The sequence below is a fragment of the Bombina bombina genome, chromosome 6 (genome assembly GCF_027579735.1).
Source record: "Bombina bombina isolate aBomBom1 chromosome 6, aBomBom1.pri, whole genome shotgun sequence".
Classification (NCBI taxonomy): domain Eukaryota; kingdom Metazoa; phylum Chordata; class Amphibia; order Anura; family Bombinatoridae; genus Bombina; species Bombina bombina.
In genome coordinates this window covers 616444571-616516659 of record NC_069504.1, presented here as the reverse complement: position 1 = coordinate 616516659, position 72089 = coordinate 616444571, and the positions used below count along the sequence as shown (strand labels likewise).

Here is a 72089-nt window from a genome sequence, read left to right as displayed (position 1 = left end):
CCCCTGAATATTTTCAGACTAGTCCTGATCTCCTCTATCTTGGAATGATGTGGCCTCAGACAAAAGGAGGCAGTTAATTTGGTTGGGGTGAGTTCTTTAGACCTTGGTTTCAGTTACATCAACTGGAGCATTTTCTCTCCACGCATAAAGAGAGACCTAGGCTTATAAGAGCTCTTACACATCTTGAGAAGGTGTGCCTTATGGCAATTCCTTCAAGATAGATTTTATCATTTTCATACTCACTTCTCTTAAATCCCAACACTTCCCTCATATGTTGGCAGCTGGCATAAAAATTTGTCTATTCAAATACCATGTCACCAATGGCTTAGAATATTTAGTTCAACAGCTAAATTGACATTTTTGGCGTCTGTACTCAAGAAAATAGAAACACATTGGTAACTGACTCCACACAGAGACTGCAAAATCTATTTCAATGGGTGACAGATACTGTAAATGTTGGAGGGACTGCTCAGAGATAGGCATGCTAAATCACATATGCTGAATGTGTCAAAAAATCCAGACTTTCGGGAAAGAAATATGAGCTGATAACCATAATGCTCTACAAAGTCAATTAATGTTGGACCCTCATGTCTTTAATAGTATTCTTCAACTCAAGTGTAAATTATGAAATAGGCTCTGTCAAATACTTATCATTAGTACCAAAAAAATCTTACCTACAAAATGGAAATACACTGAAGTGTCCACTTCAGATTATTGGTTCACCCAAGTTAATAATCTCTTAGCCCTGGAACGCAACTACTTTATCTAGTTGCTGACCAAAGGGACATTTAATATGCCCTTCTCTTAATTTGGGAGTCACAGCCAATGTAATCCTTATTAGTTTGTCTTACTTGGACCTACTGTATGATGACTGTCACCTAGTCATGCTGACAAGCCCTACTACTGATTGGTAGAAGTTCTACATTAGAATACTCCACCAGTCATACCCCCAATAAAATATCTTTGAGTATTTATGTGAGTGGATACATGCCTCTAAACCTGAAAGGATCACCACACTATTCTCCTGATATGAGTATACTACATCCAAACCTCCTTTGAAAATGTATATTTTATATCTGACAACATAGTAATGTGAATAAATTTCAATGATAATATTGTTGTGCCTTGTACAATTTGTTCATCAGTTGTTTCATGTTCTTTTTTTCTTATATTTGCTCTGATTTTGTGCAGATCTAGTTTACTTTATTGTATTTTGTCTGTTGTACCTTACATAAGATGTAAAGTATCAGTATGTATTCAACAACTCTCCACTGGCAGAAGCTCACAGCCATTTGGTCTTAACAGATCCTTCTCCCTTATCCACAGTTCCTGCTCAAAGGTTGCACAACAAAACCAGTGGGGTGCAATTAGATAAAATAGTGGTGAGACAAACTCACCAGGGCAAATACAATTAAGATAAAAAGCCCTCTGTGCACTCTAAAGTATTAAAAATAACTTTTATTGCACCATACTTTAAATCATAAATGGCATGTAGGCACCTGTCTACATGCTGGTTACAATTTTAAGTATGGTGCAATAAAACTATTCTGTTTTTTAGTTCTTATTACTCAGAGTGCACAGTCAGCTTTTTTTTTTCTCTATATCAGTATGTATTCCAACATGAGTTGGCATCTGCAAATGATGGATTTTTCTTACAAGTGGGAAACATTTTGTAAGTTATTAGGATGAAGTTCTGTTATTGCAGACTGAGCACATATGTTCTTAGCTGCATTTCATCCTGTGTGATAACCTTAAAATGAGAGTAGCCAGAGATTCTCTTCCTAACGCACTACCATGGGTTCTCCATTTTGGAATAATCTGATATGCATTGCGTCTAATATTGAGTTAACTGGATATTATGCTCTTCAGGTTTGTACATGCGTGCAAATTGCTTAAATAAAACATGTTGGGCTATATTACAAATGGAGCATTAACAGTTATGCGCAAGTGTAAAGGGGTTTATCTGGGTGTTTGTGCACGCCGTGTTTTCCGCTTATATTACAAGTTCAAAGTAAATTTGATCGATGGAATGATTTCCACCCCCTCTGAGCTCTGATTAACTGTTTTCTAACAAAACACATAAAAAAATACAAAGATATAAGGTCTCAGGTGTTAGAAAAAAAAAAAGGGCTTTAACATAAAGAAACGCACATAGACATCTCTAAAGTATATATATATATATATATATATATATATATATATATATATATATATATATGTATGTGTGTGTATATATATATATATATATATATATATATATATATATATATATATATATGTATGTGTGTGTATATATATATATATATATATATATACACACATATATATACACACATATATATATACACACACATACATATACACATGGCCAAAAATATTGTCACCCCTGCATTTCTGTCAGATAATGCACCACTTCACCCAGAAAATTGTTGCAATTACAAATGTTTAGGCATTCTCATGTTTATTTATTTTGTTTGTATTGGTATGACACAATAAAGTGGAGAAAAAAAAGCCAAATTTGACACATTTAATGAAAAATAGTTAATTTTAGCATTCATCTGAAAAATAATACACATGGCTAATAATTGCTTGTCTGTAAATGCATTAAAGACCTTATGAGTTAAAGGGAAAGTCTACTCCACAATTCTTATTGTTTAGAAAGATAGATAGTCCCTTTATTACTCATTCCCCAGTTTTGCATAACCAACACTGTTATATTTATATACTTTTAACCTCTGTGTTTACCTTGTATCTAAGCCTCTGCAGACTGCCCCCTTATCTCAATGCTTTTGACAGACATGCAGTTTAGCCAATCAGTGCTGGCTCTACTGGCGTGAACATCTGCGCTAAAGACCAGATGCACTGAATCTAAAGCTAAGAGAGGGAGAGGAAAACAGACAAACAAAGAATATAAGACAAAGATAGAGAGTAAAGGAATATATAATCTTAGCAAAAACCCACTAGATGACAACGAGATAAAGATTCTGAATAAAGGATTGTCCTTTGCCCCCACACAAAGGTTGAAAAAATTTAATACTTATATTGATGTGCATAAATATATAAAAAAACTAACAATAAAAAAATGGTTTCTGAAAACCTCATTAGAAAGAGAGATCACTTTGAATCAAGATTTGGAAGATGATAAATTTGTACATACTAACCTAAAACAAAAATCCACTTTTTACCCAAAACACATAAAAGGGGAGCAATAGAAACCTTCGAAAAAATGGTCCTGGATGATATTAAAAATTTAGACGAAAATAAATTAAACACGTTCAAATATAGATAAGAACCAATATGAAGCTATAAAAAGATTAGAGAAGAACAAAGATATTATTGTCAAACCAGCGGACAAAGGTGGGGGCATTGTTATTTTAGACAAAGAAAAATACATGGATATGGCGTACACTCTATTGAATGACACTAAGACGTATAAAGTTTTGAAAAGAGACCCCACCTCTACCTATAAAAAGGAATTAGATGGGCTACTTCTTAGGGCTAACGAATCAGGTATTTTGAATGACAAGGAATATGCCTTTTTGTCTATGAAGTTTCCAAAAATCCCACTGTTTTACTGCCTACCCAAAATACATAAATGTCTTATCTCTCCTCCAGGCCGCCCAATAATATCGGGGATTGGCTCACTATCGGCCAATCTGTCACAGTATGTAGATCAATACCTACAAAAATATGTAGTAAGCCTCCCCTCATATCTGAAAGACTCTACAGAAGTCCTTACTACACTACATAATTTGAAATGGGAAAGCGATTATATCCTGGCCACGTGCGATGTATCGGCGCTTTACACATGTATAGAACATCATAAAGGTTTGGAAGCAGTCGAATTTTATTTAAACAAAGATAACTCTCTACCTAAAGAACAAAAGGAATTTATTATAGAAGGTATCAAATTTATCCTTAATCATAACTTTTTTGTTTTTGATGACAAATTTTTTGTTCAGCAGTGTGGTACAGCAATGGGAACCAGGTTTGCTCCCAGTTATGCCAATTTATTTATGGGTCTCTGGGAACATATTTTTCTGGACTCTGTAGATCTGGGAGCAAACCTGGTTCTTTATAAAAGGTACATAGACGATATTCTGATAGTGTGGAAAGGGAATATAGAAGATCTAGACTGGTTTATATCCCGCATGAATAACAATATAAATAATTTGAAATTCACTAACACCAGTAGCCCCTCGAATATACAGTTTCTGGATTTAGACATCAGAATAGTGGACAATAAAATTTTAACCAAGACATATTTTAAACCCGTTGAAACGAATAATTATATACATGCGACAAGTTGTCATTTAGAGAAATGGAAGGACAATATTCCCAAAAGCCAGTTTACTCGGATTCGAAAAAACTGTAATAACGATGAAGATTATCTAACACAGTCAAACATTTTAACAAAAAAATTTGAAGAGAGGGGATACAAAAAAGAAAAAATAGAAGCAGATATGTTAGTTTGTCAGAATAAATCAAGAGAACAGTTGCTCAATAAACATAAACAAGAACAGCCGCAGATTGGAGATTCGTATGGTGGAATGTTTCTCCCCTTTATAACGCAATACAATTGCAACAAAGGGATCATAGAAAAAATTATGAAAAAGTACTGGCCAATTTTAAAAAAAGATGGAGTTTTGGGTCCCTCCCTACCCGAATATCCAAAAATAGTATATAGAAAGTCAAGAAACCTAAAGAATATGTTAGTGCCGACAGACCTCAAAAAGAAATTGAATATGAAAAACCAGAAAGATCTATGGGGAAAGGATGTGCAAGGCTTCTTTCCATGCTGTACTTGCAAGGCCTGCAAATATGCCACAAAGAGAAAGTCCTTTAGATCCTCAACAACAGGGAAGGAATTTCACATAAAAGGAACTTATAGATGTACTGACAAACATATTATATACCTATTAGAATGCAGCTGTGGGGCCCAATACGTGGGAGAGTCGGATAGAACAGCCCGTGATCGTATTAGGGAACATATTTCATTGATTGAACATATGAATGACAAAAGAAACAGAGAACTCCCAGTACCCAAACATTTTAAAAAATGTAATAATGGTGATCTGAAACATTTTAGTTACACCGTTATAGATAAATTAAGAAAGAATTGGAGAGGAGGGAATCCCACACATGCCCTTTTGAGATCAGAGGCAAAGTGGATTTTTTATTTAGACACCCTAACCCCCAAGGGTATGAACCTAGAGTTTGATTTAGGTAGTTTCCTGCAGGAATAACTCACTGATGGTTAATAAGACACATGTTGAACTTAAGGTCCTCTGATGGACGTCTGTTCTGCATAAATTTTCAATTTAAGATAAAATATATAAACTCTCTCTCTCTCTCTCTCTCTCTCTCTATATATATATATATATATATATATATATATATATATATATATATATATATATATATATATATTTATATAAAAGATTATTTTTCCCCCATATATATATATATATATATATTAATACTCTTTCTGTAGATTATCATATGAAATCGCCCTGTATATATAATATAACTACATTTTTTACAAAAGGCATATCATTTTTCCATCTATTTTCAGTCTTTTGAACAATTTTAAAATATGCATTTTTAACATGGATTTTTCATTTTCATTTTTGTATTTTTGCTTTTGTATTTTTATGTATGTTTAATAGATTTTTAAATAAACGGCATATGGATGTTAATTGCCTTTTCCCCCCACCTTTAAAAAATTATTAGCAGAAGAGATGTTTGTAAGAAACCACTTTAGAACAGTGTCATTTTTTCAAGGGATACAAATGAGTGTAGAGTAAAACTGATTCTGGCTATATGAGCAATATTGCTCTAAACAGCGTAACCTCTCTGGCAAAAAGTGAATCCCTGTTTCAAATGTATTTTGCTTTCAATTCTAAACATTTCCTTAACGAACAATTGCCTTTAATCATATTCAAATAGATATATACATATCTTGACACTTGTCTTTCTTTTATAAACTCTTCTATTTGTAATCAAATGTGTGTCAAATTATCTGTAATCTAATATATGCAAAATAACTATGGTTCAAAATTGCTTTATCGCAACTCACACACAAGTCATAAAATATGCAAACACAAGGAGGTGCTTGTACACCTTTAGGACGCGTGCTCCGCTATAAAAAGAGCACCATGGACACCAGCCAATTTAGAAGTTTGAGAAAGGTCCACGACCGAAACGCGTTACTTCTTTTTGGCACTACTGAGCCACTGTAGTCTGTGACGTCAGACTATCACCTCTGGCAAACGAGTGAGGAAAAGTCCGGACGGGAATTACCCTGCTGTTATACGCCAGACAAGGCGCTACATCCGCAACCCACCAGGCTTATATGCTGATACTAAAGAGCTTAAGGTAACCTGGATTTACCGTTAAGCGAAAAAATTTGACAAGGCGTCTCACCTGCAATCCATCAGGCGTTTGCTCTGGAACCAAAGAGCTAAAGGTAACCTGGACTTACCGCTAAACTGGAAATCCCTGAATATCTTCATTAAAGAGTCAGGATTGGAATATTTAACAGATACCCTCAACAAGCTATATCTTGGCAACATAAGGTACCTCTGAATAAAAGAGACGGTATTAACATTTGCTGCCACAATCTTTACCTGTACACAGAAAAGAACAATATTTTTACACACACTATCATACAATTTTTACTTTAGCTTCCGTCTCTAATATTTTATATACAAAGGCTTGTTTCTATGTGCAATACGCTTTTTTGTGTGCAATACGTTAATTTTTTTGTGTGCAATAAGCTGATAACCTGCTAATCTAGTACCCTGCTGCTTATATCTCCTCTGAGTTGCTAACCTCGTATAATATAGATACTAATGTATTTGTGCTAACTAATTTATTTATGCCCGCTTTGAAGTTTTTGAAGTTTCTGACTGTGTTTTAATGTTTTAATGTTTTAATATCTTAACATTTGTCTCACATATCCCTATCTTTTAACACTAATTCACTGTGTATACTAACTTCTCATGCTGCTTGATTTTTTGCCTTTACTATTTTCGCTGAAAAAATTTTAAGCAATCGATTTTAAGAGCCTAAAAAGGCTTTCTTTAACTATTATATTAAGTAAAAGAAATAAAATAAAATAATTTTTTTATATAAAGATCATCTTCTATATTTTATTATATTTTAATAATCCTACCCACCTGGAAAGTTTTAGCTTTAGATTCAGTGCATCTGGTCTTTAGCGCAGGAAGATCACATACATAGATTTTCACCTATGAATCTATTCTGGGGATTTTTGATATCAACCTGTGTACTTTGAGGTGAGGTTTTTTCAGCGCTCTCTCCTTTTTCTATTCTAAAATTCTACTGGCGTGAACACAATGTTATGTATATGACACACATGAAAGAGCGCTGTCTAACTGTCAAAAACTTTCAAAATTCACTAAGATAAGAGGCAGTTCAACACCTTAAAAATTAGCATATGAGCACACCTAGGTTTAGTTTTCCACAAAGAATACCAAGAGAGCAAAACAAATTTGATGATAAAAGTAAATTGATAAGTTGTTTAAAATTGCATACCCTAACTGAATCATAAAATTTTAATTTTGACTAGACTGTCCCTTTAAAGGGACAGTCTACACCAGAATTTTTATTGTTTTGAAAGATAGATATTCCCTTTATTACCCATTTCCCAGTTTTGCATAACCAACACAGTTATAATAATATACTTTTAACCTCTGTGATTATCTTGTATCTAAGCCTCTGCAAACTGCCCCTTTTTTCAGTTCTTTTGACAGACTTGCAGTCTAGCCAATCAGTGCCTGCTCCCAGATAACTTCTCGTGCACGAGCACAGTGTTATCTATATGAAATACGTGAACTAACACCCTCAAGTGGTGAAAACTGTTAAAATGCAATCTGAAAGAGGTGGGCTTCATGGTCTAAGAAATTAGCATATGAACCTCCTAGGTTAAGCTTTCAACTAAGAATACCAAGAGAACAAAGCAAAATTGGTGATAAAAGTAAATTGGAAAATTGTTTAAAATTACATGCTCTATCTGAATCATGAAAGTTTATTTTGGCCTAGACTGTCCCTTTAACTATTTTGTCATGCTATCATGGCCTTTTTTAATTTTAAAAAGGATAGATAGATGTAAGTTCAAAAGTTTGCGTCTTACTGCTGTATATTGGTATTTTTCTCTTGTGGTGTAGTTGCATTTATAATGCCTGTTTTTGTATAAAATTTGCTTTTGCCAGCTACTTCACATTGATACACACTTTTTGGTAAGTGGGCATCTCTAACAACACAGGCACTGCTTACTTAAAGAGACAGTCAACTCCAACATTTTTATTGCTTAAAAAGATAGATAATCCCTTTATTACCCTTTCCTCAGTTTCGCATAACTAACACTGTTATATTAATATACTTTTTAAATCTGTGATTATGTTGTATCTACAGAGTTTATTGAAAAGAATCACCCCCTTGAAAATAATCAAATTTTGTTGCTTTGCAGCCTGAAATAAAGACAATTCAAAAAACAGAATCACTGAGTTGAAAAAAAGGATCACCCGCTCCTAAAATTACTTAAACTCAATCAGGTGTTGCTAATCACCTTCTAAATGGCACACACAAAGCCAATTGACCTTCAATTGTGATCAGCTGTGGGCATATTGGTTAGCTCAGCATGAAAAGAGCTTTCCTGGAGCATCTCAGTCCCTGGTAGTGCAACTGAAGCAAACAATGAACTATGGGTGACAAGGCACTGTCAAAATATCTATTGGATAATTTTGTGGACATGCACAAGATACAAATTATGAGTTAAATCAATGCCCAAACCTCTAATATGTAATTGAGACTTGTAAACTAAAACAGGATACCTCTACACCTCAGTGTTCACTGAGGTGCCTACCTGCCCCCTCTGCACTCCGGAATCATAATCCGAATGAAAAACTGAGCCTGTAGTGTCTTCTAACAGCTCTGTATACTGTCTGCAGAGACTTGATGAAAAAAAATCCACTTCCGCTAAAAGCTACGCCACTATAGGAAAAGTGTGCGCTTTAGGGAAAATACCACCTCAGAGAAGGATCCGCCTCCTTCTAGTAAGACAGAGGTGGTCCCGGCGGCCATAATAAAATACTTTATTGGAACTCTGTTCCGTGACATCTTAGGTGTTGGATTCTAAACTGAGACATGTACCGGACCCATCCGTTATACTACCGGGTCCTCAGGGAAAAATACTGAGCCACCAGTGATAAACACCATGAGTGTATGACAAATTAATAAGGAGGTTATATTAAAGGGACATGAATCCCAACATTCTTTCATGATTCAGATAGAAAATACAATTTTAAACAACTTTCCAATTTACTTTTATTATTCAATTTGCTTCCTTCTCTTGTTATCCTTTGCTGAAAGGTTTATCTAGGCAAGCTCAGGAGCAGCAGAGAACCTAGGTTCTAGCTGCTGATTGGTACCTGCATATATATATATATATTTATATATATTGATTGTGATTGTCTCACCCATGAGTTCAGTTAGAAACCATTACTGCATTGCTGCTCCTTCAACAAATGATACCAAGATAATGAAACAAATTAGATAATAGAAGTACATTATAAAGTTGTTTAAAATTGTATTCTCTAGCTGAATCATGAAAGAAAAAAAAATGGGTTCATGCCACTTTAAGTCTTATTTATCAATCGTGTTTACTTTGGGAACTAATGCTTTTAAATGGACAGTGTTAAAAGTTTTTTTTTCGGTTTGTCGTTTCTGCTTCAATTTTTATTACAAGATGTACCAGGAGTCTATGCCTCCTGCTGAATTCAAGCTTTGTTTAGACAACCAAGTTGAACCTCCTTTGCCCTTTTGTTCTGATTGTATTGAGAGAGCATTAATGTACAAAGATAGATTTTTTTGTTGCCGAGCCACCACTCTCTGAGGTTGATGCTGCTCAGGCAATGCCGCAGCTTTCTCCTCAAACATCCCAAGCCTTATCACATGCAGTAACCTGTGGTTCCTCGCAATCTCCTAGAGGAGTTTGCATGCTGAAATTGCTGCCCAGGAATCCTCTGTGGTATCTGAGGTGTTAGCTGCCATTCCCATACTTCAGGGAAGACGCAAGAGGAAAATTAGAGAATCTGATAGTAAGGTTTCTGATCCAGGCCAGGCTAACCAAGTTGCTCTTTCTCCTAAGTCTGAAGAGGAAGATACTTCGGTAGCCTCTGATGGTGAGATCTCAGATTCAGATAGTATAATTCCTTCTTCTGATGCTGAAGTTGTTTCCTTCAGATTTAAGCTTGAACACCTTCATGTTTTGTTAAAGGAGGTTTTGGCTACCTTGGACGACTCTGATACCCCTGTCGTTGTCAACCCTACGAAAACTATAAAATTAAATAGATACTTTGATGTCCCCTCCTCTGTGGAGGTGTTTCCAGTGCCAGACCGGGCTACAGAGATTATTGCCCGGGAATGGGAAAGACCTGTAATTCCTTTTTCACTGTCTCTGGTTTTTAGAAAGATGTTCCCGGTAGCTGACTCCATTAAGGAGTCATGGCAGACGGTACCCAAGGTGGAAGGGACGATTTCTACCCTGGCTTAACAAACTACTATTCCTATTGAGGATAGCTGTTCATTCAAGGACCCTATGGACAAGAAGTTGGAGGCTTACTTGAAAAAGTCGTATATTCATCATGGTCTCCAATGGCAACCGGCTGATTGTATTGCTACCGTGACAAGTGTGGCAGCCTATTGGTTTGACACTTTGTCTGAGTCTTTTCAAGCAGAGACTCCTTTGGAGGAGATACAAGATAGGATTAAGGCTCTTAAGTTAGCCAATTCCTTTATTACTGATGCCTCCTTGAAGGTGATCAAGTTGGGAGCCAAAATATCTGGTTTCTTGATTTTGGCACGTAGAGCGTTATGAGTGAAATCTTGGTCAACAGATGTTTCCTCTAAGTCAAAACTTTTGGCGATTCCTTACAAGGGTAAGACCTTGTTTGCCTGGACGCGGCCAAAGCATTTGATTCTATAGTTTGGGAACATTTATTTGTATCATTGGGAAAATTTGGTTATAGGGGGAATTTTGTGCAGTTTATACATAAAATATACTCAAAACCTGTATCACACATATTGATCAATGGAACCGTTTCCCCTAAGGTAACATTGCAGCGAGGTACAAGACAAGGTTGCCCATTGTCGCCGCTATTGTTTAACTTAGCGTTAGAGCCATTTGCAATCCGGGTCAGGAATTGTTTACCAGGGATATCAATAGGTCCATTTCGCTTAAATATATTATTATATGCAGATGATATTTTGCTTTTTTTAGAAAATTTACAGCAATCTATACCTAATTTGATCTATCTACTGGAAGAATTTGGTTCATTCTCAGGTTATCGAGTCAATACTGATAAAAGTGAATTAATGATTATTGGAAAGACAGTCCCTGGAACTTACATTAATACTTTCAAAGAAGTAGATACTATTAAATACCTGGGATTGATGTTACATAAAAACCCTGGGCATTGGTATGCTGATAATTATAGGTCTCTATTTCAAAAAATTAAGATAGATCTACAACTATGGACTTCTTTCCCTTTATCATTAACGGCAAGGGTTAAATTAATTAAAACTATTATATTCCCACATCTGTTATATCCATTACAGAATCTACCGCTATTTATATCTAGTAGTGATTTAAAGAAAGTATATTGTTATTTTTCGCTATTTATCTGGCAAAATAAAAAACCTTGTATCTCCTTGTCAAGGTTAATGCAGAAGTCGGGGTTTGGGGGCCTAGCACTTCCAGATATTAAATTATACAACATCGCAGCATTGGCGAAAGTTGCAATTGATTGGATAGCTAGAACAAATTTATATTCTACCTATGAAGAATAGGTTTTCTTGATATATCCTTTTGAATTACCAGCACTTTTACATTGTAAACCGCGCCAGCTACCTGGCAATATTGTTTCCCTTTTGTCATTTAAGAATGTAGTTTTTGCCTGGCATAAATTTTGTATAAAAGTAGGGTTAGATTTTACTTTTTCAGAATTCTGTCCTATACAGGGTAATCCATTATTTTCTCCAGGTATTAATCAGAAAGCTTTTCAGTCTTGGTCAGAGAAAGGCTTAAGGTTAATCTACCAAGCGTTAGATTTAGATGGTCAAGTGTTACCAGGAGAGGTGCTATTCTCACGATTTAATCTTCCTAGAATGGATTTATTTGCTTTTTTCCAGCTACAGCATTTTGTCAACGCCCAGAAATGGACGTTCCCTTTGGCTATTGCGTGGTCTGATGTCAGGATCTTAATACAAAGATTTACTGCAGGGTCTACATCAATTTCATTATTATACGATATTATGCTTTCAAAACAATCACAAGGATATATTGACAGGATCTGTAGTTTTTGGATTCCAACCATTCCAGATCTAGATCAGGATCAAATTAGACAAAGCTTTAATACTCTAGATAAAAGTAAAATCCCATCGAGTTGGAGAGAATCTCACATGAAGCTGTTGAATAACTATTATTTATACCCTGCTAAATTGGCTAGATTTTATGGAACTAGGTCCGCGGGATGCCCAAGATGTTCTTATTTTGAAGCAGATTTATTTCATATGTTCTGGGCTTGCCCCAAGATTAGTCAGTTGTGGTCAAAGATTGGATATTGGTTTAATACTACTCATAAGATGACTGTTCCTTTCATGTTTCAGGATATTATTCTATTAAGGAATTCTAGTGATCAAAATAATAGCTGGATATATTCCTTCAATATAACGATAATGGCAGTAAGGCAGTGTATATTGAAGAACTGGAAAGCAAGTAGAGGACCTTCGGTCACTGAGGTTATGCAGACTATCCAGGAACAGATTAGTTTTGAAGCTTACCATCTTCAAGACTCCTCAGAAAAGAGAATCAAGAAATTTTTATATAATTGGTATAGTATTATAAAGGGCTATCCTCTATCTATACAAAAACAGATAATACGGCCCTTTTTATCATCTAATAGTTTTGCTGAAATGGTCATATTAGAATTATTCCATTACTCATGGATAACGCATGCTTCTGAGGTACAAATTTAGAGATTTCCAGGAGTAGCGAACCAAGGTAATTTTTAAGCAGGGTAGAGAGAAGAGAGGAAGGGAGGAACAGGGAGACGTTTGATCCCATTTTTTTCCTTTTTTTTTTTTTTTTTTCTTTCCTTTTTCTTTTTATTATTATTTTGGTTCAGTTATACTATAAAAATTATGAAAATCCCAACTCTGTGTACAAATATGTCTTGAGTGAAAGTTACTGATTATTTAAGTAATATAAAAGGAAAGTATATTAATACGATTTATGTATATTGCTTTGTTTTTTGGAATATGTTTGATTTTCACTCAATCTATTATATTAAGCCCTGCGTGGCGTATTTATATGTATTTTTTGTTTTTATCTTGTTATTATTTTTTCATTACTCTGTACACAGTGATGGATATAAATAAAGTATAAAAAAAAAAAAAAAAGACCTTGTTTGGGTCAGGTTTGGCAGAAATTATCATCTCCGATATCAGGGGTGGAAAAGGAACTTTTCTGCCACAGTATAAGAAGAATAGGCCGAAAGAACGTCAGAGTCATTTTCATTCCTTTCATAAGTTTTCCCCCTCTTCTACCAAGCAGGAACTGTCCAAGCATCTTGGAAACCCAGTCAGTCTTGGAACAAGGAGAAGCAATCTAAGAAGCCCGCATGCTGAGTCTAAATCAGCATGAATGGTTTGCCCCTGATCCGGGACCGGATCAAATGGGGGGCAGACTCTCTCTGTTTCATCAAGCATGGATACGAGATGTTCCAGATCCGTGGGCATAGTATCCCAGGGTTTCAAATTATAATTCAAGACCAATCCTCCCAGGACCAGGTTTCACCTCTCAAGATTATCTGCAGAACAATTAAAAAGAGGCATTCTTGAAATGTGTACAGGATCTTTCCCTTATGGGAGTGATAGTTCCAGTACAGGAACAGGGACTAGGGTTCTATACTGATCTGTTTGTGGTTCCCAAAAAAGAGGGAACTTTCAGACCCATTCTAGATCTAAAGTGTCTCAACAGGTTTCTCAGAGTGCTTTCCTTCAAGATGGAGACTATCCATTCCATTCTTCCTTTAGTGCAAGAGGGTCAGTTCATGACGACCATAGACCTGAAGGAGGCGTACCTCCATGTTCCCATTCACAGGGATCATCACAAATTTCTGAGCTTTACCTTTCTGGACAAACACTTTCAGTTTGTGGCTCTTCAATTTGGCTTCGCACCAGTTCCCAGAATTTTCTCGAAGGCTCTTTTGGCAGTGATTCGGTCTCAGGGAATTGCAGTGGTGCCTCATCTGGATGACATTCTGGTTCAGGCGCCATCTTTTCAACTTGCAAAATGTCACACAAAGATCTTGTTGTCTTTTCTTTGCACTCACAGATGGAAGGTGAATTTGGGAACGAGTTCTCTTGTTACGCTACAAGGGTGGTCTTCCTAGGAACAATTATAGATTTCCTATTAATGAAAATATGCCAGATGTGCAATCCTTTTGTCAGGCCTCGGTCAGAATCAGGCCTGTGTTTAAATCTGTTGCTCCACATTGGAGTCTTAACCTTGTTCTTAAAATTTTGCAACAGGCTCCGTTTGAGCCAATGCATTCCATAGATATTAAGTTGTTATCGTGGAAGGTTCTGTTTCTTATTGCTATCTCTTCTGCTTGTAGAGTTTCAGAACTCTCAGCTTTGCAGTGCGTTTCGCCTTATCTCAAATTTAATGCAGATAAGGCAGTTCTTCGTACCAAGTTTAATTTTCCTCCTAAAGTTGTTTCGGAAAGAAATATTAGTCAGGAAATTGTTGTTCCTTCTCTCTGTCCTAATCCTTCCTCTCATAAGAAATGTTTGTTGCATAATCTAGATGTTGTGTGTGCTCTTAATTTCTATTTGCAGGCGACTATGGATTTTCGCCAGTCTTCTGCATTGTTTGTGTGTTTTTCTGGGAAACGTAAAGGTCAGAAAGCTACTACTACTTCTCTTTCCCTCTGGTTGAGAAGTATTATTTGTTTGGCATATGAGATTGCTGGACAGCAGCCTCCTGAGAGAATCACAGCTCATTCCACTAGGGCTGTTTCTTCTTCTTGGGCTTTCAAAAATGAAGCTTCTGTGGAACAGATTTGCAAGGCTGCAACTTAGTCCTCTTTGCATACCTTTTCCAAATTTGATACTTTTGCCTCAGCTGAGGTTTCTTTTGGGAGAAAAGTTCTTCAAGCGGTGGTGCCTTCTGTTTAGGTCTACCTGTCTTGTCCCTCCCTAGTTCTCCGTGTCCTTTAGCTTGGGTATTGGTTCCCAACAGTAATTGAGGACGCCATGGACTCACCATATCTTAGTAATGAAAACTAAATGTATGCTTACCTGATAAATTTCTTTCTTTTTAGATATGGTGAGTTCACGGCCCTGCCCTGTATTTTAAAGACAGCTTTTTTTTTTACTAAACCTCAGGCTCCTCTACCCCTTGTATTTTATAATTTTCTCAATTTTCCTTCAGTTGAATGACTGGGGATTGTGGGAAGGGGAGGAATACTTAACAGCTTTTGCTGTGGTGCTCTTTGCCTCCTCCTGCTGGCCTGGAGTGATATTCCCAACAGTAATTGAGGACGCCGTGGACTCACCATATCCGGAAAGAAAGAAATTTATCAGGTAAGCATAAATGTAGTTTTTTTTGTAATTGTAGTTTTAATTTTTTCGTAATGTTAGGTTTTTTCTTTTTATTTAGTTTAAGCTTAGGTTTTATTTTTATTTCACAGGTAAGTTTGTATTTATTTTAACTAGGTAGCTATTAAATAGTTATATTGTAACTAGTTTAGGTTTTATTTTTACTTCATAGGTAAGTTTGTATTTATTTTTAAATAGGTAGTTAATAATTGTAACTTTAATTAAGGTCTATTTTAATTATGTTAAAGTTAGGGGTGTTAGGTTCGATGTGGGGGTATGGCGGTTTAGGGGTTAATAGCTTTATTTAGTGTTTTATTTAGTGTCAGGGAACGGCGCTTAGAGTTAATAGGTTTTTTTTGTGTTGGCGACGTGGGTGTATGGCAGTTTAGGGGTTAATAGCTTTATTTAGTGTCGGCAATGTCGGGGAATGGCGGTTTAGAGGTTAATAGGTTTAGTTAGTGTTGGCGATGTGGGGGAATGGCAGTTTAGAGGTTAATATGTTTAGTTGGTGTTGGCGATGTGGGGGAATGGCGGTTTAGAGAGGTTAATAGGTTTAGTTAGTGTTGGCGATGTGGGGGAACGGCGGTTTAGAGGTTAATAGGTTTAGTTGGTGTTGGCGATGTGGGGTAATGGCGGTTTAGAGGTTAATAGGTTTAGTTGGTGTTGGCAATGTGGGGGTACGGCGGTTTAGAGGTTAATATGTTTCGTTAGTGTTGGCATGGCGGTTTAAGGGTTAATAGCTTTATTTAGTGTCGGCGATGTGGGTGAAGGCGGTTTTAGAGAATCTTGTTTCAGCAATCTGCGGCAAATTAGTTATGTTAAGTTAAATTGTTTTTTTGGATCCTTTTGTTTTTTCGGATCCATTCTTTATTCATATGCCTTATTCTATTCTGAAGTTTAGAATAGAATAATGAAAATGAATAAAGAATGGATCTGAAATAACGAACAGATCCGAAAAAAACGATTTAACTTAACTAATTTGCCAAAACAAAAAAAAAAATTTTAAACTTAGCTAAACCAATTTGCCGAAACAAAATTATTTATTTAAAAAAATGAAAACTAAACTAAATTTTTAGCGTTGCACATGTCTAATTTAGAATTTGCAAAACCACAATGCTAAAATACTGCTTTATACAAAATCTAAATGTATTAAACACAAAATAGAAAGTGCAAAGCTTAAATGTAATAAAACTTTAAGGACATGAAATTAAATCTAAAGTATATTAAGATTCAAAACACAAAGTGGTTGACTATTTTTGAAGTTTAAGGGACATAAACAAACAAAAAATCATATTCAGATAGAGCATGCAATTTTAAACAAATCTATGGGCAGAGGGAGTTAGGCCATGCTATTCGCTCCCGAGTCTTTTCGCTCGAGCAACTTGTAATATGAGCACAATAGGAGCTCTATTGATTTAACTTGAGCAGTGTTACCACTAATATTTTTGAGCTCCATCTAGGCTGATACTTGTTGTTTCTTATTGATCAGAATTACAATTTTAATTTTCTTTTCAACCAATATATAAATATGTATTTATTGGATTGATTATATTGTGTACTGGTCAATTAATACACTCTACAGATAATTTTGTAGTGGAAGCCTGACGTCACTTTGTCTGTTTCTAAAAATAAACATGTTGTTGTCATATATGATCGTTCCACAGATATTGATGGTTTATAGTGTTTTAGAACTGTGCATCGATCACTGGTTAAGTATAGAAAACATTACTGTGTCCCAAATCAAGACTAAGTGGTCGATTTATGATTGTGCGGGCGGACATTGCTAAATGCCGACAGCATAAGCTGTTGGCATTTATCATTGCACAAGCATTTCTAGCGAAATGCTTTTGCAATGCCGCCCCCTGCACATTCACAGTCAATTGGCTGCTATCAGGGAGTGTTAATCAACCCGATCATATCTGATCGGGCTGATTGCTGTCTGCCACCTCAGAGGTGATGGACGAGTTAAGGAGCAGCAGTCTTATGGGACAGTCAAGTCCAAAAAAAACTTTCATGTTTCAAATAGGGCATGTAATTTTAAACCATTTTCCAATTTATTTTTATCACCAATTTTGCTTTGTTCTCTTGGTATTCTCAGTTGAAAGCTAAACCTAGGAAGGCTCATATGATAATTTATAAGCCCTTGAAGGCCTTCTCTTATCACATGCTTTTTTATTTGCTTTTCACAACAGGGTAAAGCTAGTTCATGTGAGCCATATAGATAACATTGTAATCACACCTGTGGATTGTGGCAGACACTGCACTAATTGGCTTAAATGAAAGTCAATAGATAATAAATAAGATGTCATGTGATCAGGGGGCTGTCAGAAGATGCTTAGATACAAGGTAATCACAGAGGTAAAAAATATATTAATATAACAGCGTTGGTTATGCAAAACTGGGGAATGGGTAATATAAGGGATTACCTTTAACTTACAATTCTGGCAGGCCAGAAAGTACGGGGGTAGATAGCAGCATACGCTGCTTGTTAAATCTACCCCATGACCCTCATTTACCATACTGGCTGGGCAAGCAAGGTGAGATCCGCATTTATCATTATAAACCAATCGCACGAGAGCACTGGTTGCCAATCATTCTGGGCAAGTCAATCCCAGATGTTTTAAGTTCTTCACCTCTGAGGTGGTGAACAGCCTATGAAGTAGACAGCTGCTTTAAAACTTATGTGGGCAGGCCAGATGACATGCAGATTTCAAAATATGCTTTTTCAACTTCATAAATTGAGCCCTAAAATGTCACAATACACTTATAAGGTTGATTAAACTTATGTAAAGCACCATGCTTTTTATATTTAAAATATTAATTATAAATTAGATAAGTATCATATTTGCAAATAGAAAGTACACACACCTTTGTATGTACACTTGGATCTTTACAATGTAAACTTTCTACAATTTTATAATTGTCATTACAAGTTATTTCTAATACAGCAATGCTTGAAACATTCACCTATAATAGTAGATAGAAGGCAGCAGAAATGAGCTGCCTATTAAATGAGTCAAGCAATAAGCATGTTCCTTGCCAAGCATGAAATTATACTATACACATGGAGACAGATGCAGTCTAGTCTGGAATTCAACTATGTTAAAGAATTATATTTTTATATTTCCCTTCATGTTTATGGCATTGTACTTTGCTGCAATAAACTAAGGGAGTTTTGTTTATATTCATATTTAGGAACCTCTTGGTAGAATGTTTTAGCAGGTTGTATATCTGTGCATTTAAAAATATCTGTGCTCTTATGATTGTCATTGCTATTGACTTCTGACCTAATGCTACCTCTTGATCTGCCTATAGATCAAATCTCTAAGCATGAGTACCTGCGTATGGCACTGCTTGCCTCAAGCTGATTATTAGTGACTGCTTTCATTTAACCTCTCAAGTCTAAACACCCCTAACCTTAAACTTATTAACCCCTAATCTGCCGCCCCCACTATTGCTGACACCTACATTATATTATTAACCCCTAATCTGCCGCTCCGTACACCGCCGCAACCTACATTATACCTATGTACCCCTAATCTGCTGCCCCCAACATCGCCGACACCTACATTATATTTATTACCCCCTAATCTTCCCCCACAACGTCGCCGCCACCTACCTACACTTAACCCCTAATCTGCCGACCGGACATCGCCGCCACTATAATAAATGTATTAACCCGTAAACAGCCGCACTCCCGCCTCGCAAACACTATAATAAATTTTATTAACCCCTAATCTGCCCTCCCTAACATCGCTGCCACCTACCTACAATTATTAATCCCTAATATGCTGCCCCCAACGTCGCCGCTACTATAATAAAGTTATTAACCCCTAAACCTAAGTCTAACCATAACGCTAACACCCCCCTAAGTTAAATATAATTTAAATAAAACGAACTAAATTTACTATCATTAAATAAATTATTCCTATTTAAAACTAAATACGTACCTATAAAATAAACCCTAATATAGCTACAATATAACTAATAGTTACATTGTAGCTATTTTAGGATTTATATTTATTTTACAGGCAACTTAGTATTTATTTTAACTAGGTACAATAGCTATTAAATAGTTAATAACTATTTAATAGCTACCTAGTTAAAATAATTACAAAATTACCTGTAAAATAAATCCTAACCTAAGTTACAAATACACCTAACACTACACTATCAATAAATTAATTAAATAAATTACCTACAATTAGCTAAAATTAAATACAATTAAATAAACTAAACTATAGTACAAAAAAACACACTAAATTACAGAAACTAAAAAAAATTACAAGAAGTTTAAACTAATTACACCTAATCTAAGCCCCCTAATAAAATAAAATAAAAATAATAAAATGCCCTACCCTATCCTAAATTACAAAGTAATCAGCTCTTTTACCAGCCCTTAAAATGGCTTTTTGCGGGACATTGCTCCAAAGTAATCAGCTCTTTTACCTGTAAAAAAAAATACAATCCCCCCCCAACATTACACTAACCCCCTGAAGATCACCCTACCTTGAGTCGTCTTCAGCCAGCCGGCCACCAATGGGACAGAAGAGGACATCCGGAGCGGCAGAAGTCTTGATCCGATCGGGGCAGAAGAGGTCCTCCAAGCGGCAGATGTCTTCATCCAAGCAGCATCTTCTATTTTCAATCAACCGGAGCAGAGCAGAGCCATCTTGAATCCATCCAACGTGGAGCCATCCTCTTCTTACGATGTCCTAAGGCCGAATGAAGGTTCCTTTAAATGATGTCATCCAAGATGGCGTCCCTCGAATTCCGATTGGCTGATAAGGTAGGAAAAATCTGATTGGCTAATTCAATCAGCCAATCAGATTGAAGTTCAATCCGATTAGCTGATCCAATCAGCCAATCGGATTGACCTTGCATTCTATTCGCTGTTCCGATCAGCCAATAGAATGCGAGGTCAATCCGATTGGCTGATTGGATCAGCCAATCAGATTGAACTTCAATCTGATTGGCTGATTGAATCAGCCAATCAGATTTTTCCTACCTATCATCCTATCAGCCAATCGGAATTCGAGGGACGCCATCTTGGATGACGTCATTTAAAGGAACCTTTATTCGGCCTTAGGACATCCTAAGAAGAGGATGGCTCCTCATCGGATGGATTCAAGATGGCTCCGCTCCGGTTGATTGAAGATAGAAGATGCCGCTTGGTTGAAGACATCTGCCGCTTGGAGGACCTCTTCTGCCCCAATCGGATCAAGACTTCTGCCGCTCCAGATGTCCTCTTCTGTCCCATCGGTGGCCGACTGGCTGAAGACGACTCAAGGTAGGGTGATCTTCAGGGGGGTAGTGTTAGGTTTTTTTAAGGGGGGATCAGGTGGGTTTTAGAGTAGGGGTGTGTGGGTGGTGGGTTGTAATGTTGGGGGGGGATTGTATTTTTTTTTTACAGGTAAAAGAGCTGATTTCTTTTTGGGCAATGCCCCGCAAAAAGCCCTTTAAGGGCTGGTAAAAGAGCTGATTACTTTGTAATTTAGGATAGGGTAGGGCATTTTATTATTTTGGGGGGCTTTTTTATTTTATTAGGGGGCTTAGATTAGGTGTAATTAGTTTAAACTTCTTGTAATTTTTTTATTTTCTGTAAATTAGTGTTCGTTTGTTTTTTTGTAATATAGTTTAGTGTATTTAATTGTATTTTAATTTAGATAATTGTAGTTTATTTAATTAATTTATTGATAGTGTAGTGTTAGGTGTATTTGTAACTTAGGTTAGGATTTATTTTACAGGTAATTTTGTAATTATTTTAACTAGGTAGCTATTAAATAGTTATTAACTATTTAATAGCTATTGTACCTAGTTAAAATAAATACTAAGTTGCCTGTAAAATAAATATAAATCCTAAAATAGCTACAATGTAACTATTAGTTATATTGTAGCTATATTAGGGTTTATTTTATAGGTACGTATTTAGTTTTAAATAGGAATAATTTATTTAAAGGGACACTGTACTTAAAAAATTTCTTTTGTAATTCAGAAAGAGCATGCAATTTTAAGCAATTTTCTAATTTACTCCTATTATCAATTTTTCTTTGTTCTCTTGCTATCATTATTTGAAAAAGAAGGCATCTAAGTTTTTTTTTGGTTTCAGTACTCTGGACAGCACTTTTTTATTGGTGGATGAATTTATCCACCAATCAGCAAGGACAACCCAGGTTGTTCACCAAAAATGGGCCGGCATCTAAACTTACATTCTTGCATTTCAAATAAAGATACCAAGAGAAAGAAGAAAATTTGATAATAGGAGTAAATTAGAAAGTTGCTTAAAATTTCATGCTCAATCTGAATAACGAAAGAATTTTTTTGGGTACAGTGTCCCTTTAATGATAGTAAATTTAGTTAGTTTTATTTAAATTATATTTAAGTTAGGGGGGTGTTAGGGTTTAGGGGTTAATAACTTTATTATAGTAGCGGCAACGTTGGGGGCGGGAGATTAGGGGTTAATAATTTTAGGTTGGTGGTGGCGATGTTAGGGAGGGCAGATTAGGGGTCAATAAAATTTAATATAGTGTTTGCGAGGCAGGAGTGCGGCGGTTTAGGGGATAATACATTTATTATAGTGGCGGCGATGTCCGGTCGGCAGATTAGGGGTTAATAATTGTAGTTAGGTGGCGGCGACGTTGGGGGGGCAGATTAGGGGTTAATAAATATAATGTAGGTGTCGGCGATGTTAAGGGCAGCAGATTAGGGGTTCATAGGTATAATGTAGGTGGCGGCGGTGTCCGGTCGGCAGATTAGGGGTTAAATAATTTTAATTTAGTGTTTGCGATGTGGGGGGGCCTCGGTTTAGGGGTTCATAGGTAGTTTATGGGTGTTAGTGTACTTTTTAGCACTGTAGTTAAGAGCTTTATGTTTCGGCATTAGCCCATAAAACTCTTAACTACTGACTTTTTTTGGCGGTAGGAGTCTTGGCGGTAGAGGCTGTACTGCTCACTTTTTCCAAGACTCGTAATACCGGCGTTAGGCAAATCCCATAGAAAAGATAGGATAAGGAATTGACTTAAGGGGATTTATGGTAGCCAAAAGTCGCAGAAGAAAAGTGAGCGGTACACCCTTTCCTGCCTGACTCGTAATACCAGCGGGCGTTAAAAAGCAGCATTAGGACCCCTTAAAACTGCTTTTTAAGGCTAACGCAGAACTCTAAATCTAGGCCTTCATTGTTGTGACACACTTCTTAAACCAAAATTATTTTTCTACACAGTAATTCAGTTGTACTAGCAAACAGGAGGTTAAACTAACTTGTTTTAAGAGATACAGACACATACATAAATGATATAATAACTAAAATGTATTTACAAGTAACAGTAAGTATGTGCAAGAATTAAAAAAAAAAAAAAAGTTTAATAACACCAATAGCTACTTACAATTTTAATGGGATGTATGAGGTTAATGGGATGAACACAGTTTCTGAATATTTGGTGGAATATTAGCTAAAGGCACTCGCATTTCATCATCAAGCATTTTAAAGCTTCCATTTCCTATCTATATAGCCAGAGCAGGAGCAGCAATGCACTACTGGGAGCTAGCTGGAAAAAAAACACTTTGACTTCTGACTTCAGCTCAGCGTTTAGGCTGTGCTGTCCCACTCACTGAATACACGTGCAGTCACAAGCCAATTGAGGAATCTACATGTGCAGTCAGGAGCCAATGGGAATAAATTCAGTTCCCGCTGAGCTGCACCAATAGGTTAAGAGGATCTGTGACCAACTAGGTATCAATCATATGTCAACCACGTGATATGTGTAGCAGGCAGGCGGAAAGTCGGAAACCAAAATAAAATGTAAAAAAAAATTAAATTAAAAAAAATTGTGCTGAAGCAGGGCCACACCTACACACTGCCGCCGGCACACTAATGCGTCACGACACACCGTTTGGAAAGCACTGCTCTAGAGCCTGATAGCAAAGTCTCCAGTTGAGGTGTATGCTGCATTCATAGCTACATGTATTGTTTTAAATTTGGGTCTAGCCTCTTCCAATACTTAAAGAACCACTAAAAACAGTAGAATTGCATAATTAACAAGTGTATAATAAAAAGACAATACAATAACACAAAAAAAATAACACAAAAGCAGTAGATTAGTTTTCTGGCAAAAATATTTTTTCTCCTATTTGCCAGCCCTGTGTCATGTGACAGACATTAGCCTATCACAGACTAGTATAAGCAGACTGTGATCTTTTGCACATGCTCTGTAGGAGCTGGTGCCTAAAAAAAATGTGCATTTAAAAAGACAAAGGCAAAATATAATAATGTAAGTAAATTAGAAAGATTTTTAAAATTGTGTGCTCTTTCTGGATCATGAAAGTTTCATTTTGACTTGAGTGTCCCTTTCACTAGCCTGTATATTATCTAGATTATAAAAATGAATAGTTGAAGCATGATATTGGAATTGGCAAAATTAAAATATCTGTTCACTTTGTTAGGTTGAATATTTTTTAGTCAAATATTACATAAGGAATTAAAGGCTTACCAGGTCGCTCACAGGAAGGAGGGGACACATAACCCATGAACCTTATAACTTTAAATTAACTTAACATACCCCAAAGGGCCAACCTTTAATAAAGACAGACGCTTATGTTTGGGAAAAACTGGACCATCACTGGTCCCCTTTATTAACATAATAAATGAGTGAATTAATAACCAACAGACTATAAACAGATGGCGGCAAATGAAAAGCTAAGACCAACCCGGACTGAAGAGGTCAGCAGCCCGATCTAGACAAGGCAGAGAAATCTTCTTGGGTGGAGATGCTACTAAGGGTTTTCCGAGTTCTCATGGCCGCTGATTGTGCTAAAACCCTGCAGAATTGAAAAGAAGAGAGAGCCGTACCATTTTCATGCACAAAAAACTGCCCCCTTACTGCTGGCCTGCGCTGTAAATATGCCGATAGCATAGCCAAAGGGCAGCAAGAATCCCCTTGCGCTAGGAAAGTAAACTATACGCCTCTGGCCTCCTGGTCAGTTTTTGACTGAGGGATAAATAACAAAACTGAAGAGGAATAAATCCTGACATGGTCAAATTGCACCCCCTTATGTAAGTGTTTTTAGAAGGGGATACCAAATTGTTAAAATAAAGGCCGCCTTAAAAAGCAAAACTTTGTAAGCCGTCCTACAAATTTCAGGTAAAACCGCTACCAGCCTCTCAAGCCGGTCCCGCGTAATGGGCTCTCTAGTATCACGCTTGTTGCACTGCGTGCGGCCCCACCCTTTAAGTGTCTGCTTAAAAAAAAAAAAAGGACCCAGTAGGACCCTTGTTTCCCAGGATTTTAAAGAAAAAGGATAGTGCCACCAGACGGGACTGGACTGCGCCCTTGCGTAAACCTGCCTCTTGCATACACACCAACCATTCGCACAACATCACCTGAAAGAAAAGTGAAGAACCCCTTTCACCTGTGCACTCTGGAACTCTCGCTCTGTTTGCAACAAACTCACTTCTATACATGACCTCTTCATCTCCCGCTCCCTCAACCTTCTGGCCCTAACAGAAACCTGGCTCTCTCCCCTAGACACAGCATCCACTTCTGCTCTGTCACATGGGGGTCTCCACTTCAGCCACACTCCTAGGTCTGGTAATAGACAAGGAGGTGGTGTAGGTATTTTACTTTCCTCTCGTTGCACCTTTCAACAAATACACCCTACCTCTTCCCTCACTTTTCCCTCATTCGAAACCCACATGATTCGCTTATTCTCCCCTCTCTCTGTAAGTGTTGCAGTCATATACCAACCCCCTGGCTCCACAACTCAATTTCTAGATCACTTGGCTGCCTGGCTACCCTACTTCCTTTCCTCAGACACCCCTGCCCTCATTCTTGGCGACTTCAACATCCCCCTTAACAATCCCACTGCCTCATCTGCTAAACAATTTCTGAAACTCACTTCCTCTTTCGGTCTGTCACAATGGACTGATTCTCCCACTCACAAAGACGGTCACTCCCTTGACCTGATCTTTAGCTATCGATGCACTCTCTCAAACTTCTCAAAATCCCCTTTTCCTCTTTCTGACCACCATCTCCTTACCTGCAACATATCATCCCTTCCTACAACTCTCCCACCTTCTACTCCTCACACCAAACTTCACAGAAGAATTAAGTCTTTAGATCAGCAACAACTTGCTAATTCCCTTCAACCACTCCTCTCATCCTTCTCCACCTTTTCCTGCCCTGAACAATCTATCTGCCACTATAATTCCACCCTTATATCCGTCCTTGACAATCTCGCCCCCCTTACCACTGCTAGGAAATCACACACTCATCCCCAGCCCTGGCATACTCCTCTGACATGGTACCTACGCAGATGTTCCCGTACTGCTGAACGGCATTGGAGAAAATCACGGAGTTCAGCTGATTTTCTTCATTACAAATTCATCTTGAACTCCTACTACTCTGCCCTTAATCTCCACAAGCAACACTACTTCTCTACTCTCTAATCTTTCTTCAAACCCAAAATGTCTGTTCTCCACTTTCAATACTGTCCTCCGCCCTCCCCCACTTCCTAATACAACATCTCTGTCAGCCCAAGACTTTGCCAGTCACTTCATTAACAAAATTGACTCCATCAGACATGAAATCAGCTCTCAACACAATTGTATTCTCTCCCCCCCTCAAATACTCCCACTCACCCACAACCCTCATAACCTGAAACTTAGTTCATTCTCCCCTGTTACTGAGGACGAAGTTTCAGCACTTATACTACGCTCTCACCTCACTACCTGTCCCCTTGACCCTATCCCCTCACAGCTGCTCCCCTCTCTCTCTGCCCGTCACCACTTTCTGTCGGAGTACCGCAAGGCTCTGTCCTCGGTCCCCTTCTCTTCTCAATCTATACATCATCACTAGGTTCCCTAATTAAGTCCCACGGTTTCCAATATCATTTGTATGCAGATGACACCCAAATCTACTTCTCTGCACCAGAACTATCTCCTTCCTTGCTAACCCGTGTCACTAACTGTCTTTCTCACATCTCTTCCTGGATGTCCTCTCACTACCTCAAGCTAAATCAAACTGAGCTCCTCATTTTCCCCCTTCTTCCAAAATCTCCACCCCCAATATCTCTATAACTGTCGACAACTCCATCATTACCCCTAACCCGCACGCCCAATGTCTCGGGGTCACATTCGACTCAGATCTTTCCTTCACTCCTCACATTCAGTCATTGGCTAAAGCCTGCCGCTTCCACCTTAAAAACATCCCTAAAATTAGACACTTCCTTACACAAGACACAACTAAGATTTTAATCCACTCTCTCATTCTTTCCCGCCTTGATTATTGCAACTCTGTCCTCTCTGGTCTCCCCACCTGCCGCCTAGCTCCTTTACAATCCATAATGAATGCCTCTGCCAGACTCATCTTCCTTACACGTCGCTCTTCATCTGCTGCGCCTCTCTGCCAATCCCTTCACTGGCTTCCTCTTGCCTCTAGGATCAAACACAAAACTCTCACTCTGACATACAAAGCCCTCAACTGCACTGCTCCCCCCTACATCTCAGACCTTGTCTCTAGATACTATCCCTCCTGTCCCCTTCGCTCTGCTCATGACCTCCTACTCTCCTCCTCTCTTGTCACCTCATCACACTCCCGTTTACAGGACTTCTCCAGACTGGCTCCCATCTTATGGAACTCTCTGCCTCGCTCCACAAGACTCTCTTCTAGTTTTAAAAGCTTCAAGTGCTCCCTAAAGACTCTACTGTTCAGGGACGCATACAACCTACGCTAACCTTTCCTAATACCAATTCCTCTCCTCCACTGCAATCCCCTGAACCCTCTTAGCATGTAAGCCTAATAGTCCAGCTGTTTGTAGATCACCTTCTTAAGAGCTGACTACAACAGTGCAATTATTGGCAGGGCCCTCTACCCTATAATTGTTTTGTTGTACTCCCCCTTTGTTTATAGCACTGCGGAATCTGTTGGCGCTCTACAAATAACCGATAATAAAAGAATCTGCCCCTCGAGCATTACAAAATTGGTTTCACTCTTTCCAGAGTCTAACATAAGTTTGCCAGGTTGTTGGGGCGAGTGAGGAGTGGACTAAGGGCATTAAGGAGAGCCAGGGTCCGCCAGCTGCCAAAGAAAGCTGGGACAGATTAGCCCGTCTTTGGACGCCTGAGGCACCAGTTTTCTAAAAGTCACCCAGTCAAACCTGGACAAGGTGTCCACTAGAACATTGTTAACCCCTGGGACATGGCTAGCCTTAAAGTGAATGTTAAGTTGAAGACATCTTAAAACCAAATTATGCAAGAGCTACACCACGGTTACAGAGGAAGCAGAAAGCCTTTTAATAGAATGAACAACACTAAGGTTGTCTGTCCCAAAAACCACTGACTTGTCCTGAAACCTCTGTCCCCAAAGCTCGACTGCCATGACAATTGGAAATAATTTGAGTAGTATGAGGTTCCTGGTGAGGCCGGATGAGCTCCATTTAGAAGGCCATGGCCCTGCACACCATTCCCCTTGAAAATAAGCCCCATAACCGTGAGACCCTGCTGCATCAGTGAAAAAATGCAGGATCTGGCTAGATACTGGGTTTGACCTCCACACACTGACCCCATTAAACTGTCTCAAGAAGGCCTACTAAACTTTCAAATCCTTTACCATGTCAGTGGTTACCGCTATTCTGTCTGATACCCTTGGATTACCTTTAAGGCGTTGTTCTAATCTCCTATTAAACACCTTACCCATGGGAATCACCCTGCAAGCAAAATTTAACAAGCCCAGAAGAGATTGAAGGTCCCTCAAAGATAAGTATTTCTTGGATACAGCCACACGAACTGACTCCAACATCGCCTGCACTTTATCTATGGGTAGCTGACATACCATCTCTAAAGTGTCAATTTCTATGCCTAGGAAGGTCAATTTAGTACAGGGTCCCTGGGTTTTGTCCTCTGCCAGAGGAACCCCGAGTTGTGCCATGAGGCCTCTCATCTCCCTCATGAGCTCACTACATCTGTCGGTCCCCTTTTTCCCTAACAGGTGAAAATCGTCTAGGTAATGTGCTATGGGATCAGGTCCCACTAATTTGGCCACTGCCCAGTGCAAGAAGGTACTAAAACCTTCAGTGAGCAGGAGATAGCACAACCCATAGGTAAACAGCGGTCCACATAAAAACTACCCTCGAATTTACAACCTATAAGAGGGAAGGACCTAGGATGAAGAGGCAACAGACGGAAAGCAGACTCAATATCCAATTCCGCTAACAAAGCACCTCTACCTACCCCACGAACCAAGTCAAGAGCCTTATCAAATGACTGATAATGAACGGAGCTAAGATCAGGGTCAATAGCATTGTTAAATGAGCTCCCTTTGGGGTAGGAGAGGTGCAGAATGAGATGAAACTTGCCCAGTTCCTTCTTTGGAACGACTCCCAAATGAGGAAAGGGTGGCACAGTGAAAGGGCTCACCATTCTCAAGATATTTCTTTGGCTAGCTTTTCAGTTACTACCTCGGGATGTTGGTACGCTGATTTGAAATTGCGATGAGTTTGCGAACCCCAGACAGATTTACTTACTGTGATCACAAATCCATCCCTAAATCCCGCCAAGAGCAAGCCTGCTACGTGGCGGTCTGGATATGTGCGTAACCATAGCTCAAGGGCATCCACACTCACTGGGGTGGTCGCCCTTAGCTGTAGCGGGTGTACGGACTGCTGCTCTATCATTGGTAGTTTCCTTCCTTCTGGGGCAGTCTGCACCCGAGTGGAAGGCTCCACAAAACTTGTAAACGTGTTGGTAAAGACATGCACTCCCTTTCTCACACCTTTGTTCCTGAAAGGCCCTGCACTCCCTACGTCTATTTTTAGTTTGAAAACGGGCCCCCACGACCCTACTAGTTGCGGCAGGTGAAGGGGATCTCTCTGGACCCAAACGGGACCACAAATGCATTTCCTGCGACCCAAATGTTAGTGACGTATTTCCGGCCACCTTTCTTTGGAACTCTCTCCATACACCATATTTATGGTGCTGATAAATCCAGTGTATGGCCCTGCTCTAGATGCTTATCCAGGTAACACAATGAGAGTATCCTAAAACATTTTAGCCACTCATCAAAGGTTTCTGTTTTTTTTGCTCTCTTGGGTCCGGTGCCATCAGAACTCTTTTCCTTCTGTCTATGGGCCTCTACTGAGAGTTCAAAAAATATTTACGTATCTCCCTTCGTGAATTTGTTTAACAATTTTCTGCTTCAAGTGACCATGGAGTGAGAAAATGGGGCATGGCAAAGTGTCACCCGCTAGGTCTTCCCTACGACCAGGCACTACAGAGGCTATCTGTGCATGGACAGTGACCAAAGGAGAGGCTACCTCCATTCTCTTCTTAGATAGTTGATATGCCTTCATTTGCTTAATCATCTTATACGTCTGTTTCTGACCTTTGGATTTTAAACCTAAGGATGTGTCACTATCTAAGTCTGAGTCTGTAGTGGAGGAGTCTGATAAATGTTCCCTGGCATGTGTTGCAATAAGTAACTCACCATTCCCAGCAGATGATGTTAACGGTACATCAGCCGAAACTGCTGGCGCAGCTGATATGGGATGTGAAGTAGCAGGGACGGAACTGAACCTCCCGTAGTGGTAGCCCCTGATATAGTGGAAGTTGAAGGACGTGTGGACATGATGCTTTCCCCTGTGGCCACCGGTGCCGCGTGGGCTGGAGGAATCTGTTTCCCTGACATCCTCTCCTGTAAAATAGAGAGAAATTGGAGAGAATCAGACAGAGGAAACCCAGGGGTGGCCTGGGAAGAGTTACCTGACAATTGCCCTATGTGACCTGATTCAGGAACTGGCATCCTGCTCACACTCACATTCACACCGTTTGCTTTTGCCAACGCATTCCCAGGCACACTTTGCGCTGGGTTAATAGTAAGAATTGGCCTGTCAGTTGTATTCAAAGACACATTCATTTCACATACCCCCATATTAGTATCAGCGTTGTGTTGCCCAATATGATAATTTGCCTCATTCATTCCATTGCCTGGCGCATTTGCAATGCCCAGTTCATTAACCCCTGCATGCCCGGTAGTATTTTGCATAATATTCACGCATGTTTGTGGCACTTGACCACCACCTGCTGGAACAGGCAAAGCATTATCCATCCTAGTAACCTCATCGTTTTGTATAATATGGGTAACATCTTCCTCGCTCCGATTCCTCATATTAATCCCTTCATACCCACTAATGGTTTGCACATGTCCCTCCTGGCTAATATTAACATGTACATTAATGGCACTTTGTAAATTTCCCCTTGCAGGCCCCACCCTCATCATAGCCCTGTTTGTTCCCCTCCAGCGACCCGCCGGGTGGCCTCTAGCTAATGAGCGCTTTCAGTACTCACCTGCCAGAGTGCTGCCACGGACCGCCGACCTTCCTCGTGTGCGGGTGTTATTTTGAATGGTGAGGTCACCCGAGACCGGAAGTTGGAAAGGAGCGGTCGGAGGCATGTGTGGCGGTAGGAGCGCGGGAAGAAGGGGGGCAGATGGGAAGGCCTGAACCACCACATGAGGGGAAGTGATGTCCCGCGAGACCGGAAGGCCTAAGGGGATAGGCCCGGTCAGAGGCATGTGTGGCGGTAGGTTGGCGTGAACAGCGGCAACGGATGCACCTGTCTGCAGCACCCCAGGAGGGGGCCCTGTAAGGAGGGGACATGTGCTGGGAAAGCTGAGCAGGTAGGGCACTACCTATATTAGGTCTTGTTACGGAATAGTTCTCAGATGCTGCAGGCCTAGTGGGGATAGTATACAGAGTGGTAGAAGAAGGCCCAGCCCAGGATGGGGGGCCTCATGAGTCAAAACCTGCTGGGAAATGTCTGAAACTGAGTCTGTTGCTGCTTGCAAAGAGAGAATGGGTGAAGTAGGGCGAGATGGGGGGTCCTGAATATTAATTTGGGAATTGGGCATTATATCCTCAGATTCAGTTATACTCATCTGTTGTTTTTGAACACAGCGACGTGTAACAGGCATCTTTCCCTCTCTAAATCTAAAAGGAGGAGCTGAAGAAAGTCTGGCACGCCTCATGATGGAAGAAGAGACTTGAAGATGGAGAGAAGATGAACCAACTTGACAGCTTCTTGTCCAGGATCAAAGAGGAACAGGAACTGCAAACACCAGCTTAAGAAAGGTAAGCCACTCCCTGTCCCTGCAACATTGTTGCAACTTATAACACTCCCCTCCACCTTCCCTCTCCCTGCCAGCCTTAACCCTTATGACGCTGCAAGCTTATATTCTCTACACTTACTTTGCAGTGTAAAAATTACATTATCTGATTCCTTAGAGCATGTAAAATTAACACTACTGACCCTGAAAGCCTATGTGTTTATCCTCCGCAAAGTGGTTAAAGTGACATGACAACCAAAAAAAAGAAAATTTTCTGATTCAAATAGAACATACAATTTTCTAATTTACTTATGTTATCAAATTTGCATCATTCTTTTGGCATCCTTTGTTGGAGGAGCAGCAATGCACTACAGGGAGCTAGGTGAATACAATGGGTGAGCCAATGACAAGAGGCATATATGTGCAGCAAATAATCAGCAGATGGCCCCTAGTAGTTTGGAAAGTGCATTGCAGTTTATCAGCCTATCTAGGTTTGATTTTTAACAAAAAATACCAAGTTAATTAATCAAATTAGATAATAGAAATAGAATTCCTACTTATCACACCAAGCCAAAAACTTTATTGTGAAGATTGGAACATATATGCTGGTTATTTAACAGACTTTTATTCAATCAATACCCATATGATTATAATGTAATGCCTAGTAATTACTAAGGGCACTTTATATTACTACTGACTCATAATGCAAAGCAAAAAGAACCAACAAAAGCACAAAGTAGCAGCAATACTTCAAGATGAGGAGATAAAGCTGCTAGTCTTCTAAGAAAGAAAAAGGAAAAAAAAACTTAAATAGCATATTTATTTAAATATATAGGGCTAGATTACAAGTGGTGAGGAAACGTTTGCATTACAATTTTCGCATATGTATGTCTATATATGTGCACATATGTATTTATGTGTGTATATTTTTTAGATGTATATACGCTTCACATATAAAACACATAAATACAGATGTATACATATACAGACATATATAAATAAAAGTGCGTTGGAGCCCTTTGCCTTTAAGTAGATGAAAACATGTAAAAAGCATAATTTATGTAAGAACTTACCTGATAAATTAATTTCTTTCATGGTGGCGAGAGTCCACAATCTGTTATGTATGGGATATATATATATATATATATATATATATATATATATATATATTTTAGACATGTATATGTTTGTATCTAAATGTTAAAGTCTGTATTTTTAACACCTGAGACCGTATATCTTTGAGCCCTTATAATTTTTTTGTTCAATATTTTTTTATTAATTATTTGTATTAGATAGTTTACTTTGTAATGTATTTTTGATGTGCTTTGTGACACTTTTTTGTTTCACGAAACAGTTAACCAGAGTTTTGAAGACACGATAATCATTTTAGCGTAAATCATGATTGCACTTAAGCAATCGTGTTTACTTTCAACTATTAATACAAGCTCTAACCCTGATGCGCATAACTGTTAACGCGTCAATCATAATCTTGCCCATAATGTTTTAATAAATATATTCTATTTATTTATTTTTTATTATTGTTTGAGAGGTGTATATTGTTTCTTTTACTACTGTCTCATGTAACAATAGATATCCAGTAGTTTGGAATTTCAGAAAATGTGCTGTAGTTTAAAAATCCATAAAGACTGAACTATATGTAAGGTTGAAAGGACATGAAACCCAAAAATGTAATTTAATGATTCAATTAGAGCATACGAATTTAACCCTTTAACAACAAGGACATACCCTGTAAGTTAAATGCCATTAATGGGCTTTAAGCCTTGTAATAGCACGGCTATTGCCAACAACAATGAGACGTGCGATTACTACATGCCTCATTTCAGGAGGCATTTTTCCAGAGAGCAGCCTCACCTCTGTTGGTGAGACTTACACTATGGGGCCAATTTATCAATGTATGCCAGACATCGCTGAATGCCGACAGCATACACTGTCGGCATTTAACATTGCACAAGCAGTTCTGGTGAAGTGCTTCTGCAATGCCACCCCCTGCAGATTTACGGCCAATTGGCCACTAGCAGGGGGTTTCAATCAACCCGATCGTATGCGATCGGGAGGATTGATGTCCGCAGCCTCCGAGGCAGTGGACAAGTTAAGGAGCAGCAGTCTTAAGACAGCTGCTTCTTAACTCCTGTTTCCAGTGAGCCTGAAGGCTCGCACCGAAACATTCGCATTTGGCCCCAATCGAGTCATGATTAATCGGCTCGTTAAACAACTTTCCACTTAACTAATATTACCAGATTTGCTTTGTTCTTTTGGTATTATTTGTTGAAGAGTAGGCTCAGGATCAGTAATTCCCTACTGGGAGCTAGCTGAACACATTGGATGAGGTAATTATAAGAGGCATATGTATGCAGCCAACAATCGCCAGCTAGCTCCCAGGAGTGTACTGATGCTATTGAGCCTAATTTGATATGCTCTTCAACGAATTATAGTAAGAGAATAAAGCAAATTTGATAACAGAAGGAAATTGGACAGTTGGATCTTTTCCAGATAAGCCCCGGCAAAAAGTTAACCCTCGCCACCCAAAAAAGATAATAAAAAAGCATCCAAACTTCCTACATACACAGCAGTTTGTTCCAGTTCGCAGCTTCAGGTGTTTTATCCCTTTACTTGTGTGGGCAGATAACCAAAACGTCCGGTTGTGTGTGTGTTTTTTAACAGCAGTTACGGCACTCTGATTGTTCCTTATTTAAATGTAATGGCCGCCTAAAGACTCTTATATTATAATAGTTATTGTGTGGATGGCTGACCATTAATATAGTCATTGATTGCTCTCCCATATTATCGTTAAATTTAACTCCTGCCTGTCTCAATTTGAGTGGCGCTTCTAGTGGTATTCTTTGCTATAGTACCTCCTACAAATACACAGTAGCCTTCGCTAAAATATTATAACTCTTTCCTACTAGTGAGTCAATGTGACAGCTGTATCACCGTATATTATCACTACTAGGAGCTCAATATAATAACTTTTCTCTACGAGGGAGTCTATGTGACAGTTGTCTCACTTTATATTATTACTACCAGTTCTGGGATCTTTTCCTTAGTTTAGAAGGTTGTCAGAAAGTTCATTGTTTTTATGGCACAGGTCTGGTCAAGGTTGCGTGCGTGCATTGCGTGCGTGCATAATATTGAAAGTGGCGGGGCTTAACTTTTCGCGCATGCACTTTTTGCATTAGTGGCGGGGCTTATCTGGAAAAGATCCGGACAGTTGATTATACATGCATGCTCTATCCGAATCATGAAATAAACAATTTGACTTCACTGTCCCTTTAGCTAGAACAACATAATAATCAAGTGCAGAAAAAAATATATTTTTTTAAAGTTTTCATTGCAATTGCAAACAGGTGCTCAAACAGTTTTTTTAAGTAAACAATGAATGTATAATTATGTTTAAGGCCTTACCCAATGTGTGATTGTCTTATTGTTTATTTCATTTGTAGAAGACATTTCTATTCAATAAAAATTCTTTACTTTTCAGCTCAGTAACCACACCCTCTAGTCTAATGTCTTTTGTAATATTTTGTTTGCTCACCAATTACTATTCACATATTTTTCTTTATTTCCTTTTTATAATCCCAATAGTCTAAGTGTATATAGAGCTGCTAGCACTTTTAGGTCACTACAATGTAATACAATATATTAAATAAAATATAGAGCAGCCTCACAAAAAATGTAAAAGTACAAAACCTTTCTTACATAAATATTAAACACAGCATGACCAACATATCCAAGCAAAACTATTTATAGCCTAAATCCTACATGCCAGTTAGGCCACTGCAGTGAATTGGACCGAAAGGATGAAAAGATTTAGTAATTTACAACATAGAAATTAAAATAGACCTTTCCATTTTAGCAAATGCAGGTAACTATAGCAAGTTTTGTGCCTTTCTTTAGTACACTGGACATTAAGAAGTATGCAAATGTATTGAGATGCTAGTTAATACCATTTCTGCAGTACAGGGTTAAAACCGCTTGAACTTGTGCTGATTTCAGATTAGGAAAGATTACTACAGATTAGAAAACAAGCAGAGGTTCCTACAGCACAGGTTATTTTTGTAAAAATATATTTATACACATATACACACACCGATACATACACATACCTTTGACCCTTTCCCAGTCCCGCCACTTGTTTAATTCCATATCCTTTTAATTCTGCCACAAAAACTTTTAATTAATTTACATTTAGTTCAGAGTATTAAAGGGACAGTCTACTTTAAATTTGTTGTTGTTTAAAAAGATAGATAATCCCTTTATTACCCATTCCCCAGTTTTGCATAACCAACAATGTTATATTAATATACTTTTTATCTCTATGATTACCTCTTTCTAAGACACTGCAGACTGCCCCTTATCTCAGTGCTGCTTCCAATCTTGCATTTCAGCCAATCAGTTCTGGTTCTTGTATAACCATTATCATTCTCCACAGGAGTGAGCACAATATTCTCTATATGACACACATGATCTAGAACTGTCTGTCTGTCGTGCGGTGCAATATTTAAAAACCTAATAAAAAAACACTGAAATAAGGAGTGTATTGCAGTGCCTTATAAATAGACAAACTTAGAGGTTATGACATATATTAAAGACACAGTCTACACCAGAAGTTCTATTGTTTAACAAGACTGATAATTTATTGTTTAACAAGACATTTTATGCCTTTATTACCCATTTCCCAGTTTTGCATAACAAACACAGTTATATTAATACACTTTTTTACCTCTGTGATTATCTAGTATCTAAGCCTCTGCAGACTGCCCCCTTATTTCAGTTCTTTTGACAGACTTGCATTTTTGCCAATCAGTGCTGACTCCTAGGTAACTCCACAGGCGTGAGAGCGGTGTTATCTATATGGTACACATAAACTAATACCCTCTAGTTGTGAACAAATGTCAAAATGCATTCAGATAAGAGGTGGCCTTCAATTGCTTAGAAATTAGCATATGAGCCTATCTAGGTTTAGCATTCAACTAAGACAACCAAGAGAACAAAGCAAAATTGATGATAAATTAGAAAAATGTTTAAAATTACATGCCTTTTCTATGTTCGTTATGCAAATCTGGGGAATGTGTACTAAAGGCATTATCTATTTTATAACAAAAAAATCAAGTAGACTGTCACTTTAAGTCTAAATTAAGTTAAATCCTTTATTTCCAAAGGCCTAGATTTGGAGTTTGGCGTTAGCCGTGAAAACCAGCGTTAGAGGCTCCTAACGCTGGTTTTAGGCTACCGCCGGTATTTGGAGTCACTCAAAAAAGGGTCTAACGCTCACTTTTCAGCCGCGACTTTTCCATACCGCAGATCCCCTTACGTCAATTGCGTATACTATCTTTTCAATGGGATTTTTCTAACTCCGGTATTTAGAGTCGTGTCTGAAGTGAGCGTTAGACATCTAACGACAAAACTCCAGCCGCAGGAAAAAAGTCAGTAGTTAAGAGCTTTCTGGGCTAACGCCGGTTTATAAAGCTCTTAACTACTGTACTCTAAAGTACACTAACACCCATAAACTACCTATGTACCCCTAAACCGAGGTCCCCCCACATCGCCGCCACTATATTTAAATTTTTTAACCCCTAATCTTCCGCTCCGTACACTGCCGCCAACTAAGTTATCCCTATGTACCCCTAATCTGCTGCCCCTAACACCGCCGACCCCTATATTATATTTATTAACCCCTAACCTGCCCCCCACAACGTCGCAGCCAGCTACCTACAATAATTAACCCCTAATCTGCCGACCGCAAAGCGCCGCCACCTACGTTATATTTATGTACCCCTAATCTGCTGCCCCTAACACCGCCGACCCCTATATTATATTTATTAACCCCTAATCTGCCCCCCTCAACGTTGCCTCCACCTGCCTACACTTATTAACCCCTAATCTGCCGAGCGGACCGCACCGCTATTATTATAAAGTTATTAACCCCTAATCCACCTCACTAACCCTATAATAAATAGTATTAACCCCTAATCTGCCCTCCCTAGCATCGCCGACACCTAACTTCAATTATTAACCCCTAATCTGCCGACTGGAGCTCACCGCTATTCTAATAAATGTATTAACCCCTAAAGCTAAGTCTAACCCTAACACTAACACCCCCCTAAATTAAATATAATTTTAATCTAACGAAATTAATTAACTCTTATTAAATAAATTATTCCTATTTAAAGCTAAATACCTGTAAAATAAACCCTAATATAGCTACAATATAAATTATAATTATATTATAGCTATTTTAGGATTAATATTTATTTTACAGGTAACTTTGTATTTATTTTAACCAGGTACAATAGCTATTAAATAGTTAAGAACTATTTAATAGCTAAAATAGTTAAAATAATTACAAAATTACCTGTAAAATAAATCCTAACCTAAGTTACAATTAAACCTAACACTACACTATCAATAAATTAATTAAATAAACTACCTACAATTAACCTAACACTACACTATCAATAAATTAATTAAATACAATTCCTACAAATAAATACAATTAAATAAACTAGCTAAAGTACAAAAAATAAAAAAGAACTAAGTTACAAAAAATAAAAAAATATTTACAAACATAAGAAAAATATTACAACAATTTTAAACTAATTACACCTATTCTAAGCCCCCTAATAAAATAGCAAAGCCCCCCAAAATAAAAAAATGCCCTACCCTATTCTAAATTACTAAAGTTCAAAGCTCTTTTACCTTACCAGCCCTGAACAGGGCCCTTTGCGGGGCATGCCCCAAAGAATTCAGCTCTTTTGCCTGTAAAAAAAAACATACAATACCCCCCCCCCCAACATTACAACCCACCACCCACATACCCCTAATCTAACCCAAACCCCCCTTAAATAAACACTAAGCCCCTGAAGATCATCCTACCTTGTCTTCACCTCACCGGGTATCACACCGATCCGTCCAGAAGAGCTCCTCCGATGTCCTGATCCAAGCCCAAGCGGGGGGCTGAAGAGGTCCATGATCCGGCTGAAGTCTTCATCCAAGCGGGAGCTGAAGAGGTCCATGATCTGGATGAAGTCTTCTATCAACGGCATCTTCAATCTTCTTTCTTCCGGATCCATCTTGCATGAAGACTTCAGCCGGATCATGGACCTCTTCAGCCCCCCGCTTGGGCTTGGATCAGGACATCGGAGGAGCTCTTCTGGACGGATCGGTGTGATACCCGGTGAGGTGAAGACAAGGTAGGATGATCTTCAGGGGCTTAGTGTTAGGTTTATTCAAGGGGGGTTTGGGTTAGATTAGGGGTATGTGGGTGGTGGGTTGTAATGTTGGGGGGGGTATTGTATGTTTTTTTTTTACAGGCAAAAGAGCTGAATTCTTTGGGGCATGCCCCGCAAAGGGCCCTGTTCAGGGCTGGTAAGGTAAAAGAGCTTTGAACTTTAGTAATTTAGAATAGGGTAGGGCATTTTTTTATTTTGGGGGTCTTTGTTATTTTATTAGGGGGCTTAGAGTAGGTGTAATTAGTTTAAAATTGTTGTAATATTTTTCTTATGTTTGTAAATATTTTTTTATTTTTTGTAACTTAGTTCTTTTTTATTTTTTGTACTTTAGCTAGTTTATTTAAATTGTATTTATTTGTAGGAATTGTATTTAATTAATTTATTGATAGTGTAGTGTTAGGTTAATTGTAGGTAATTGTAGGTAGTTTATTTAATTAATTTATTGATAGTGTAGTGTTAGGTTTAATTGTAACTTAGGTTAGGATTTATTTTACAGGTAATTTTGTAATTATTTTAACTATATTAGCTATTAAATAGTTCTTAACTATTTAATAGCTATTGTACCTGGTTAAAATAAATACAAAGTTACCTGTAAAATAAATATTAATCCTAAAATAGCTATAATATAATTATAATTTATATTGTAGCTATATTAGAGTTTATTTTACAGGTAAGTATTTAGCTTTAAATAGGAATAATTTATTTAATAAGAGTTAATTAATTTCGTTAGATTTAAATTATATTTAATTTAGGGGGGTGTTATTGTTAGGGTTAGACTTAGCTTTAGGGGTTAATACATTTATTAGAATAGCGGTGAGCTCCAGTCGGCAGATTAGGGGTTAATAATTGAAGTTAGGTGTCGGCGATGTTAGGGAGGGCAGATTAGGGGTTAATACTATTTATTATAGGGTTAGTGAGGCGGATTAGGGGTTAATAACTTTATTATAGTAGCGCTCAGGTCCGGTCGGCAGATTAGGGGTTAATAAGTGTAGGCAGGTGGAGGCGACGTTGTGGGGGGCAGATTAGGGGTTAATAAATATAATATAGGGGTCGGCGATGTTAGGGCAGCAGATTAGGGGTACATAGGGATAATGTAAGTAGTGGCGGTTTACGGAGCGGCAGATTAGGGGTTAATAATAATATGCAGGGGTCAGTGATAGCAGGGGGGCAGATTAGGGGTTAATAAGTGTAAGGTTAGGGGTGTTTAGACTCGGGGTACATGTTAGGGTGTTAGGTGCAGACGTAGGAAGTGTTTCCGCATAGCAAACAATGGGGCTGCGTTAGGAGCTGAACGCGGCTTTTTTGCAGGTGTTAGGTTTTTTTTCAGCTCAAACAGCCCCATTGTTTCCTATGGGAGAATCATGCACGAGCACGTTTTTGAGGCTGGCCGCTTGCGTAAGCAACTCTGGTATCGAGAGTTGAAGCTGCGTTAAAAATGCTCTACGCTCCTTTTTTGGAGCCTAACGCAGCCTTTATGTGGACTCTCAATACCAGAGTTATTTTTATGGTGCGGCCAGAAAAAAGCTGGCGTTAGATTTTCGGGTCGTTACCGACAAAACTCCAAATCTAGCCGATAGCATTTTCATGAATTTTGCTTTGCAAACTAAACTAGCAAGCGATAATGGTTTACTTAAAGTCTCAAAAAGCTCTAAGTTTTACAGAGATATTTTGGATAGTACTCAAGCACAAGATTTAAAGGGACAGTTTAGTCAAACTTAATATTTCATAAATCAGATAGGGCATTCGATTTTAAACAACTTTGCAATTTACTTGTATCATCAAATTTGCTTTGTTTGCTTGGTAGTCTTTGTTAAAAGGTAAGTCTAGGTGGCCTCATATGCTAATCCCTTGCCCTTAAGGACGCCTCTTATCTCAGTGAATTTTTCACAGCTAGACAGCGCTAGTTCATGTGTGCCATATAGATTACATTTTGCGCATGCCTGTGGAGTTATTTGTGAGTCAGCACTGATTGGCTAAAATGCAAGCAAAGGAGCTGAAAGAAAGGGGCAGTCTGCAGAGGAGTAGACTGTACCTTTAACTTACCACTTGTAATAAAAGCACAATAAACATCCATTAAAAGTATAGAGTGCACTAAAAAGAATTGTACCGTGTTAAGATGGTTTAGTTCAAATATGTAACCATCCACTTAATGCAATACCAGATAGTGTGCTACCGTTTGCATGAGACAGAGTAAAAGATAATGCACTTTACATGTAATCTAGCCCATTGTGTTTAATAAATGCTCTCCTGCTCTTTAAAATGACAATATTAAGGGGTGGGGGGGACTTGCCACAACATTGCTACTTCAGAATTGTAGAATTCAAAGAAATTTGTACTCATCCCTTGTCACAGACAGAAGTTGTATATTCAGCTTCATTATAATCAATATAACCCCATCTGTCTTGTAATTGTTTATTTCTAGAACATAAAACAAGTTCCATTGTTAAATCAGTGACAGAAAACCTGGCCCTGCTGACCCTGCAATGCTGGAGGGCCCTAAGGTAGGAGGGGCTCACCACCTGTCCAGCTTTTCAGCGCCAGTGGGCAATGTTACCTGCTTGGGACCAGTGGAAGGTAGCAGGGTGAGGCCACAAAGTGACTTGTGAGCACAGAGCATCTTGCAAGGCTGCTCTGTTACATTCCAGGGGTGGAGGGCCACAGAGTGACCTGTGTGTACAGTGCACGCTGCAAGGCCGCTAAGTTGCTGACCAGGAAGCCAGGCACGGGGGTCCGCAGAGCGACGTGTGTACATAGTGCATGTTGCAAGGCTGCCCAGCTGTAGACCAGGAAGCCAGGCGTGGGGGTCCGCAGAGCGACGTGTGTACATAGTGCATGTTGCAAGGCTGCCCAGCTGTAGACCAGGAAGCCAGGCATGGGGGTCCGCAGAGCGACGTGTGTACATAGTGCATGTTGGAAGGCTGCTCAGCTGCGGACCAGAAAGCCAGGTGTGGGGGGCCACCGAGCGACCTCAGACATCCCAACCTGCAAAAACTAATTTCAGGGAGGTGGCTTCACCCTCTACTGTGCCGCCATTCCCCCACCCTCCCAGTTATATATTGGACACTTTGAAACCCTAAATAAGATAGAGACAAGAACTGCAACACAGTCTTTATAAATTCCACATGCTTGGCTGAGGTTTATGTAACACATCCCAATCGTGCCCCTGAAACGCCCAGAGTCAGACCCTCACTCTTTCTGACTGATATCTAAGATGCCTCTATTTCTATTCAGCAAAATTTACCTTTCTGTAACAATCCAGACATATGAATTTTATACACTTACAGATATTAACCAAGGTTCAATATAAGTTTTTTGGTTATAATTGTTTTAACCACTTATAGGCTCTTATTTCATGTGCAAGATTTAATGTATTGGGCATGTAACGCAACTAGTGATGTTAATGGCAGAAACGCCAACTATCAATATGTTTGAAAAGAGAAGTAAAATGAGGTTCAATTAATTTAAAACAAGGCACATTTTCAACCTCAAGTGTCTATAAATCTAGCCCACTGTGTATCCCAACTAGCTTTGATTTACAAATAAAGGAATATGATTATAATAATAATAAAATAATAATAATAATAATAATAATATTACACTGTCAATATTTGTAATACATTTTTAATCATTGTTGTACACTATGAATTTTTTTAACTATGCAAGATTAGATATTTAGAATTTCGGATAGAGATGGCGCAGGTCCTGTATTCCTCTTGAAACAGTTCTCCCAGATATCACTGAGGATAAGAAAAACGCCACTATTGTATGTAAACGTTAACCACGTAATAAAGGTGCAGCATACTCACTCTGATATATATTAGAAGTCGGCTCCTCACGGTAGGATTCCTCCAGTCTATGTATGCAGATGAACTGGGGAAATAAATGATAGTCCGATACTGATGTAGCAAAATCCAGAGGAAAACAGCAAATACTTCCTTGGAACCCAAGGTCCGGCGATTTCACAAAAACAGCATAATCGATGTATATATATATATAAAAAGAACAAGTTTTTATTAAGTTAGCTCTACACGTTTCAACGATTATATTGTCTTTTCCAAGAGCACAGTTAAAAGCTGATAAAAAGATACTGCTGTGTGGATCACTTGGTCCGTTTAAATACATATTGCTCACATTCCACTTCCGGTTTCCCGAAATTGTACTTACAAAATATACATTATTTGAAACCTATTTACTTTATTCACATCCAATGAAAATATTTACCATTGGTATTTGTAACATTAAATTAAAACATGCCACAATTTGAAAAAAGCCAATAATACTATTGCGTGTCTAATTATATTATATGCTTTCATTGGATAAGAATAAAAATACTTCAACCAATAGTTATCAATAATTCAAATTGACCAATGAAAAAAACGCTAGTTATAAGTTCTCAATCGAGTAGCGGTATTATATAGGTTCCAAATCAGGTCCATATGTCCAGTTATGCCACGTGCTGTGTTTCTGTACAATCATCGTGTCCATATGTTTATCTTTCACTCAGGCATATCACATGGGTCTTTATAGCCAATTAAAACTGCTCAAAATCAGCACTTTCGAGTTTGAGTACAAAAGACCATATTTTTTTCTGGAACAAATCATTTTAACAAGAATAAGTAGTATTCATGTTGTGCCAATATTGTAATATACTATACACCATGAAAAAAATAAATTTGTTGACAATAACACATAAATAAACCTAATATATATTATTACTAAAAATGAATATCAATATACAATATTTTTAGGTGAATGTTTACTTTTTGTGTGTTGATTTTTAGTACATTTTGTGGTGCAATAGAAACATATCGATCAGTTGATCATATAAAGATATAGAGACATATCTATCATTCTAACCATAAAAAACTCCCTAACTTCACAAAGTAATTATTAAGTGTTGAATATGTGATTTGATATGTATATCAAGGTGAAATATAATAAATATATATTCAGTGACTAACTATTAATGGTTATTTTATTTTTTATAAATTAAACCTCATTTGTAAATATCATTAAAATTTTAATAAACTTAATGTGAAATGTTAACCTTAGATACAATATTGGTATTCATGGGGAGAAAATATAAATGTGTTTTGGTAAGGATATTTGGTTTTCATGGTCATATTAGATAAAGGCCGCTACTCTTATGTCCTTATTTAGGCCCCATTCACCATATTTTCTTAAAAGTGAAGTTCAATTTCCGGCTAATGGAATACTGAAATGTATTCAATCACTTATCACTATTCTAGTCGCTAACTTTGTTTTTCACTTTACATATTCGTTTTTAAATAAAATTATTACATTTGAAAACTTGTCATTTGAATTCCGACTCCTCTCCTCCACTACTTCCTTATTCATGGTGTATTTAGGTTTTGTGCTGCCCTAGGCACACTGGATAAGGGGTACTTTCACCCATCCTGGCCAAGTGATGTACATTTTCAATCAACTCCTATTGGAGCTGTAACTGTGGTTACCTAGTAAAGATTTCACAGAGTTATTTCTATTTATACTTAGCAGATTTATCAACGTTGATCAGAACGACTGAGGGCACATGTTAGTTTTATTACTGACACAAGGTTGGCAAATAGTTGTGGTAAGGCCATAGTTACTTGTGCCTACGGGTGACCAACACAGAGTCCAAGAATTATCATCAGTATTAAATAAATTGATTCATAGGGCTTTAAATACTTACAACATGATTGCAACACAGAACTTCCTGTCATAATACATTACAGTGTTTAATTATGAATTTTATAGGTCTCACGTTGTTTATTATCATGCTACATTGTATTTTACCACATACATCTATATTGTTTTTTGTTTTTTTAATAGACACAATCTTACAATCAGTTATATTCACTAAGGTCCTTCTGTAACCCCAGAGAGATGTAAGTGCCAACTTTCAATCATAGCTTGCTAATACAGAGTGATATTAACGTTTTATGCACAATGGAAAACTACAGATAATTATTTAAATATTGTCTGGCTTTTTTATTCTTAAATCTATCATATAAAATAAATAGAGATAGATATCGACCTTGCCAGTTAGTGAAACACTGCATATCTAATAAAAAAAAAATATATATATGAGGGTATTTATCAGCATAAACATTTACTTACTTGCAAAATTATGAACTCTATACAAAAAAATGCATAAATTGAAGAAATTAAACCCCAGTTTATTTCTGTGCTAAATATAATTATTTAAATATATATATAATTATAGTTGTGTCAAAATTGTTACCCGAAATAGATAGCTATAATTGTTTATTACACATTAGGAATTAGCAGGTAATGTGTAAATATTTGCTTGGCTATTAACTCTCCCCAGGGATTTAGAATGCAAATATGTATTTATTAAAGGGGCATGAAACTTATTTTTGCACCCCATTATTCCCATAGAGCATACTGTTTTAAACAACTTTACAATTTACTTCTATTATCAAATGTATTCATTCTCTAATCTTGGTACCTTTTGATGAAGAAGTAGCAATGCACTCCTGGGAGCTAGCTGAACACATAGCTCCCAGTAGTGCATTGCTGCTCTTAAACCTAGTTAGGTATGCTTTTCAACAAATAATGCCAAGACAACAAAGCAAATGATAGTGGCAAATTGGAAAATAAATTAAAATTGCATGTTCTATCGAATCATGAAAGTTTAATGTTGATCATTCTGTCCCTTTAAGCTATTTTTTTTTTAAAGTAGAAAACCCACGGTATCGATCTAGGCCCATTTTGGTATATTTGATACCACTATTAGGCTGCCAAATATGATCACATAAAAAAATTGTTAACTTTTTCACAAATTTTGAGTTACTCACTGAAAATATTTACACAATACTACAGCAGTCATAAGACAAATGGATGTATAAGCTTCTCTGGAATCCCCTTTGTTCAGAAATAGCAGACATGTATGGCTTTGCAATTATCTTTTGGAAATTAGAATAACTACACAATACACTTGAAATTCATGGTAGCGAATGGGTTAATCAGTTAGCTTGTAAAGTTAATTTTTGTTGTAATGTAAAGAGATTACCCTACCACCTGACACCTCTCACACCCTGATTTCTACCTGATCCCTTCCAAACAGCTCTCTTCCCTCCTCCATCCCTACTGGTCATGGTCATCATCATCATCTTAGGTACTGGCAGACAGTCTGTCAGTATGCAGTTTAGGGCTTTTTTCCCCTTTAATATATTTATGTATTTCTGTAGTGTAGGGGTTCCTAGTAACCCTCCCTCCTCTCTGATTCTCTCCAACAGCTCTCTTACCTTCCCCCTCCCATTGCCTTCCGCCATATTTGTTACAACATATATATAACTATGTTGGCTGTTTAAAACTGGGGAATGGGTAATAAAGGAATTATCTATCTTTTTAAACAATAACAATTTTGGAGTAGACTATCCCTTTAACCAATATTGTATTTCAGTTGTGTCAATATTCTCAACAGAAAAAGATAGCAATTAATAATATTGCTGTGTTTATTACATATGTGTAAATATTTGTTTGGTTATCAACTCTTCCCAGGGATTTAGAAAGCAAATAAAAATATATTTATTAAACAGCTAATGTAATGACATAAAGCTTACAGAAGAACAAATCAATTCTAAGCAAATAAAGATTACTAATTAAAAATAAAGAACATTCTAAGAATGCGTTCCCCTTGGCTGCTACTGAAATGTCTGTCTCTTTCAAACATTTTACACTGAATAAAACATTTAAAGGGAAAAAAAAAACGTAAAAATGAATGTTATGTGCAGAATTATGTAACATTATCCTAGCAACACCTTCAAAAACAAAAGAGATGTGGGAGATATACTTACCTTCTGCTCCTTGCCAGCCTCTACTGAATCTGTTTTTTTTTTTTCAAAAGCGTGTCACAGGCGTTGTCTAATCACAGTATGTCCGAACACGCCATTGAACTAAATGTAGTGCGCTCCTGCGCTGGGGAAAGCAACCTATAGCACTGGGAGCATGCTACATTTAGTTCAATGCCGCGATGAGCCACTCCGATTACACAATGCACTCATGAAGCACTTTTGAGAAAGAAAAAAAAAAAATAAGAGGCTGGAGAGGAAAGGAAGGTAAGTATTCCTTTGGGAGGTTAAATCTCTCACATCTCTTTAGTTTTGAAGGTGTCACTAGGATAATGTTTCATAATTCTATTATGCAACATTATTTTTTACTTTTACTGTCCCTTTAATTTCCACCTAATATGAAATAAAAGAATTGATGTTTTCTTGATTGCCAGGGAAAAATCAGTAGTTTAGGTACAGTTGTATATGTCCTTCCACTTAGCTCTAAAATGAAAATAAACAGTTTTAGCTAAATCAATAAACAAAGAAGGCACCTTCCAGTCTTATCACCAAGCGTCAATTTATTCCATGATGTTTCAGGGTTTTACCCCCATCTTCAGATAAAAAATAACACTCAATAAAATAAAAATAAAGAAGTGAAACAAAGTACAGAGGCGCCAATGGTGCAGATCAATGGTGGTATAAGGCACAATCACACCCCAATATGCACAGGATACTCACATGTAGTGGAGGCAATCAAACTTGCCCATAGAGACAGGCTGGAATTCACAGCAGTCCAGCTAGCTGTTCCAAAGTGTGGTAGTAGGTGGGTGGGTTATAGAGTATTGGTACTCTATAGTAGCATAGCAACAAGAAGTGATAGTTCAAACACTTAGAGTGGATATGGTAAAAAGTAAATTTATTTAAAAAAATATAAAAAATATATATATATATATAAAACAATACCACTCAGCTTAGTGTTAAAACATATATATCTTAAACATAATGATTACATGCGACGCGTTTCTCAGGTATACTGTTTCCTCAGGCATGTTATTACACAATTCTTAACCTCCTTATATAGGGCTATGCTACTATGAATACACCCACATCCCACCCCCACCAATCGTTCAAATTATAACCAATCAGGAGCCATCATTTCACAATTTAACCGCCCTAATTATCATATACTGCATAAATTCTATATGTATATTCAAATAGTCTTTCAAACAAGTGAATAAACTGGGTGTTTCTAAATTTGTATTTTTATATGCATTTGTATTGTCCAATTGCCTAACATTTTGTAATCGAAAATTTACAATCTATGCTATTCGTAATTTCTAACATATCATAGGATGACTTGGTTGTCAATCACTCTATGGTCATATGACTTACAAGATGGACCCATTCATTTGTCTATATAGCTGTCACTCATATCGATGATTTGTGCTCAGATTCCTACCCATTTCCACACTGTCACTCTGGGTGCGCATGTCCAATCAGGGCACTGACTGGAGACGCGTCTCTACCACCAATGCGTGACGTAATGTACCGTGATTGGCGTGCACTGAAGTGTATCATGCCAATTCACGGGCGGAGGTAAACAAAGTCTCCCATTGGTCTAACCGCCAATGCGTGACGTAATGTACCGTGATTGGCGTGCACTGAAGTGTCTCATTGGTCTAACCTGCAATCATATGGTAGAGATTTTCGTATCTTCACAAGACACTGAAGTGTCTCATGCCAATTCACGGGCGGAGGTAAACAAAGTCTCCCATTGGTCTAACCTGCAATCATATGGTAGAGATTTTCGTATCTTCACAAGTAGTATTGCAGGCTGTCAATATGAGCCTACCATAAAGGCATTATGGTAGGCTCATATTGACAGCCTGCAATACTACTTGTGAAGATACGAAAATCTCTACCATATGATTGCAGGTTAGACCAATGGGAGACTTTGTTTACCTCCGCCCGTGAATTGGCATGAGACACTTCAGTGCACGCCAATCACGGTACATTACGTCACGCATTGGCGGTTAGACCAATGGGAGACTTTGTTTACCTCCGCCCGTGAATTGGCATGATACACTTCAGTGCACGCCAATCACGGTACATTACGTCACGCATTGGTGGTAGAGACGCGTCTCCAGTCAGTGCCCTGATTGGACATGCGCACCCAGAGTGACAGTGTGGAAATGGGTAGGAATCTGAGCACAAATCATCGATATGAGTGACAGCTATATAGACAAATGAATGGGTCCATCTTGTAAGTCATATGACCATAGAGTGATTGACAACCAAGTCATCCTATGATATGTTAGAAATTACGAATAGCATAGATTGTAAATTTTCGATTACAAAATGTTAGGCAATTGGACAATACAAATGCATATAAAAATACAAATTTAGAAACACCCAGTTTATTCACTTGTTTGAAAGACTATTTGAATATACATATAGAATTTATGCAGTATATGATAATTAGGGCGGTTAAATTGTGAAATGATGGCTCCTGATTGGTTATAATTTGAACGATTGGTGGGGGTGGGATGTGGGTGTATTCATAGTAGCATAGCCCTATATAAGGAGGTTAAGAATTGTGTAATAACATGCCTGAGGAAACAGTATACCTGAGAAACGCGTCGCATGTAATCATTATGTTTAAGATATATATGTTTTAACACTAAGCTGAGTGGTATTGTTTTATATATATATATATATATTTTTTATATTTTTTTAAATAAATTTACTTTTTACCATATCCACTCTAAGTGTTTGAACTATCACTTCTTGTTGCTATGCTACTATAGAGTACCAATACTCTATAACCCACCCACCTACTACCACACTTTGGAACAGCTAGCTGGACTGCTGTGAATTCCAGCCTGTCTCTATGGGCAAGTTTGATTGCCTCCACTACATGTGAGTATCCTGTGCATATTGGGGTGTGATTGTGCCTTATACCACCATTGATCTGCACCATTGGCGCCTCTGTACTTTGTTTCACTTCTTTAGCCTGTCTCCGTCTGGATACTGATAGAGAGCTGCCTACTTGTTCAGCCAGCTGGATTGCTGCCAAAATCCAGCCCGTCTCTACTGGCATGATTGAATGCCTTCATCTATTGTGAGTACCTTGTTATCACTGTACATTGGTACACTTCAGAAACCCTCATTGATCTGCACCATTGGCGCCCCTTCCGTGTTGTTCTTTCTTAAAATAAAAATAAACCTATTTTCCAGCAACGTTTATATGTATTATTAACCTACTATGCCTTGCCGAGCAGACTTAGAGCGGACAGCAAATGTTGAGGAATAGTTTTATGGCATTTTACTTCCCACTCTTATAATTTTATTACAAATATTGGTTATCCAGGGCCTCTGATTGTGATAAACAATGTTGAGGATGGAGGGCTCAGGGATATCTTTATAACTAAATAACAGGTAGATTACAAGTTTTGCGTTACGGCAAATGGCATTTCCAGCCTAATGGCCAGTAACGCATATTATGAGTCGTGTCAGTATTGCTATACCGCAAGCATTTTAGCCTGTAACATAACCTCCATTCCGCACTAAAAAAAAAATGAAGTTTTTGCGTGGGATTTTCATAGCGCCGGTATTACAGGTTGTGCGGTCTGGCTAAGATGCTTGCGTTATAGCCTATACCGACACGATCCATACCGCCATCTGAGAGCAGTAGTTATGAGTTTTGAGCAACAAAAATGTTTCACAAACCTCATAACTAAAGTGTTACAAACTACACTTAACACCCATAAACTACCTATTAACCCCTAAACCGCCGCCCACCCGCATCGCAAACACTATTTAAGACTTATTAACCCCTAATCTGCTGCCCACCCACATCACAACTGTTAAATAAACCAAATAACTCCTAATCCACCATCCCCTGACACTATATAAACCTATTAACACCTAAAGCGCCGCTTCCCGACATCGTCGCCACTATAATAAAGTTATTAACCCCTAAACCTCCAGCCTCCCACATCACAGCCAATATAATAAAGTTATTAACCGCTAAAACTCTGGCCTCCCACATCGCCGCCACTAAATAAACCTAATAACCCCTAAACTGTCAGCCCCCCACATAGCAAAACACTAAATTAATCTATTAACCCCTAAACCTAACAACCCCCTAACTTTACATTAAAATTACAATATAACTATCTTAAAATAAATAAAAACTTACCTGTGAAATAAAAAAAAACTAAGTTTAAACTATAAATTAACCTAACATAAATATTCTAATAAAATAAAAAAAAAATACAAAATTAAAAAAATCTAAATGAGAAATTTAAAAAAAAGAAAACACTTCGAAAAAAATATAAAATTACAAAAAATAATAAACACTAAATTACAAAAAAAGAAAAACACTAAAGCTTACAAAAATAATAAACAAAATTATCAAAAATAAAAACAATTAGACCTAATCTAATAGCCCTATAAAAATAAAAAAGCCCCCCAAAATAAAAACACCCCCTAGCCTACAATAAACTACCAATAGCCCTTAAAGGGGCCTTTTGTAGGGCATTACCCCAAGTTAAACAGCTCAGCGATGTGGGAGGCCGGAGGTTTAGGGGTTAATAACTTTATTATAGTGGTGGCGATGTCGGGGAGCGGCGAATTATGGGTTAATAACTTTATTTTAGTGTTGGAAATGCCGGGGTTAATAGATTTTATTAGTGTCAGTAATGTCGGGGAGCGGAGGTTTAGGGGTTAATCATTTTATTTAGTGTCGGCAATGTCGGGGAGCAGCAGATTAGGGGTTAAATGCTTTCATTAGTGTCAGCGATGATGGGAGCGGTGGATTAGAGGTTAATAACTTTATTTACGTGTTTGCGATGTCAAAGGTGGTGGATTAGGGGTTTTTAGACTAGGGGGCCTATCTATCAAGCTCCGTACGGTGCTTGAGGGCCCGTGTTTCTGGCGAGCCTGCAGGCTCGCCAGAAACACCAGTTATGAAGCAGCGGTCTAAAGACCGCTGCTCCATAACCCTGTCGCCTGCTCTGATGAGGCGGACAGGAACCGCCGTAATTCAACCAGATCGAGTATGATTGGGTTGATTGACACTCCCCTGCTGGCGGCCAATTGGCCGCAAGTCTGCAGGGGGTGGCGTTGCACCAGCAGCTCACAAGAGCTGCTGGTGCAATGCTGAATACGGAGAGCGTATTGCTCTCCTCATTCAGCGATGTCCGACAGACATATGATGAATAGGCCTCTAGGGGTTTATGTTAGGGTGTTTTTCCCCATAGATATCAATGGGGTTGTGTTACAGAGATTTTTGATTCCGCACTTCAGGCGTTAGAAACAAAAATAACACTCTCTCCCCATTGATGTCTATGGGGGAAAGCGTGCACGAGCACGTCAAAGCAGCCCTTGGATTTTGTGCGGTATGGAACTAAACGCCACCATATTGCACTCACAAGGAAGTTTTTCAGTAACTCGTAACGGCAGCGATATGGAGAGTGAAATAACGCAACTTTTTAGCTCAAAACTCGTAATCTACCCATAAATCAGTGAAATCTAAGTTTAGCGTTCTAAATTATTTTCTACGCTATGCATAATTATTTTACTTAAAAACAAATAAAAAAATTGGTATGGGGGTTCAGATAAGGGCTACCAACAACACTGCAGTGTTTGTGTCTCCAGGAACAAAAAGGAAGCCATATTTTGGGTTTAAGTTCCTGTTTTCCACATAGACTTTCCCCAGCCAGCTCTGCTCACCTACTTGATACATTGTATGAAAACCTCAGTCTACCTGTTTTTATACATTTGTAACTGTTTGCTGTACACAGACAATTAGAGTGATGGTAAATTCTAGCGTTTGTGAAAAGCTAGGATTTACCATTGGAACAAATAAAAGGAACTTTCATTCATGAAGTATAAAATACTTTATGCTGAAAGCTCCTTTATTTGTTTGCAGCGTTCTCCGCTCTGAGCTGCTAAGGCAGCCCACGGCAGAACACTATTTGGCTGAGAGGCGATGTTTCCACCTTTTAGCCAATAGCCGTGCGTGAAATATACGGCGTCAAGAAGGATTTCAAGCAGAGAACTCAGAGCTCAGAGCGGAGAACGCTGCAAACAAATAAAGGAGCTTTCAGCATAAAGTATTTTATACTTCATGAATGAAAGTCCCCTTCATTTGTTCCAATGGTAAAAGCTAGTGTTTCACAAATGCTAGGATTTACCATTATTTTAAAGCAGCCCTTTCAGTACCTACTGTACAAACTGCTGAGAAAAATAATGATCACACAGCACAGCCTTAAAGGGCAGCTCAGCGCCTGGTCACACAGTCTTAAAAGGACAGGCAAAAACCCACAAAGCCTTTAAAGTTTTAACTAGCACCACATGCACACAGTAATGTTCCCACAGCGCAACTTAAATGACAGCTTGCCTCCTACACACACAGTCTTAAAGGGACAGGCACACACAAACTTTAATGGGTAAAGTCACTCCACACTCACAGTCTGTCTTAAAGGGACAGGGGCATATGCGCACACACACACAGAGTACTCACAGCCTTTAAAGGGACCACTTGCTCCACACGCAACACAGCCTTAGAGGAACAGCTGACACTATGCACATTAACCCCTTAAGGACCAGACCATTTTTAAATTTCTTATCCTTAAGGACCAGGGCTATTTTTACATTTCTGCAGTGTTTGTGTTTGGCTGTAATTTTCCTCTTACTCATTTACTGCAGTGATTTGCAACCTTTTTTTTGCCGTGGCACACTTTTTTACATTAAAAAATCCTGCGGCACACCACCATACCAAGATTTTAGAAAATCATACATTGTAGCCTAATACAGGATATATATATATATATATATATATATATATATATATATATATATATATATATATATATACACACACACACTGTGCTGTGCTGTCATGCCATGCCTCCTACAAACTATACATGACATATTGACATTCTTTTACAAACAATCATAATGATTGTCTGTGAATGAATGTCAATGTCATGGTTGTAAATGATGCCTGATGAGACTGTCACATACCTCCCAATATTTCAAAATTTGAAAGAGGGACCCCCCGCACTGTTGTCAGTCTGCCGTGGCACACCTGAGGATCTCTCACGGCACACTGGTTGAAAAACACTGATTTACTGTATCCACACATATTATATATGTATACATTCTCACCATTAAATGGACTTTCTAAAGATACCTTTATTTTCATCATATCTTATAATTTACTATAAAAAAATGATAAAATATTATGAAAAAAATGGAAAAAAAAAACACACACTTTTTCTAAATTTGACCCCCAAAATCTGTTACACATCTTCAACCACCAAAAAACACAGATGCTACATAGTTTCTATTTCTTTTTTTGTCCTGAGTTTAGAAATATCCAATGTTTACATGTTATTTGCAAGTTATAGGACAAGTACAATTAGCACTTTGCTATTTCCAAACCTTTTTTTTTTCTTCCAAAATTAGTGATAGTTACATTGTAACACTGATATCTGTCAGGAATCCCTGAATATCCCTTAACATGTATATAATTTTTTTATGAGACAACCAAAGTATTGATCTAGGCCCATTTTGGTATATTTCATGCCACTATTTTACCGCCTAATGTGATCAAATAAGAAAACGTTCACTTTTTCACAAACTTTAGGTTTTTCACTAATATTATTTACAAACAGCTTGTGCTATTATGAAAAAAATGGTTGTAAATGTTTCTCTGGGATCCCCTTTGTTCAGAAATAGCAGACATTTATGGCCGCTAAATGCAGCTGCGCACCAAACTTGTATTATGCCCAGCAGTGAAGGGGTTAGTTTAGGTAGCTTGTAGGGTTAATTTTAGCATTAGTGTAAAGATCAGCCTCCCACCTGACACATCCCATCCCCTGATCCCTCCCTGACCCCTCTCAAACAGCTCTCATCCCTCCCCCACATCACAATTGTCACCTCCATCTTAAGTACTGGCGGAAAATCTGCTGCCAGTACTAAAATAAAAAGGCATATATTTTTTTTTTTTTAATTTATATTATTTCTGCAGTGATGGATCCCCCCTTACCCCCTAACCTCCCTGACCCCCCCCCCCCAAACAGCTCTCTAACCCTCCCCCATTTACCTATATGTTGCCATCTTAGGTACTGGCAGCTGTCTACTAGTAACCAGTTTGTTCAAAATTTTGGCTTTTTTTTTTTATAAATACCCCATTTTTCTGTAGTGTAGCTGCCCACCCTCAATACCCTACCCCCTCCCAGATCCCTTTGGAAACATTACCCCCCCCCTCTCTCTTCCTCCCTCTCCCTCCTTCACAGAGGCTAACATTTTATTTGCTGCGCATGCACGTGCCCATGTAACCCACACCCTGCACGCCTCCCTGTGTGCACTCCTGCACAGGATCAGGAAGTTCCTGCAGCAATGGGCCACCCACCCACCTCCCTGCTATGGCTCCCACCCACCAACGATCGGCACCACCACTGTCCGGTGCAGAGAGGTGCCACAGAGTGGCCCTCTCGGCATCAGTAACTCTGCACATCTATTTCTGCAGTGCCCCACTCATGGGGCATGTAAAAATTGTGCAATCTTGCTAAAAATAGTGAGATCGCAGCAGAGAGAAGACCAGGACTGCAGCGCTGGTCATTAAGGGGTTAAGCACAGCCTTAAAGGGCAGCTTCCTGCCAGCTCACTGTCTTAAAAAGAGGTAGACACACTCAAAGTTTAGTGGGTAAACTCACACCACGTGCATAGTCTTAAAGGTAGCGTCGACAGTATGAATCCGCATGCAAGACACACAGTCTTAAATCAATGCTCTGTCTTAAAAAGACAGTGGCACATACACACACAGCACTTACAGCCTTTACAGGGACAACTTACACCACACACAAAGTCTTAAAGGAACAGCTCACACCATGACCACAAGGGACAGGCACACAGGCTTTTAAGCACACCCGAATGCACAAAGATTTAAAGGGGCAGTCAGTCTTAAAGGGGCAGCTCACACCAAACACAAACACAGCACACACAGCCTTAAAAGGCACAGATCACATTACGCTTGCACAGTCTTAAAGGGACAGATCATAGCATGCACAAACACATACTTTGCACACACAGCCGTGGATGGACATCTCACATCACTGCACACTGTCTTAATGGTACAGGCACACACACACAGTGCACACATCTTTAAAGAAACAGATCACACCATGTACACACAAACTTAAAAGCGCTGATACACAAACAAAACACAATTTGAAAGCACACCCAAAAACACATTGACCAAACAGCATGTATAAACAAACATATCACACACAGCCTTAAATGGACAGCTCATCCCTCAAGTCTTAAACTAGCTACAGGCTGACACATACACGCAGAGCCTTAAAAATCCACACCACATGCACACAGTCTTAATTGTGCAATCAAATATAAAAACACAACACACACAGCCTTTAAAAAGGGAAAGATCACTCCACATGCACACCAAACACAGACTTAAAAGGGGAAGGTCACAGTATGCAGGAAAACATACATAATGCACACAGAGAACATATTTTGCACAAAACAAATCAAATAATGAATCTTTTTATTAATTGACCTTATACTTGCTGTGAACTTATCTTATGTGTGTAAGTTGCATCTTGTAAAAAATGTTCATGTTAAAGTGAAAGTCAATCCTAGCGTTTTACAAATGCTAGGATTGACTATTGAAAAAAATAAAGGGGACTTTCATTCATGAAGTATAAGATACTTCATGTAGAAAGCTCCTTTATTTGTTTCAACCGATCGCCGTTCTTAGCTGCACCAAGCCGGATTTACCGCACGGCTTTTGGCTAAGAGGTGAAAACTTCACCTCTTGGCCAAAAAATTTTTTAGCTGTGGGCTGCTGCAGCAGCTAAGAACGGCGATCGATTGAAACAAATAAACGAGCTTTCTACATGAAGTATCTTATACTTCATGAATGAAAGCCTGGCTGCCAATACATGTATCAATATAATTTGGTGAAACAATGATGACCTTCCACAATGATGACCTTCCACACATTAAGAGGCAAATGCATTGAAAACATGCCATTGTATAGATAGCAGGATGTTTAGGTTACCTTCCAATCAAGGGCTTATGTATCGTTAATGTCACGGATACCAGGCTGCCAAGGCTACCCTCACTGCCCCTACTACCTGGCTCACTACTTATTACACCAGTTTTGGCCGTTTCATGGCTTATGGGATCTCCCAAACTCTCCCTGTTTAATGTTTTAGTGTTTGTACCTCCTCATAAAAGAGCTGATCACTTACCGCCTGACCCCTATTCGGCTGGCCGGGCTCCTGGAACTACTAACCGGCTGGGCTACCCCGGACACCCGCTAACCTTTACCACAGGTCACTCCAGCAGTCCTTTATCCCAGAGCTCCACTCTTTTGGGGATTGGTACCCCCTTAGAAGGGCAAGAGTTCGGGTGATTGTCGGAAGGGAGCTCCCTTGGGAACTTGGGGTTTTCAGACCTTATCATGATGAGCTGTGGGTATATAAGTGTGTGTGTTTTACAATAAAGTCTGTTCGCGTTTCACCTGAATACAGTTTTTTTCTGGTTATTTGGGTGGGCTCTGGCTATAATCACTTATCTCCGCTCTTTAGCTACAAGTTCCAGGTACAGGACGGACCCTGTTGGCGGAGCTACCCAGTCAGGGTAGCTGGTGTCCATCACAGTTACTATAAAAACATTAACATTTTATTCAGTTCAAATATTGGCAAACAGCATCTCTTGCTACACTTCATAAGAAAGGGAGTGCAATATTGTCTACAGCTGACAGAGAGGGCCAGTTTCAGATACTGCTCTGTGTAAATTAAGGCCATAATCCAATAAAAGTGGTCAGGGCCGTCTTTAATATTGACTGGACCCTGGGCAAAAATTGGCTTGCCCCTCCTCCCCCCCATGTAATTTCGCTCTCCACCCCAACATCCCAAAAAACAACTAAATCAAATTTTTTTTTTTTTTTTTATTATTAGCCCAGCAGTGGATCATCCACTGCTGGGCTAATCATTTAAAAAAATGAAATAAATTGCAATATGTGAAACTGGACCTAAGCAGTACTAATAAGTAAATAAATATATAAATTCCTCCACTGTGGATTAATTTAATATTCTTTTGAATGTGAATCTGGTGTGAGGTTAGCTGGTTAAAGAGATTTAGGGCAGCCAACAGGAGCAAAGCAAGGTAAAGATTGAGGAGGAAGCATAGAGGTGCAGACAAATATAAGTTTAGTGACTGGAACAGCAGAACTACTATGGGAAGCTGTAAAATCTGAGACAGAGAGAAAACAAAAACTATAAAAATAAACCTTACATTAATGTGTGAACTATCAGCATGACACTATACATCAGCCACATCAGTACATGTCACTTCTTTGCTAGGAACAAGTTCCCTCTCACCCTGCACTAGACAATGCTGCATGGGGAGGGGTGTGTGTGCACTCACTTATTCTTCCCACTGACACCTTTCAACAAAGTACTGTTCCCCTAACAAACTTCAGTTAGTTGATCTTAGGGCCACAGCAGAAAGAGCAGGGCTAAGGGGACCAGCAGACTGGAAGCTGTCTGTCCAATACTGCATGGATACAGTGATCTCAGAGTGCGCCCGAGCGTTCTCTAAATGAGGGATACTCGGTCTTAATTTGCCAGGTGTGCTAGAAGTATAAAAATATAATACTACCTTACCTATATTATAGTAATTTAATTTATCTCTATTGTTCCACCGTATAGAGACGCTAAATTTAATCTAATTTCTGCTTTTTAAATTGGAAATACATATAAATGACAAGTATTAACTGATGAATTTGTATTAACTTTAATAAAGCAGCGTGTTTAATATATATATATATATATATATATATATACACACATAGGAACTTATCTAGAGGGAGCTGAAGAAAAGAAATTTTGTCAGCGTAAACCTGCAAACACTGAGATAAAGATTTGCGGCTATAACAAAATCAGCACACCGCATCAAGTTAATCTACTATTCCAAGCCGTAGGATTCCAAAATACCCCCTGGTGGGTTCTTCCGTTTTTACTACATACCGCATCAAGTTAATCTACTACAACATTGAGATAAAGATTTGCGGCTATAACAAAATCAGCACACCGCATCAAGTTCTTCTACCATGCCAAGCCGTCGGATTCCAAAATACCCCCTGGTGGGTCCTTCCTCTTTTACAACACACCGCATCAAGTTCATCCACTATTTCAAGCCGTCGGATTCCAAAATACCCCCTGGTGGGTCCTTCCTCTTTTACAACACACCGCATCAAGTTCATCCACTATTTCAAGCCGTCGGATTCCAAAATAACTCCTGGAGGGTTCTTCTTTCAAGGTTTGAAAAAAGTTTTCAAAGAAACAGAACTAGAAGCATCTCACTAACAGATAGCACTACATATATCCAAGATCTATACCGGTATAGTAAACAGAATTATTCTGCCGTCAATCATCAACAAAGGTACCTTTTAAATATAACTTTAAAAGTCCCGGGCACACCACTTTATAAACTCATGGGAGATAACATTAACACAGCTGAGCAATAAGAATTGAATATATTGCAAGAAGACTATATTTATCTATTTGGCAGTTGTTTTTCCCAATGTTTATTGATCAGCTTGGTTCTCTTTACTGACTGTTTTGTATTTTATTTCATATATTTATCTATACAATTACTTGGCTCACAAGTGAGAATTTTTAATCCAATATAAAATATGACCTTATAATTAAATTATCCACTATCATATATCACACACTAATTGTCTAATCAAGTTTAAATAGTGTAAATATACATCAATTCAGCAAAACATACATTTTTAATAACTGTGAACAACCTACATCTATTTGTGTGTCCATAACTATGCGATTTTATTAATGGTTAAAGTACCGGATCTGGTCCATTTTTTAAATAAAAAATAAAGTACATTATCAAATTTTATTCTCTTCTCTTATGAAATTTATGTATATTATAATTGCGACATTATAGATTATTTACTGTATCAACTGTATTCATTTAATTATTTATTGTTATTTACATTTGTTTTATCAGTAAAAATATATTTATTTTAATGTCTGAGTATGTCATTTATACCACTCAAATTGATCAATTATTTTATTCAACATATATTGGAACAACCAATTGTTTTTTTAAGTAATAATCACCAACGTTAAACACATACTTGCTAAAAGAACCTATATATATATATATTTCTAAAGACCTTAATTAATTACTTCTAGCACACCTGGCAAATTAAGACCGAGTATCCCTCATTTAGAGAACGCTCGGGCGCACTCTGAGATCATTGCACTTTCTAATTTCCATTAAACTTTTTTAGTTTATATTCGGTTATTTTTGAGGTATAACCGGTTTCTTGGAGTGTTTTTGCCTTATATAATAGCACCATCCACTGGGGTATACCTGATATTTTCTTTCTTAGAGAGACTCTATCAAATCTGACCATGAGATGAGTCACACAGCCTCAAGACTGAAGAGAGCAGTGTATGCAGCTGCACAGATGCTCAAATCCTCACGTCCTTGCCGATCCAGCTTTCTGTTGCATGCGCCTACAGTCAGCCCTACCCAGAAAAAATCCCCACCACCAGAGCAGTGACCTGGTAACAGTGGTAACCCCAGTAGGACCTTTTCTGATGCAGTGGGAATGGCTGGATGCCGAGTTAGTGCTTTGCATTCAGTGCTGCACTGTGCACTTCTAAAACAGCACATGGCAATAGCTTGGCATGTCACATGACACCGGCATTGTCTGGCACAGTTATTTAAAAAAATAAATATAAACAGAGTACTTTTGACTCTGACAGTATTAGGACTGAATGTGTGTGTTCCCCATGTCACATGGTATGAACCATAAATTTTTTATTTTTTTTTTATTTTTTTTTTAGGACTCTTGGGCCCCTCAACAGAAACTGGGCCCTGGGCAGCTGCCCCTTTTGTCCTGTGTTAAAGATGGCCCTGAAAGTGGTAATGGCAGAAATACCATCTTTAAATCGAACCACCATAGTTCAAAATATAATGGAAGCAGCAGACATTCAAAGTGAGATATGGAGACTTTCAAGCCTTGCAAAGGAGCTCCATGACACAGAGGCATCAATGTGTTGGCTAGCCAGTCATAGGTCAATACGAAACAGTCACATATGTGAAGTCTGTAACCAACACTGTCAATTGCAAAATGATATTCATGACATTGATTAAAAATGCTGGGTATGTAAAACATGCGTATGAAAGGTTATGGTTTGTTTTTTTTTACTTGTAGTCATCTGGTTTTAAGCAAATATTTTTTTGGATGTACTGCTGGAAACAAGATATTCCTAGAACTTGGCACAGAACGAAGCCAGAATCCAAAAATAAATACATTAGTGGACTGGTTCAATTTCTGCTGAGAGTAATGTGGGAAATATTTAGGTATGTTCCTTTACCGAATTCTGTGGATTTGATAAAGATGGAAACCCTATTGTAGTAGAGATTGATGAAAGCAAGTACTTTTATGAAAATACAACAGCTGGAAGGACACTGGGTGTTTGTAGGAATAGAAAGACACTCAAAAAGATGTTTCCTACGTATTGTTCCTGGCCAAACAGCTGCCACCCTCGAATGTGTAATACAGCAGCAAATATTGCCCAGGAGTCATATAATTTCTGATGGATGGTGGGCCTATAAAAATATTGAACTGCTTGGAAATGGAATCTACCAACATTCCATGGTGGTCCATCAGCAGATGTTTGTGCAACCAGAGAATGAGGAAATTCGTACCCAAAATATTGAGAACTTGTGGATGTGGGCAAAGCGTAAGTTGCGCAGATAATTTAGTAAAAGTAGGGAACCATTTCCCTCATATCTTAACAAATTTGAGTTTCGATCATTAGTTGGAGATGATAATGTTTTTGCATTTTATTTGCTGATTATCGCCAAGAACTATTCGCTGTGAGTAAACCCAATTGACAGGGATCTCTACTCAACAGTAAATAAGATAAGTATCATCAATGCTGGTTTCTTGATTTATATTAGACATTTTTTTTCTAATGTTTTTTTCTTTTATTTTTAAACATCTAAATTTAAATGCAATGTAATCTGTTTAAATATAAAGTTACTAATTAAAGGCAATTTCATTTAATAACTATATTGCAATGCAATTGCTCATTGTATAATCATAAATATCCCCAGTAGCAATGTTTTAAATTTCTATGTGCAATAACATTATTTTAGGAACCTTTCTCATGTTAATCACTGCTTGTAATTAATATAGCATATTATTTATCCACCTCAACTACCTGCCGACTGTCAGCTGACTCTCATATTTTACTTTTCTAGCCACCTAGGCCAACAAACCGCTGAGACACACACAGATCACACTCAAATTCAGTCTGTACATCTACCGAATGACCTGCTTACAGGCTAACCTAAGCCTCCTGCCAACCTGCATATTTCCTGTTACACTGTGTGTTATGAATAGCTGTGTATTTGTCATGTGAGGCAGTGTGTGCGAGTATTAGAGTTGTCAGGCCATGTTTTCATGGATACTTATGAGTTACATATGCTGCAGGGTGTGCAAGGAGAAACATGAATAGGGCTGTCACGGGCGCAATGCATGTTCCCTCTGCACACCCTGCAACATGTGTAACTCATAAGTGTCCAGGAAAACATGGCAGAGGTGGCAACCCTAGTGAGTATGCTATATTTATATCTGTAAGTGAGCCTATTTCTATGAGCAAATGTGTCATTCTGGTCACTTGGGCGATAGTCCAAAACTCACACATGCACAGTTGTTAAGGAAAGGATCACAATGTTCACACACAGCTTTAAAAGGAAAGCTCACAGCATTCACACACAGCCTTAAATTTCAGCGCTTCATTAAAAAGTAAGTTATAGTGCATCTTCATTACAACTGAAGAGTTAAACTCCATCAAAAATATATCTAACATTCCAGATCTTTTTAAACAAAGGAAAAAGTTTACTTTTAAAGGACTGTGTGCGTTGTGTGAGTGTTTCCATGAGACTGTTTAAGCGTAATGTGATCTTTTCCTTTAAGCCTGTGTGCGCTGTATTTGTGCACCTATACCATTACAATTGTGTGCGCCTGGTATGAGCTGCCCCTTTAAGGTTTTGTGCATTTGGGTGTGCTAAAAAGCCTGTGTGCCTGTCCTTTGAAGAATGTGCATGATGTGAGCTCTTCCTTTAAGGCTGTGTGTGGTGCAAGTTGTCCTGTGACTGCACTGTGTGTGTGTGCACGTGCCCTTGTCCCTTTAACCCTTTGAGTGCTAAGCACTTTCCCACCTGGGTGCTAAGCTGTTTTAAGTTTTTTAAAAAAATATTTTTTAACTTTTTTAAGCCCCCTATTCCTATACTTAACATTGTCAATTTTAAATAAAGTTGTGCAGTGACATCAACGCGCATAACGTGAAGCACCGCCGATGCCTGTCACTATACAGGCCCGATTGTCAGGGTAGGAGCAGTTGGGAGCCCCCAGATCTCCCTCAAGGTGGGAGAGTGCTAGCGACGGCTCTGAGCTGTCGTTAGCACCTGAGTGGGAACCTCTGCGACGGCTCAGAGCCGTCATTAGCACTGAAAGGGTTAATACATTATGTCCCTTTAAGGCAGTGTGCACTTCATGCAGATGCATACTGTTATCGCTTCCTTTAAGACTGTGCGTGTGGTGTGAGTTTACCCCCTAAAGGTTGTGTGTGTCTGCCCCTTTAAGAATGTGTGAGCAGGTGCCAAGCTGTACTTTAAGGTTGCGCTGTGCGAACATTATTGGGATCTTTCCCTTTAAGACTGTGTGCTTGTGGTGCAAGTTGTCACTTTAAAGGCTGTGAGGGCTGTGTGTAGGCACTGCCCCCTGACCCTTTAAGACAAAGCATCCCTTGAAGGCTGAGTGCGTTGCGTGCAGATGCATACAGTTATTGCTCACTTTAAAACTGTGCGTGTGGTGTGAGTTTACCCACTGAAGGTTGTGTGTGAGCAGGTGCTGAACTGTCCTTTAAGGTTGTGCTTTGTGACCATTACTGTGATCTGTCCCTTTAAGACTTTTTTATTGGTGGATGAATTTGTCCACCAATCAGCAAGGACAACCTAGGTTGTTCACCAAAAATGGGCCGGCATCTAAACTTACATTCTTGCATTTCAAATAAAGATACCAAGAGAATGAAGACAATTTGACAATAGGAGTAAATTAGAAAATTGCTTAAAATGTCATGCTCTTTCTGAATCACGAAATAATTTTTTGGGTTCAGTGTCCCTTTAAGGTTGAGGTGTGTGAACATTACTGTGATCTGTCCCTTTAAAGGGATACTAAACCCAATTTTTTTCTTTCATGATTCAGATAGAGCATGAGATTTTAAGCACCTTTCTAATTTACTCCTATTTTCAATTTTTCTTTGTTCTCATGCTATCTTGATTTGAAAAAGCAGTACTGTAAGCTTTAGAGCCAGACCATTTTTTATTCAGCACAGGGGTAGCACTTGCTGATTTGTGGCTAAATGTAGCAAACCAATCAGCAGCTCTACCAAGGTGCTGAACTAAAAAATGGGCCAGCTCCTAACCTTTTATTACTGCTTTTTCAAATCAAGATAACATGAGAACAAAGAAAAATTGATAATAGGAGTAAATTAGAAAGTTGCTTAAAATTGCATGCTCTATCTGAATCATGAAAGAAAAAACTTGGGGTTAGTATCCCTTTAAGACTGTGTGCTTGTGGTGCAAGTTGTCACTTTAAAGGCAGTGTGGGTTTTTGCCTGTCCTTTTAAGACTGTGGGCTCCATGTACTAAGCCGTCAATTCATCCGTCATTTTAAACGCGGATAAACTCGCCGTTACTCGCCGCGGGCGAAATGGTGTCCGCTGTCACTATGTACTAATAATCCCCCAATAAATAGACAAGTCTAGCCCGCCACGAGCAGTGGCGGATTATTGATAAATTTGACGCCTCGCTCGCCGCGACTAAGCTGATGTACTTAACTTTCAGTTGAATTGTCTGGCCAATTATTAACACGTGACATGCAAGGTGTCACGAACATCATAGTAGTCGCGGGAATAGAATTTTTCTCCTATAAAAGTTCAACTTATCTAAACAACTTTATTATTGTTCAAAATTTTTTGAAGAGTGATAACAGAGCGTTATTTTTGTAATATTTATTTACAATTTGGATATGGCTTCATCTGGATCTGATAATATATAAATATTAATATAAAAATAATTATAAAGATTGACAACTATACAATACAAATTTAAAATATAGATTACTCTTTAATTACAGTCGACAAATTTGGCGCAATTTATGTACATGGAAATGAGAGACAAATTAGACGCCAGTTATGCTGTACAATGCTGATATTACTGCCTTTTATATATGTCTAGACTGGCGTCTAGATTGACTTTCCTATTGTTTTGTACCTTGCCCGCCACCTAAAAGGTGGCGAGGCAAAAATAACGAGGTGGAAGCGGAAATTGTAGCGAGCGGACAAATAGATTTTTTAGTACATTCGTTTTTGGCGAGTTGGTGGTGAAATGTGTCTAATTACAGTGAAAAATGGAGAGGTAGCGAGGTTTGGCGGATAAGTACGCTCGCAATTTTAAAGATGCGAGTTTGAACATAGTTGACGACTTTGTACATATCAGTTTGCGAGTTTTGACGCGAGATTTGTTGCGGGTAGCTCGCTGACTGCTTAGTACATGGAGCCCCGTGTGTGCTGTGTGATCATTATTTTCTCATATGTGTCTGTGTACAGCAAACAGTTACAAATGTATAATAAAAACCTGTAGGCTGAGGGTTTATACAATGTATCATGTAGGTGTGCAGGGCTGGCTGGGGAAAGTCTATGGGGAAAACAGGAACTTACACCCCAAAATATTAAAGTAAAATAATACTGCGGAGAAAATAAGTCACTGTGTATGATAGGAGTTTTAGAGTTTGCTGAGCCTTTTTATTTGCAGGTTTGTAATTTTTTAACATTTACCTCCTAAATTGGTAAAATGACAATAAATCACTTCAGCAAAGTGCTTTACAACCTGATAATTAGAGAAGACACCATAACAAAGTCCCACTGTTTGTTTTACCGGTGACTAAAACTTTTACTATTCGGTTCTAGCAAAACATTACACAGAAAATACCTGCTCCAGCATATATCGTTTAGGAGAGTTGGCAAAGTCTTTTTGGGAAAGGCATCGGGAAAGCACCTAGGATAAGAGTTCCTCCCACGGCTGCCTGCTCTGCAGAACAGTAATAACAGGTTGGCCCCCTCCCCTTTAAGGGGCTGGTTTATGGCACAGGAGGAAGTCAGAGACTGAGAGAGGAGGTGGACGTGGTTGTTCTCTTTAGTGTATTGTGTGGGCATTGGACTATTGTTGTTAGGAGCTGACTCCAGGGACCAGAGGCCTGAGATATGGTTAGACATCTGCACAGGTGAGATTTGGAGCTTTTGCAAGTGACAGGAGAGAACAATTCCAGCTATATAAGGGAGAGGACTGGTTTAGGAAGAGTTTGTAGTTTTTACATTGCTTTTGCACATCTGCTACTAATCAGACATCGCAAAGCTTTCAGCCTGTATAACTTGTATACAGATTTATTCATTTTGCTGTGATAAAAACGTGCACTTTTTTAACTTTTATCTCACTTGTTAAGCCTTATCCTGATTGATCTGAGAGTAACTAGTTAGGATTTACAGAATCAAAGGTGTGCTGTTTTTCTGAGTGTTGATGCAGAGGAAAGTGGGTGGTGGATGTTGAGTAATGTGGGTCTGAAATGTACTGAAGGTGCCAAAGTATGTGCACTGTCAAGTACTTGCTCTAAGTTAAAATGAATTGCTCTTATTGTACAGTATTCATGTGATTTACCTTCATGTTCGTCTGACTGCCTTTAATTAGGTTACTTACACCCTTTAGACAAATGCTTTAGTTGTCCTGTCGGATATTTGGTTGCACTTGTTTATGCACAACTGGTTTTGAGATGCAACTGGTTCTGTTTGTATTTAGTCTCAATTTAAATCAAGATTTTGATTTAAAGAGTCCTTTACATATTCTACTTCAGCTATCTGTGAATCTTAAAAGTTACAATTTTTTTATGTTTGATGGGGCAGAGATATAATTTTTAATCTAAAATATAGATTTGTATCCAACTGGTATCTCCCCTTGTGATTGTAAATATTATTATTACTTTTTAAAGGCCAGTGATAATAAATTAGTTCACTTGCTCCCAGCATCTGTATCTATGATGCTTATGGTGAGGTTAGTTATGTATTGTCTGATTTTCATGACAAAATACTGTCTCTGATGTTGAATACAAAACACTTCCTGCATGTTTCAGAGCACACTACTAGCAGCACTGCAAAAACGTAAATGATTGTTCAGTTGCTTCACATCCTGTGCTAAGTGCAAGATGCTTTAGTATTTCACATAACTACTTATAAAACTACTCTATGGGTTTATTTATTTTACATTGATGCATAGTTTAACATTAACTGTCTCTTTAAACTACAGCATCATCGTTGCTTATGTGTACAGTTAAATAGGATTATTCAGCATCCATGGAAAAATAATCTTTCATCAGCAGATCAGTCTTCTGAGCTGTGTGACATAAGTGACGTTTATTGTCAGTTCTTAGTTGCTTAAAAGTAGTTAAAATAGACCATTTAATAAACCTAGACACACATAATACAGTTAGACATGTAAATAAATATTTGCACATGTATATAAATAGCATGTTCTGTTTGGTTGTTTATTAAAGATTTTACAGCTTTGTTTTTAAGAAATCATGTAATACAACCTAGTGATGCCTTCTGAATGGACACCTTTTTTGCATATAGGTGCATGTGCTTTCTGGTTCTTCACTTTTTGTTGTCTATTGTGGTTAATTTCAGCTATTGTAGTGTGTGTGTGTATATATATATATATATATATATATATATATATATATATATATATATATAATGTGTGTGTATGTATATATATATATATTCTATTTTTATATATATTTTTTTTTTAACTTCACATAGAAAATTAATATACTGCTATCTGTCAAATGTATTTTTGAGATTAATGACAATATTGTAAAACATGTTTAATGGTTTTTCAAGTGGGAGAAAAAAGTTTTTTGTTTTGTTTTTTAAATGGTTAGACAACCCTGTTTTACATGTGATACTAATAAACTAAATGTCAAATTGATACTATGCAAATCATGCACTACATTATTTCTTTGCAAAATGGTGATCTAAAGTGCACCTAAAGACACATAATTTTTTTAACCCCTTAAATACTGGGGATATTTTCCACAGTTTTGACATGTGCTTTGAGTAAACAAGAGTTTTAGTTTTGGTAATGTTGTGTCCTAAGAAATTATGATATGTCTATATCTAATATGTAAACTTTATTTTTTTTAAGAACTCTATTTTATATAATGCATTCGTGTGAGGGGTCTGATGTACCTCTATGTACTGTGGCAGGCAACATAGGTGTTTCTTCCATCTACCTGACATTATTCCATATGCCTATTGCTCATAGATGGTCACTGATGCGATGATCAACCTATAGACATCTGAGCATTCAACGCTTTTGCTGCTAGACATCTGAGCATGTGTCTTCATCCTGGGGGGATGCTTTCAGAGCTAAGTGCACCCCCCTCTGTGCACTTACCTGGGCACTACTATATGGTCAAGTGGCCTGGCATCACCGGGTTGATGCCACCAAGCTCCATAACCCAGAAGTGCCAGGCTGCTATAGGAAGCTTCAGGGAGCTGGATGATCGAGGTAGGGATTACAAACTCCTTGATCTCAGCTACCTTAAGCCCTAGAAATGCCCATGACCCACTGCTTAAAATGTAACTACTTACACTTTCAAACAATGTGAGTTTTGTGAGGGGTGAAATAGAAAAAAAACTTAAAGGGCCATAATACCCAAATGTTTAAACACTTAAAAGTGATGCAGCATTGCTGTAAAAAGCCGACTAGAAAATATCACCTGAACATCTCTATGTAAAAAAGAAACTCAAAAGTTCCTCAGTAGCCACATCCCATTGTAAAGAACTTCTACGCAGCAAACCAGTATGTCTGTAAAATTGTAATACTGGTGAACTATATGCACTTGTGGTATACCATTAAAAAGGCCCATAAGCCCTTCTTTTTCAAATAAATACTTTAAAACCTTAATAGCTAGGTGATCATTGTGGATATACATGTGCATGTATTTGAGCAGATGGTCGTGTGAGTGTCTATTTGCACATCACAGTTGTATATCTATACCCATATGTATGACTATGTATTGAGAAGCTATCCCTCTCCCACATACGTTTGCTTCATATGTGTATGGCTCTATCAAGTGTTATTGGCACATTGCAGTGCATGCTTATTCAAAATGTTTGCTGCTCCAAGTCAAGTGGATTAAATATTCACCATTTTAATGAAATACTTATGACATCGAGAGGGTCATATTACACATTTGAAATAGAAGTCTTGTATGTTTCCAGCCACCCCTGGCTTTTATTACTTTTAAGCCTGATGTATAATGAGTTATGAAACTCTTTGTAAAAAATACTCCATGTGATATTTAGAGTTAAATTACAATTTTCTGAAATGGAAAATTCTCTTAAAGGGACAGAAAATACCTTGTAATTTAAAATAATTTTTGCTTTCTTGCAGTATATTAGCATCGTATGCAGCAGTTGTTTTTCATAGTGCACCTACTACTTGCCTTATATGGAGGTGCCAATGTGTACTTTTTAATGCAGTAAACAAGGAAATCCCCTGTCAAATAGCGAGTAACATCTCCATTATTTTGCAGTTCCTTACCTTATCTGTGCTGAGACCTGTGAGGTACAGAAATGTGGTTAGGTCAGTCTTGTGAAGTCTGCTCTGTACCCTCAAGTTCACAGAAACAAAATTACATGAAATTGGAATGAATTAAATAGTGAAATTTTTTTTAATATAGTGTTTACTATGTATAATTTAAAATATTTTATATTACTATCTTAAATTGTAAGTAAATGGTCTCATGAGTGTTTGGCTGGCTCATTGAAAGATACCATTTCAGAATTACTCTACGTTTGTTTTACACTTGATCAGATGGAATATTCCCTTGTAAGTTGCACCGTGGCTTTGGGATGGACCTTTAAATAAATTAAATCCAATACAAAAAATATTTAATTATGCATATTGTATATGCACATGATGTTTAGCATCATCTAAATATGGCACTATGTTTCTTTATCACTTCATAGCAGACACATTTACAACCAAATAAATGTACAAAATTTCAGCCAAATGTGTTATTCTATTCTGAATTATGACCATTTATATAAAAAAAAAAAAAAAAAAAAAAAAAGGCATACGTTACATTGATGCCAACTATAAATGCAAACGGGATCAGTTAACTATTTTCATCCTATCTTATGGACATTTCTTACAAAACACTGCCTTTAAGAAACACGCATTTTTAAAATTACTGTTTGATTTTATATTACTTTTTTTATAGACACAATCTAGGTTCACATACCTATCTCTATGCCAAATTTCTGACCAAGCTGTTTTTTTCTTCTTTAGCCATTTACAAACAAATCTTTGTAAAGAAAGGGAGTCAAATATCTGTATCTCTAGCTCTACTTAATTATAGGCTTAAAATGTTCCTGTTATGAAGCAATTACTGAAGAAAACACATAGTAAATCTCAGCAAAATTTGCTAATTAGATGGATGTAAAAGGTATGAGTGAAAACTATAATTTTTATTTTAGAATTTATACTTTTTAGATAACGTGGATGACACTAACTCACTATTCTGACTTCTTCGTACCTCTTAAAATTGCCTAGATACCATTCTTATGTTGAATATGGGAGGCTTTTGGATGGAGCCAGGTAATATAAAGTTGGAGTCATGACCTTCATGGCGGAGCTTGAAATGGTTATGTAGATGTGGTTGCCATGGGTGGGCTGTGAGCTGAGTCAGGGAGAGTCATGGACATAATTGGTTCAGTACTTGGTTTTGTTCTGGAAACTGGGAGATTTATTGGTTCAGGATGGTTGAAAGCTCTGATATTTAGCTACTTAAAAGTTTTCAGAGTCCTAGATTTGTATTGGCATAAACGAAACCTAAGTAACTATGGTACCCTTTTAATAAAGCATCAAGCTGGGCCTTTGCCTGAAGATGTAGACCTTGGTTAATATCCTAGATGAGTGGTTGTCTATAACTGCAAGTAACCTGGACTAAAACAATTTTACCTTTTTAATATCTCACATTTTCCATCTTATAACATTTCTGTAGTTTTAGAAATTTGCACTATTTTTGCTATAACAATCTCATATGTCTTGCCAAAATTCTCTTAAAGGGCCATTATACACTCATATTTTCTTTGCATAGATGTTTTGTAGACAATCTATTTATAGAGCCCATAAAGTGTTTTTTTTTTTTTTTAAAAAGTATAATTTTGCTTATTTTTAAATAACATTGCTCTGATTTTCAGACTCCTAACCAAGCCCCAAGGTTTTATTTGAATACCGTCAGCTACCTTCTCCAGCTTGCTCCTGTTTGTGTAAAGGGGGAGGGGGGGAGTGTCTTATTTCCCACTTGCAGTGGGCTTTCCAACTGCCTTTTCAACAGAGCTAAATTGAAAGCTTCTAAGTAAGTTTTTTTTAAACCATTTTATACTGGATTTTTATATCAGTATCTGTGCATCTTATTCTTTATAGTAGTGTCTATTACATGCAGTTATATGAAAATGAGTGTATACTGTCCCTTACATCTTGGCATTAAGATTAATTTCTCTTGCAGATGCCACAAGAAAAAGCAGACTTTAAAATGAGTTATAGGCTAGGCTAAATTCAGAGGGATGTATCTGAGAATTTTAGAGCCATTACACAATTATTAGGCTCAAATTGCTAATTGCCATTTTTTGTTCTAATTTGAGGGCTTTTTACTGCCTAGCACTCTAGACACATACTCAAGATGGGGAGGTGGGGCATTAGAAAACATTACATTTAGATTATAGTGACCTTTTTTCTTTTTTTTTTTTTTGTGCCACACAATTGGTGTCAAACATTTTCTTATGCCTGTTAGTCATTTCCAGAGGGTTTCAGACAGGCCTGGATTTCTGGATCTGTGAACATGAGCAATAACATTGACTGAACCAGATTCATTTTAGAAACGAGCAAGCAGAGAGCGTTTGAAATCTTGGCTGTCTACAAAATTGCAGCAGAAGAACAAAACATTTTTTTCTGTCTAACATTGAGTTCACTTTTAACTCCTGACT

The 72089-nt window shown here is 38.0% G+C and overlaps 1 protein-coding gene and 1 long non-coding RNA gene across 2 annotated transcripts in view; one reads left to right on the top strand and one right to left on the bottom strand.

Moving 5' to 3' along the window:
* Positions 1-24278: 24278 nt before the first annotated feature.
* LOC128665194 (uncharacterized) lies at positions 24279-30415 on the bottom strand. Its single transcript, XR_008403028.1, has 2 exons — positions 30165-30415; positions 24279-24504 (listed from the first exon to the last, which is right to left on the bottom strand). It is a non-coding gene; the product is annotated as an uncharacterized LOC128665194 (long non-coding RNA).
* Positions 30416-66129: 35714 nt separating this feature from the next.
* The window catches only part of MCTP2 (multiple C2 and transmembrane domain containing 2), a 438267-nt gene continuing 432307 nt past the window's right edge, over positions 66130-72089 (top strand). Inside the window, exon 1 of the mRNA XM_053717625.1 lies at positions 66130-66262. The gene's annotated coding sequence lies outside the window, so the exon portion shown is untranslated. The remainder of the gene's footprint in view (positions 66263-72089) is intronic.